This window comes from Lytechinus variegatus, chromosome 6 (assembly GCF_018143015.1).
Source record: "Lytechinus variegatus isolate NC3 chromosome 6, Lvar_3.0, whole genome shotgun sequence".
Lineage (NCBI taxonomy): Eukaryota > Metazoa > Echinodermata > Echinoidea > Temnopleuroida > Toxopneustidae > Lytechinus > Lytechinus variegatus.
In genome coordinates, this window is record NC_054745.1 from 9550329 (window position 1) to 9622417 (window position 72089).

The window sequence follows — 72089 nt, forward strand, 5'->3', positions numbered from 1 at the left end:
TGTAATGTTTTTGCATTTTGCTCTGTGAATTTTCCCTCTGTTCATAATAATTATTTTTCCAAGCTGGAGTATTTTTGTTCAATCATGTTTAGTTTTAGGAAGTGAACGAACGCAAGGAAAATCTTTCAAAAGGGTTATACCATGAGGCAAAGGTGATCAACTTCAATCTTGACTCAACATGTCATGATAAAAGGCTTTGGTGTATGTCTGAATTAGAGCAGCTCCACCATACAGTAAGCGTCTTTCTTTTATTTTGGCATTATGCTATACCTTTTCTACGTTAAATTCCGATACGTTATTTCTCTTTGTTTGATACATGTATATACATAATTCAATTAAATGTTAATCTAGGAAAACTGTATTGATGCATCACCAGGGGCGGATCCAGTATTGTCTAGGGGGGGGGGGGGGCACACTTGCGTTATAACGGTACATTTATATTACTATTTTTTTTATTGTGCCTCTCAAGGATGGGGGGGGGGGGCGGACGGGGAGGCTGTTCCCCCTGGATCCGCCACTGTGTATTGGTGATGGTTGCGATATGCTGCTATAATTTTTTTTATGTTATCATTGTAAATGAGAATTGTAAAACAAAATGTTTATGTCAAACAAAGAAATTTGTTTATAGATACATATTCATATTCGAACGATTGAACCAATTCTTGTGAGATTGATTTTCTGATGACTTTTTGATGTTATAGTATGTTTGTTCAATACAATGTAAGAATTTCCCTTTATTTATTTATTTTGACAATAAATGCTACCTCATGAAACTCATGAACTGATTTTTAATCGGAACTTGATTTGCAAATTGTATATCAGGAAGCAATGCTCCTTAAAAATACACTTTCTGTACAAGCGTTACAATAATATACTGATTTGTCGCAGGCATACCCCCCCCCCCTTCCCATTCCAAACTGTTGCAGTAATAACAGGTGAAAAACAAAAATGTGCTTAGCTTAATAAAAAAAAAGTGAGGCTCAGGTCAAAAGAAAATTAACATGGTAGTGAAATCAGGTGAAATCAAGTCTTACTTTCATTAGTACATTCCTATTTCAATTACTGTCATGCTGTAATGAAAGGGCAAGTCCGACCCAAGAAAAGGTTACCCCAAGTCAAAAGAGAAAAATCAAACAAGAATAATGCTAAAAAAATCATCAAAATCCGATGTAAAACAGAAAAGTTAAGACATTTTAAAGATTCGCTTATTTTTCACAAAACAGCTTTATGCATAACACAGTGATATGCAAACGAGAGAGTTGATCATGTTACTCACTATTTTTTTTTTTGTTTGAATTATACAATCTTTCATTTTTTACAGATTTGACGATAAGGACCATTTTGATCGAATCACAAAATATCAAAACATTGGTCATTCCACATGTTCAGGATAGAATAAAACTTTGTTCCACATGCCAATATGGAGAAAATGGAAATATTTCATACTCATATAATAAAATACAAAATAGATAGTGAATTGTTAACGTCATAGTCTCTTCATTTCCATACCAGCCAGGATATGCATGTAACTGATTTGTGAAGAAGAACATAGACGAAGGGTAATTTCCCTTTAACCAGTGACTTATGTCTAGTTTAGGATCTGAACGTCCACCTTCTATGCTGTCTTGAAGCTTTTTCCCAATACTAACAAAACAACCATTAGAAATATAGACAATATATTATTTTTCTTTAAGAAATTGACCATTCTGTTCAATACTCATATCATCATTTGTAGGCCTTTTTTGTTCATTACTTCGTTAATCATATTCCACAAAAATGTTATATTGTTTTTAGCACATTCATTTTTTTTCTGATACTATTCTCGTTTTGCAATTTGCATCATACTATTTATAAAATTACGGTTTTTTTTATAAGTATCATGTCGATATTATTAAAGATATCTACTAAAATATAGATGTAAACTGGTACACCTCTAACATGTGTTGAGAAAGTCAGGGAAATTCATATCATCATTGATTACCATCCTTTCCTTATGGAGGAAAATAATTGTTTTAGTATTATCATTATTTTTTTTTCTTTACAAGTCAGGAATACTATATTCAGTTTTGGAACTTGAGTTCAGTTTCGTTCAAGTCATCTTCGCTTCGTATAAGCTTTGTACATCGCTTTCCATCAGTTGCTGGAAGTTCTACAATAATACGTCCATCTGAAGACCATGCATTAATGACATGTATGTGACAAGAGGCCATGCGAATAAGATCAACATTTCGCTTGATTAGGTATCATGGATTGACACTCCCTTTCATTTTTTTATTGCTTGCAGTACCTCATGTCGCTTCCTGTATGATGTAAACTTCACTATCTGGATTTGGGTTCTTCCTTCCGATTCGATGACTGCGATCGTAGGTGTGATGGTGATGCCCAACTAAAGACTTGTCATAATGAGCAATGCATAATTTCGATAACAAGTTTACTATCAGTCAAAATCAGATTTGGGTATTTCAGTAGGGTTTAACTGCTATGGCAAATGTATTATTATAACAAATCTTATAAAATAGGACCCCTGATGGCAAATGGAAGAGTCAAATCCGACCCTACCAGTAAAATAAATAGCGTCATCTACAGCCAAACATTGTTCTAGTTGACATGGAAAATCCAATATTATAGCAACGAAGGCTCTTTTAGATATTCCATGCTTGTATCTCGGATTTTCGTTCTTGAAATCTGTAGGGTAACTCTAATGTTCAAAATTATTTAATTATGAAATATAAACATAACAGTGGATAATGTTATCGCTTGCATTTTATATTTAATTTCTTGTGTGCCCGGTTCTTCTTTGACCCTGAAAGGACCGGGGGGGGGCATGATCCTCCACCCCAAAACGCTTTCCGGAACGCAAAACGTTATGCCTTTCTTTAAGTCTTGCAAAAACTTTGAGACCAAGATTCGCGACAAACGGGTGCAGCATCCCGACGCTACTTGACTTATTACGAGACAATGTCATGCCGAGAATGGCTTAGTGTTCATACTTATTTTGATTTTTTTTTTGTTCTAATTGGTCTGCTAAATTAATTCAGGATTTAATTTAGCTGTTAAATAGTCTGTAATAATTTCCATTGAAAAAACATTGAAAAAACGGATGAAAAAGAAATCTCTAAACAGAGAAATATGTCCAGAAAAAATGGCTTTTGCATTTTTCCTTTGTGAAACCTTTGGATTATATTGCAAAGATGACATCTGAACAAAAAGTGTTATTAGGTGTTTAATATGCAAATGATATTTTCTCGCATAAATTTGCATGTTTTATTTATAAGTGAAAAAATATACATTTTTAGGTTTTTATTTCAGATTGGCATGTAGTTTATGTGGTAAAGTACTTGCATGTCAATTTCGATTGGCAGCCGAGATCAGAAGGGGGTCCATCATGCCCCCCCCCCCGGTCCGCAATACATCTCGAATAGCCCAGTCTTTAATAGGGTTAATAGCAGAACACCCAGGAGGACTGCAAAAGAAAGACCGGCCAATGTAGGACCTAAATACCATTACCCGAACCAAAAGCAACAAATTATTTTTGAAGTTTTTTTTGTACTTTTTGAGCTCAGGAATTACATACTAAAAATTTACCAAAATATGTCGCTTTTTCATGTGATTATGTGAAGTTATTTTTTTTTCTTTCTAAATGAGCACTATTAACTGGGAAGCCCACCTTGATATGATAATTAGAATATCATCAAGAAGAAACTTATCAACAAAAATAGCAGAGCGATTGATTTTACTTCTTTTATTCGTTCTTTCTTTTATTCTTTCTTTCTTACTTAATTTCTTTCTCTCTCTCTTTGAACTAGACAAATCAGTACTCCAAAGTCCAGTCACTATACACGTTCTTTAAGAGCTAAATTAGCACTTCATTTTTTAGAGTGTTTCTTTCTTTCATTATTTTTCTTCCTCCTTTTATTCCTTTCCTCCTTCTACACTGTCTTTCCTTCTTTCTTTTTTATCTTTCTTAGTTTCTGTTTCTTTTTATGTTTATGTATTTCGTATCTCTCTCACTTAATCTCTGTTTTTTTCTCTTTTTATCGAGGGAAACGATGATCACGATCACAGCAGCCAACTTATCTGAGCTATCCTTCCCACATGGTTCAATACAGAAACGCGTTTCATACAATGCTTAAACCAAAAAGAAACGAAACAATGGAAGCTAAAGGCTAGCGCTAGTCGACCCACCATAATATCAAAACTTCTTTTCATGTTTATTGTATATTGCAGATAAACAGACAGTGTATTATTATGTAGTACAGTCGTGAATATGTTGAATGATTGTATTTTTTGTATTGCACTTTGGACCTAGATTTCAGCGGCGGTGTTGAGAGGGGAAAGGGAGGCAACCTCATAGGTAGTGAATAAAGAGGAGAAAGGGAAGTAGGGAAGAATAAAGAAAGATTAAGGAATTGTATTAAAAAGAATCCATAAACATATCAAGGCGATCGACCGGATATGGACGGGGGGGGGGGGGGGGGGGGCAGATGCCCGTCAGATCATCTTGTACCTAACTATCGAAATAACCCTTTGCCGCCCCTCTACTCTATGCATTATGACGTAGCATGTGACGCTTCGCAACTCTGGAAGTGAACATATGAATAATGATCGGCTTTGAGGTAAAAATACACGTGAGGGTTCCTGCATTATGGGTTACGGATTCCCTGGTGGATCCAAACACTTTAATTATACTAAATATTTTTCAAGCCAAAATATTATTCAGCCCTCCAACTTGTGGTGGAAGGGGGGGGGGCTATTTTGAACATTTCCATGGTCGTCTTTTCCCCACCCCACTTTTTTCATGAAAACAACACATGATTTCTATTGCGTGCAACCAGACAATGAAACGGCGCGGTAGGCAAACATCGCATGTACTGTTGTAAATGTATAACAATAGAATATCATCGCCTTTGACATTCAAACGAGCATCTATTGTCCCTAACTCTTTATATAGCGACAAGCCAGCTTGAGTTAAATAGTTTCAATTGCCATCTAACGCGTTCCTCGGTCCTTAATGCGCAAAGTTCGCTACACAGTTTATACTGACTTTAGTAGACTTGTTAAGAGGTTGAACGCTGCATTTTTTAGTACAAATGTCCCACTTGGCACAAATGTTCTTTGAGTCGAAAGAAAAAGATTCATCCAAAGAGACACGCTGTATCTATGCAAATAAGCAAGTAATTTGCATAAATTTGCATATTATGTCGATATAGTATAAACAAGTAATTCAGAATATATATTTCACCAGAACTGCCCTAAAATTGGAAATAAAAACTTAGGGTAGGACAGGGAAGAAAATTGTCTTAAAATAATTGGGACATCCTTGTTTATTATTACCAAATTTACATAAATTATGCAAATTATAATTTAAACAGAGTATTTTTTCAAGAATCCTGAACTGTTTTATAAATAACAACAATTAATACAAAAAATTCAACATTCTACATGAAAGAGAATATATTAGCGAAAACATCGATATGCTTCATGACAGTATTAGTGTCTTAATTTGCTTAGAAAGAGGACAAATATGTCAAAATGTAAGACGTGATATTGCGCTAAAACGAGACCACAACAACCTCTGTGTCACAGGCACACTCACGAATCGGACAATAAAGCGATCAATTAAAGGTCATTCGAGATAACACAATCTCAACACAATAGCTTCCATCGGCTTCTCGTATCGCTTTTGTTGGTGTGTCTGCCACACCGTAATGTATATGATACATACGGACAAAATGCATTTCGGTATCGGTAAAAACACTATTAATTTTGTTTTATTTGTTTCTGATTTGTTTCTCTTGGAAAATTTACAGGAAACATTGCTTTGCAGGTTACTGCTTTAATGAAGCTCTGGCACATGAATCATGACGAATGTACCCCACCTCAATCCATATATTAACTTTGTTAAAATATATATCTTTTGGAGACCCCAAAGTGGCAAAACTGCATCTCCCCGGCATTCCCGCTACTTTACAAAACCAGTTTGACTTGTATTATCAACTTGGAAAACACAGATATATGGGACATCAGACAACATGATTCCTGAAAAAAAAGTTTTTTTTTATTTTTGTTTATTTAAGCCCATTGGAGCCCTCCGAATTTACCCCATCCCCTCTCCGTATTTCGACTTTAAATAAAAAAAAATATGTTTTAAAGCCATCGGCAAGGCAAATTGCGTTTTTTGGTATAATAAAGCAACTTTTATATCTATATTTTTATATTTACATTCATCATTATTGATATTATTATAATTATTGTTAATATTATTATTATAACTTTTATTATTATTCGGCCGTTTGTAATCGTGCTCTAGCACAGTAAAGGCTATAACCCAACAGGAGCATGCCTAGGATACCCTTTCCCTTTTTGGTTTTATGTATTAAAAAATAATTTATTGTCTTTAGAACTCTTAAAAGATTATTTTTGTTTGTATTGATACCTTGGAATAGATTGAGGAAAAAATACTCTTCAATTGACATGTAGAGGAGCTGTGGTAAATTGAAGAACAGCCACACGGCCCTTTATTGATTCCACTCTATGTTGAATTTAAATATTTTGAGAGCCCAATCGGAGGAAAGATACATTTCTACTACACACAGTAAAGCCTCTTTGCGTTCTCCTCTTGAAAAAAAAACATAGAAGGCATTGTTTTATATCTCATAAATAAGTTCGTGTACGTGACGGTGGCCTGTCGAAGTTGCCAAAACCGTTTATTTTGTTTTGAAAATATATATTTAGAATATCGTCTAAATGAAGCCCTCATCTGGAAAAGGGCACTTATTAAAGGCAGCATCTAAATTATATAAAAGAAACCTGGAGGCCTTGGCACTGGGAAGAGGGGGCTGAAGCTTGTTTAATTTCTTGGGACCAAAATTTTACATTGAACCTTTTTTGATTTTCAAATTTACATCAATAAATTTTACGGGCAAATAAACAAAAAGGATTGCACTACAAATGAATTTTTTTGGTTAATGTTTCTTTTTTTGTCACATCTGCCGGAATTCCAGGGGGCGCTATCTATCGAGAATAATACACGCATCAACCCCCCCCCCTCTTCCGGAAAATCTTGCGGGTGCTTCAGACCCCGCTTTCAAGTACCAGGGCCTCCTCTATATAATGTTGATGCCGCCTTTGATAAGTGCCCTTTTCCAGATGAGGGCTTCATTTAGACGATATTCTAAATATATATTTTCAAAACAAAATAAACGGTTTTGGCAACTTCGACAGGCCAGAAAATTGAAGCGCAGCTTTTGCTTGAATACGGACATGTAAGCTCAGTAGTTGAGTGTTTGCCTCATGAACGGGAGGTCGTAGGTTCGATCCCCGGCTGAGTCATACCAAAGACTTAAAAATGCTACCGTCTGCCTTCTTGTTAGACGTATAAGACGTATTTTCACATATTCTTTTTTTGTATCTGAATTATAGTTTATAATTTCTCTACAAAATGCACCATATTTTGTTTATATCTTTATATGTTAATTATCATTGATGTTTTTAATGTAATTGTAATAACGCTGATTTGTATCGTGAATATGTGTTATAATGAATGAAAATGATTTGTATCAATATTTATGTCATTTCAGTTCGATGTAAATCTAAAGTCTCAATTTGAATCTCAATCTGAATAAGAGTGGGGGAGAAATGATAACATATCATGTTATATACAGGGCAAGAACAGCTAACAGCTGAAAGTGGCTACCCGGGGTAAATGTGAGTTTTTTTCATCTATACAGTGCGTCCAACAAAAAAAAGAAAGAAAACGAAACCGAGGTTTGGCGATGATTTATCATAACTTAATCACAAATACAATAGACAAATGTGCTATCATTGTACATCTTAGAATGTCTTCTTTTAGCTTGTGAAACATACAAGATTTTCATCCACACATGAGTAACAGTCAGTCAGCAAACCCGAAAAAGTAGCTCTCTTTTATCCAAGTGATGTTCATGACTAGGGAGTTTTTGAATAGTTAATGAGCTTGGTGCGAACCAAAACACCTCTTTTTATTCGACCATTGCTGCTCTTAATATTGACCAAATTTCATGTTTTTGGTTTCTTTGTAAAGAAGAAGAATTTTTATCTCAGGTCATGTGTTTGGATTTTTAAACGGATGTTGTAATATAGGGACAACTTTTGATCTTAAACATGAAACAAAATATTTGTTTTCATGCAACAAATGTTGTAAGTTTTCACACTTAATTTCTGTTTGAGCACAAATGATTTTTAAATCATGATAAAGTTGAAGATCTAAGCTTTAATATCATATGATTGTTAAAAGAAGATGTATTTTATATGGGTCAGCAGCCAGCTTTTTATAGGTCAATTACATTTACCAGCTCAAAAAACAAGAATACTGCATTCTGATTGGTCATAGAAACCACACACCCACGCAAATTCCAATGTTCCCCACACTGGCTCTCTGCAAGGTCACACTCACCATGTTATAATCTCTTCGAATTAGCCGCGCTTGTTGTTCTGAAAACATTATTCAGCCAATCAGAACTCTGGATTTTATGTTACTCAGAAATTTCAGAAATCTAGTCTTACATCTTGATGGAAAAAGCTGGCTGCTGACCCACCTAAAAGATGCCACATATCAAGAGTGACATTGTAAGAAAGTATTGAGTTTGAGCTTTCTGATGATATAAATAATGTTGGTGCCTAAAGCACAAATTGTTGCACAATTTGCAAGTGAAACAGAGGAAGAAAATTCTGTTTGATGCATTTTTTTCAGGTTAAAAATTCACTTATTCATCAAAATATTTCATTCAAAGGATATGACCAATATAAAAGTAACATTTACTCTTGCCCATGGTACAAAAAAAAATCAATATTACTCAAGATAAAAGTGGTTAAATTCTTTGAGAAAGAAAGTCTCACAATTCACGATATTTTGCAGGGACATGAATTCAGCCATGAGAGGACTTGGATAAATCTTGCTCATTTGCTCATTAACACAGGGGCTTGCCGACTGACTGGTAAAAAACAATTTCAAGAAAGGATATCAAAAGTAATTTAGGGGGTATCAAAATTTGAAAAAAAAGAAAATTGCATGCCTAAGAAGTTCAATATCTGCTCTTTTATTTGAGAGCAAAATCGCAGAAAATGGTCAAAAACAATACTGCTATTTCCATAATTTCATGAAACTCATGTGTTTTCACCGGTTTCCCACCAAAGCTATCGCAGAGTTAGCAAAAAACTATCTGCATGGCTAATAGTCAACAAAACGGATTGTCGAGTAAGTCAAGAAGGCTATCCAGTAAAACTTCCTTATTTCATGAAATTATTGGAATTCAAGTCTTGATTCAAATAAACAGAACTTTGTTAATTCTTGACCATTTTCTGTAATTGAGGTATCAAAATAAAGAGTAGATATTGAAATTTTTAGAACTGTGATTTTCTTTTTGAAACTCAGATACCGCCCGTCATGTGACTATTTAGCATCCTTTCTTCAAATTAGTTTCGCTCACTCATGTTTGAATGAGGAATAATCTAGGTTATTTTAAAAGGAAGACGAGACCCAAGCTTTACAATGATAGGTCATTTGTTTATTGTACTTGCGATTTAGGCATGATAAATCATCTCTAAAACTTGCTTTTTTGTTTATGGGACACATTATCTGGTGTTTGAGTAACACATTAAAAACGCTTAATTGTGTCTGCATCAACGACGTAGAGGGCAGCAACAGATGGCAGTTAGGCTTTTAGGAAGGTTCACTCCGCTCAAATTTTGTGACCACTTAAGCTCAGCCCCTCACTAAGTGCACTTTTTGGGGTAAAATGTATAGATTTTTTTTTTCTTTTGTTCAATTTTCCTATTTTTTATGGAAAATGAGACATACAAAAAAAAGAATGCTGAGTTTTATGTTTAGAATGTTAATGTATTTTTTAAGTAAGTCAAAAGGTAATCATTATTCTTGCAGTTTGCACATCTATATAAATGCATGATCTGATGACAGTGAATTATCGTTTTTCTACTCAATGTCGCTGCCGCTACCAAAACTACACAAGCCAACTCCCGAGTCAATACCTTGATCTCGTGGTATGACCGCACCGAAACTACCCGGACACTTAGGTGCGCGTCCTGCGCGAAGGCAGTGCTGGCCGCACTAGCAGGACTGGCAGGATATCTCGACGCGACTCGACTTAGCGAGATATGGACTTGATTCACTTGAACGATATGTATTTGGTCTGTCATTGATGTAGCACTTATGCAGTTGAGCAACGATAGATATTCAAGGATATACTTTAATTTTTTTCTTTCAGTGTAGATTGGAGTCTACCACTATAAAATATTTATGTGATATCCAAAAATCCGACCTCACTTTTTTTTACAATCCATCAGGTAGAGAATGAATACTGCCCCTAATTAAGCCCGATCCCAGGGAATTCCTAGTCTAACTTTCGACCTAAATTATCTGGTCCAGTATCGAGCCATGTTTGTTTTGACAGACCTTGACTTGTGAACTATCAATGGGTGAAGGTGAATGTCACAGCTACTATTTTCATTCAATAACTTTTCACAAACTCTTGTCAGCATGAATGCAGAAACCAGCCAACCGTATCTTACCTCCGCACCGACCGGCCGGCCGGCCAGCCGGGGCGCCGGCGTTGTCAGCCATGGAGTTTATACTCTATTGGTGGCGCTGCCGCTGGGTTTTGTTCGCTGATCCCCGATTATTCAGGGGGCGGGGCAGACGTCCGTAATCGATCTTGCCCCTACCTAATGAAATAAGATACTATTAGATAAATTACATTAATATGGATTCTCACCAAATGTCATCATACGTTTTGATTCATACTTGAAAAGCCGCCAACAAAAGAAAAATCTACTCTAAGAAACATTACAACATGTACAATGGGTGTGTCACAGAGTTCGATCTTAGGCCCGATACTTTTCACTTTATTCATTAATGATCTCTCTAACGCTATACCAAATGACACATTTTAATGTATGCTGACGATACTACTATTTCTGTTTGGGAGATCGAAGCAAGAGGTTGACCTCAAACTCCCAAAAGCTCTTACGGAATTGGACTCTTGGCTCAATAAAAACAAGTTGATTTTGAATAGTGACAAGACCAAAACGATGCTACTAGGATCAAAACAAAAGTTAAGATCACTAGACAGAAATGTGCTATCGATAGTGTTAAATGGATGTCAAATGAAATGTGTAAGTAAATATAAATGTTTAGGAGTTATTATAGATAACAATCTCGACTTAAAAACAAAAAATTGTCGACAGTATAGTTTTAATTGTGAAACAAAAACTAGGAATTATTCGTCGCTGTGAACAATATTCGTCGCTGTAAACAATTGAATAAGCTGTGTTGGTCTTTTGTAATGCCTTATATAATGTATTGCTGTACCGTCTGGTCGGGAAGATCTGAAATTAATACAAGTAAGTTAGAGAGATTACATAAGAAGGCAGCATACATGGTGTCTAATTTATCCTGGGATACTCCATCTGAACCACATTTTTTTAAGTACTGTCTTGGCCAAAAATACGCAATGTGTTTTATAAAACATCTTGCTTAATGGTTCATAAATGTTTACATGTAGCTGCTCCTCATGTGCTTTGTGATAATTGTATTTATAGAAGAAGCATCCTCTCGAGCAACTAGGAGCACAAATAAGATGATTATCAGAGTGCAATATGCTCGTACAACCTTTACCAGGAATCTTTTTTTTGTCACAGGCCCATTGCATTGGAATGAATTACCCGAACACCTCGGATTCATAGAATACATTAAACAGTTTAAACGGGAAATGGCAAAATGGAGTAATGTAATAGGGACTGTAATGCTCTCTACGTTGTAGAGGAATTAAGCTGTGGAATGATTTAAATAATGATATTAAACAAAGTAAAACCCTAAATAAGTTTAAAAAACTCTTGAAAGTTGAATTTTTTGCTCAGTATAAAAACTCCTCCCAATAGCTCACTGTAGGTCACTATGATTTACAATTATCACTCCTAGTTTGCTTGTTTGTTTATTTCTCCTATGTTAGCCCTTTGTTTCTTTCTTTCTTTTTTTAATGTATTTCAATGTTATTTGTTTTTCACTCTTTATGTATGTATTATATTAATTGTATTTGATTGTACCATGGTGGTGCCCCACCCACAAGTTTTTTAATGAAAACTTCTAGGGGCTCCCAATCCCATGTTTTTACCTACTTTGTATATACCAGAATTTTTATGATTGATTGATTGATTGATTGAAATAAATTATGAATTGAATTATTATGAATGTTGGAATCTGTTCTATCCTTTCTCCTCATTTTCTACATATCTTATATTTTTCATGTGCATGTATAACTTTCGTTTACTTTTAGGTAGCACTTGTACAGTATCATATTTTACCTATTTTGTTATTTTTCATATTTAATTTTCATTGTTTCATTTTCTATTTTTTCAATATTAGCATTTATGCTCTATTCTTTGCTTATATTCGAATGTGTCACCATGTTTTATATTTTTGGTTGTTTACGAAAGGCCCCAACGAAAACCAGCTTGTTGTTAATCGGGCTACCCTTCTTTTAAATATTTGAAATAAATAAATAAATGACGATTGGTCGCCCCTACACGCATATGGCCTAATAAGGTGAGGCTTTGTAACTCTGAATGTGAAAATATGAATTCATAGCCAGCCTTAAGTTAAAATACACGAAATGATTCCTGGTTCAGTTTGTCGGGTAGAGTGGCACAGTTCCTAATGGATTCCAACTAAACCATTTGCTGGGGGAAATCATTCAACATTTCTTATTCTGGTTGGAAAGATTTTTTTTTGTTATGCCCCTCTCCTATTCTTCATAAAAATAACGCAATATTTCCATTGCGTGCCACCATCAATGGAGCGGCACTGAAGGCAAACATCGCACGTATCAATGGATTAAGAATATATCATTGCCTTTGGCATTCGAATGAGCATTAGCCAATTGTTGTTAAGTCCTTTTTTTTTAATATAGCGAAAGCCAGTTCTACTGAAAAAGTTTACTTCAATTGCCATGTCATGGTGCCTCGTTTTTCATTCTGGTAAATATGAGAAAAGTCCGCTAGTTTTTATTGTGTTTACCAAAGTGTGCAATTTAGTATTTAATCATTTATTTCAAGACACATTTAGGTAGCTTTGGGTAAATCTACCAAAATGTGTAGGACATTGAACGCACATTTTGGTAACTTTTGACATCATTCGCAAAGCGTTTGTAATCATTTACTGCACTAAAACTACAAACAAAGAACACCCCAAGGAGGTTGTACCCTTTGGTCTCTATTTCCTACAACAACATCGGCTAAACCGATTTTGTAAACCATTTAATTTTGTACAGCACCTGTCCCTACACCCATGCATACACTCGTCTCTTTTTGAGTACACTTCTGACTCTCCCAATATCATGATGATCAGGGTAGCGTTTTATGAAAAGACAATTACCATAATTACAGTGCTTTTCAGCCAGTCAGAATCAAGGAAACGAAGATTAAAATTCCATGTAGTAAACAAACATAAACACTAATAATTCCATGTCCAAATTAAAAACGCATTGCACCATTGGCACATTTTGGTAATACATTTCTTATACCAAACTATCGAGTTGCCAAAAGTGTCGCATCTATATGTTACGCAAGTAATTGGTAAATTGTGCAATTTGTTGGCAAAGACAAGACTTAAATGTACAGTATCAAGCGTGACCCCCCCCCCCAAACGTAGCTACGCCCCTTTTCACGATCTAGTAATATTGAAACGTTACACTATTATCATTGTATCATTGTGTCTATGTACCGTGAACGTGGTCGTACCGTATTGCACTCCCGTCTCGGGTACAAACCTGCAACAGTAACGCCTAGGCAAACCAAGTCATCGAGTCCTTCAGTTTACCTGAACGTGAATGATCATGATGATTGTATACCTGAATTATTGCTGGTAAGTAGATTAAAAAATTGCAAGAGATAATGATTAGAAAAAAACAATTATATTGACTAAGAACAATGTATACCTATTTCATTTCGCCTGCATGCTACCTATATGCACATGATACATCTGATATATTCATCTGTAGGCATTGCACCCTTTCCCAGAGACCTTTTTTATTGAAAAAAATGAAAAGCGAGGAAGTTATTATTTTAACTTTCTTCATTATATCCCTTTATATCTCTTTATTTTACTCAGCGATTTTACTTTGGAACAACTTGCCATTTAATTTGGAACAGTCAAAATCTTTATCAATTTTTTAAAAAGAAACTTAAAGAGAAAGTAGTTGCAGTAGACACTGATTTCATGAGAAAGTCTGTAAAACAAGGCTTAATTGTCAGTATATCATCGAGGATCTAGATCTGGTACAGTTACATTAACTGAACTTTATGAAATCTTGAAATCTACGCTGAAAAATGTTCACGCCGAAGATCCCTAACACAGATAAGCGAACGTGGGACAATGTATAATTATTGCTTACAGCGTAAGGCACAACGCTCTACCCGAATGGCCCGAATCCTGTGCTTATTTGCTGATTTCTCAGCAATTACACAATTTCTTCCAGAATCCTTTGGCACATGCGTTTTATTTATATAAACAGACACTTTGGTGGTCATTTCATTGGATTCTGTTTGAGCTCATTTTTTAAATCGTTACCAAAACTAGCATTTACCTTTAAAGTGCATCTTTTTAAATTCTAAGTTTTATTATTGCCTCTTGAATTTGAAATCAACTTTGTTATGTCTATCTACTTTATTTATATGTACTGCTTTGTGTGTAATTTTGTTAATTAGTATCATGTTTTTAACGATGCCGTATGCTTGCTACCCCATGTATTTAAATGTTTTTAAACTTGCTTTCAACATGTATTCCAGGGCCGTACGCCGGGAGACCAGTTTAATGCTGAGTGGGCTACCCTGGTTAAATATATTGACATAAATAAATAAATTCATGATCACTCATGCATTAAATTTCAATTTCATTCATGTTACCAATGAAATTTTATCAAACAAAACAACAATCACAATTGATCATTAATTCATCACAAGTCCCTCAACTTTGCAAGTTAAAAAGAAAAAAAATTAAGAAATAGGAAGGCTTACACCGGCCCTGCCTAATTTTTACATCCTTTGTTTCAGTTGGGCAGAGCTCGTTCAAGCATGAATAGTTAACAACATTTTGGTGTCATTTGAAAGTTGACTCTATATAAAACAAGATTCAAAGTCAAAATAAAATCAACTAATTTGGATCTGATACAATAGACAAGAGAGACGGCTCCTTTTCATTTTAATAAATGCAACATCAAAAGCTTCGCTCGTGATGGGGAAACTACCCCTCCTTGCACCCACCCCCTGTGGAGCGCGCTTTGTAAGTGTTGGCACGCTTCGCGTGCAGTAACCGCCCCTCCAAAATGAAATCCTGGCGACGCGGCTGCTTAAGTCTTACATATTTACGTATCTTACCCTAGATATGCAGCAAAAGATAATTTGATCACCCCAAAATCTCATACCGTTAGGAGACGTTATATGACAGTGTGCAGTTTCTGAAGTAAACACCAAGGTTTACTGCAGAACCTACCGAACCTTGCTGGCAGAATGCTCTTGAGATCTAACATTTATTCCCCTGTTTTTATTTCACATATTTTAAGAAATTTTGAAATGGGAAAAAATAGATATTCGTCATCGTGAGCATATGTAGAATAGTAATGTTCAAAGTTGTACGTAATCGTGCCCCGGATTACATGATAATACTCTTTTCGTACTTCTACAATAACCTGTCTTCCAAAAAAAAAAAACGAATAGTTCTAAAAGAACAATTCTATGTGGGGGGGGGGGGGCTTCATTGTTCAACAAACTACCGTTTGATGTTACCAATCTTGAACGATACGGTCCTTTTTATCAGACGTTCGAAGTAATCACTTTGCCTCTTGATTATTTGCTGCAATACACATAGTTTTGTTTATATTTTGTTATGTTTTCTGAGTTTAGTCAATTAGTTTTATGCTTTGTTTTGGAATTCAATCTTAAAATTTGTGAGCCCGTTTTTTTTTTCATTAGCACCCCATGGAAGGACAGTGACATTTTGTAAATATCACAACAAAAATTGTATTTTATTTATGATTTTTATATGGAAATAAAAACACCAAGATAACGGGAAACATTGCTACATCCGACTGATGTTCCATCTCGAATGTGTAGTACGGGGAGATCCCGAGCACCTGGAGAAGACATGTAGAACCTCAGTTTTAGAGTCATTGAATTGAAGATTGTTCCGTAGTGACCATTCCTTAACATACACTGCTGGAATTTGTGGAGGCCAACATGTAAATATTTTGGCCTGCCATTCGTTTGTCACGAAACGACGGATCTGGTGTTTTTAATGTATACTTTCGATATAAAACATAAACACACTTCTTGACAACCTTAAACACAAGCAGACAATTAAAGGAAATATGTATTTTTGTTTCCTTCTAAATTTATAGCTTCTGAAGAGTTTGTTGCAATATATTCTACCACAGACATCAGTCCAGAGAGAGGGACCTCGAAATATTCGTGAATGCCTACAACATGTTCAGCAGACTCGGGGAAATATTCGTTGGAAGGTGCCTTGTTTGTACGCCGTATGTCCCCATACCACCACATTTGAGCGAGATGCTAGATCTGTTTGTCGCTATAAGACATGAAAACAAGGAAGAAGGGGAGGTTTGTTTTTTAGTTTAAAATCACTTTACAGTATGACACTTGCACCATTTTGGCCCCAACTAGTTTCCGACTGGTTTTGAAATTGAATCGTGCTATGTCGATACTAGAATCACATTTTGCGCTTACTTTTCTTTTAAGTGATGTATACAATACAATGTCATGCAGTATACTCGCATCGATGTTTTCGTTATGCTCTTTGATTCTTAATATGCTAATTATATATATTTTGTTTTGATTGCTTGTATTATTAATGTTCGTTACTCGTTTCTGCTCATGTTTGTTTAGAATCTGCAATCTTAACTTAGTTTTATTGTGTCCGCCTTAAACTTTCAATGTTAAATATTTTGTTTGAGCTCCACGGAAGACCAGCATGACTGTGCAAGACAAGCTAGATGAGGAAAATCCAGCGTATGTTATTGTAAACATGTTTAATCAAATAAATATATATTGCTAGTTCAGGAAAAACAAGGTTTGACCTCAAACAAGTTGCAACAAAATCTTATTTCTTATCAAACTGCCATTAATGATGAGAAAAAATGCTAGACTATGGCTACAGCTTAGGCTAGCGCATTAACTTGTTCTTATGAATACATTTACATTCGCACAATTTTCAGACTAAGGCTATAGTAATGACACATTCAAAATAACAGTCATAAGCTACTGTAGCCCTTCAGTCGGATTGGCTCATAATACATTTGTTACACAGAAATTTTGTGCTTGTTATTGCGTCAGGTCTTTGAAAAAAAAATGGACTTAGGATTACTTAATAAAATGAATTAATGGGGAATTTGCATTAATAAGGAACTCCTGTCTTTATTTATAAAATTCATGTATAACCCTTTTTATATATATAGTCCGAAATGAACATAGATTATATTCCTTTTTGCAATCTTCGAGAATGAAAAAGAAATATAGGCCTTTATATTATTTCCAATCTTTGGCCCTCTCATAGGATCGAGTCCATAGGTAGTAGTGATCTTATTTTGGGGCTTTTCTTTTTTTTACGGATTCGTCTAATAAACTGATCCGGAAAAGGAGGTGGATCGGCTGCTCGCTGCTCGCGTCACCCGGCTCCATGCGTCGTATGGCGTCCATCTGTCTCTGTGTTTTGTCATGTGTAAATGTGTTTGTCATGTTTTTTGTCGTATTGTGTTTGTATCGTTGTTGTTTGTGTACAAAAAATAGATCTTCCACAGGTGTTTCCTCTTCACTATTATTATCTTACTATGCATATGACGCAGGGTAATGTCACTTTTATTTCCATGAACTGTCGCGGTCTAAGAGATAACCGCAAAAGGCAAGATGTTTTATTTTACTTGAAATCCAAGAAATATGATATTTGTTGTATTCAAGATACACATTTTGTTCCTGAAATAGAGAATGAAATCCGTAAGGAATGGGAAGGTAAATGCTTCTTTTCTTTCAATACTTCCAACTCCAGAGGGGTAGCTATTCTTTTTAAGAACCCCCCCTGTTGATATAAATAGATTTAAAGTAGATAACATAGGTAACTATGTGGTTTTAGATATGTTACTGTATGAACATAACATTACTCTTGCATCGTTGTATGGCCCTAATTTAAATAACCCAGTATTTTTTTCAGAGATCCAACATAATAGACTTCGATAATCCACATACGGTAATTTGTGGAGACTGGAATTTAGTTCAAGATTTTACATTTGATACCTATAACTACTTGCATGTAAATAACCCACGAGCAAAAGAGCAAGTAGACTACATGAAAACTGATTTGGATTTATGCGACCCTTAGAGAGTTAGATTTCCAGATAAAAGGTATTATACATGGCGACAATCTACCCCCTTTAAAAAGAGTAGATTATGCTTCTTTTTAATTTCCTCTGAACTCCTTTCACTTGTTCAGAAAGTTGGCATTTTCTCCGGTTATCGCACAGATCATTCTTTAGTTTGTCTAAGTCTCAACTTGAATAAGATTAAAGAGGTCCTGGTTTTTGGAAATTCAACAATTCATTATGAAAAATGATGACTTTGTTTCTAATATTAAAAAAGTAATAAAAGATACGAATGTGTTTTATGCGAAAGACGAAGTAAATTTTGATGCAAATAATCGAATAGTAGGTGAGTGTGAATTCACTATAAACGATCAGTTATTTTTCGAAACTTTAATGATGATAATATACGGGGAGAAGCAATATCAAATGCCTCCTTTGTAAAAAATATATATATATATAAACAGAGAAAAAGACTTAGAAAAGAAAATTGAAGAGCTGGAAAGAAAACTGGTGATTCACGATGATAAGATATATATTTTGGATCAAATTGAAAAAGCTAAATCAGAACTAGAAACATTCCCATTAAAAACTAATGAAGGGGGTGATAATGTTAATGATATGATAATTTACATTTATATAGCGCTTATTACAATAGTTTCTAAGCGCTTAACATTTATATCTTAAAGCAATACAAGTATAAGGATTATTAAGAGCATAATGAATTATATCACATTACGTTGCATAATATTACATTAAATTACATTACGTTAAATTACATTGCAAGACATTATAATAAACAAAGAAAACAGATGGGGTGACATGGAATTAGTGAATCGAACTACAGTCCATTGAATAGATATGTTTTGAGTCTGATCTTGAAGGTGTCTACAGAAGGAGAATCACGGATTATCACTGGGAGATCGTTCCAAAGCTTGGGGGCACACACACAGAAAGCACGGTCACCGTAGCGTGTCTTAGTGCGTGGACCTGGTGCTAGCTGTAGGTGAATTGATGATGATGAACGGAGCCGGATGGAAGTGGTCTGAGTCTTGGGCTGGATGAGTTCTTTGATGTATGATGGTGCGAGTCCATTGAAAGCCTTGTAGGTTAGAAGAAGAACCTTGAACTGAATACGTTGTGGAATAGGAAACCAGTGAAGTGAAAGAAGAATAGGAGTAATGTGCTCGTGCTTTCTTGTGCGTGTGATTAGACGTGCGGCTGTGTTCTGGATGTGCTGGAGTTTAGATAAGTGAGATGCAGGCAAGTTGATCAAGAAACTATTACAATAGTCAATCTGCGAAGTAACAAATGCATTGACCAGTCTCTCAGTGGAATTCTTGTCAAGGTACTTTCGGAGTTTCCCTATTCTATGGATGCCAAATGAAGCAGCTCTGCAGATCTTCTGGATATGTTGTTTCATGCAGAGTTTACCGTCCACTATAACCCCAAGGTCCTTAGAGCATTCAGATGGCTTGACTACAGCCCCATCAACTTCAAACTTTGGGAGCTCTGATTGATTGATTGATAACGAATTTATTCATTCCAAAATTTTAACAAAGTTACAAAGTAAAGCAAAATACAATATAACATTTTGAAATGAAATAGGAACCTTCTGGAAAGCAAAGCTTGTAATCGAAGGTTTCCTTCAATAAATAAGATATGTTAATGCAGAAAACAATATATATCTATATATAATATACAAATCATATCGTACTTGTTGAAGTTCAAAATATATATAATATACAAGTCATCATATCTTTCTTGTAAAAATTATATGTAAATCCTTGTTAAATATGTATATTTTTTACATATTCTTTCAAGTAGAAGATAAACAAGGCTGGATTATATTACAAGATATGAAGAAAAGTGAAAAGGACACACAAGACAAAAACGTTGCGAAAACAGGACGTGACAGAACGGTACAAGAACAAGACATGACAAAAATTATACCAAAACAAGACAGACGAAATATCACAAGAACAAAAAAGACAACAACAACAAAGGACAAAAACGAGTAAAAGAAAAACCAAAAAAAAACAAATCTGCACAGGTAGAGCGAATGAAAGGAGACAGGAAAAGAAACGAAATAAAGGCAGGAGGTGGGGGGGGGGGGGGGAACAGAAGATCCATAAGATATCCTAAGTATGATGAATGATGTGAGTGTTATAGTTATTGGTTAGATTTTTTTAAGTGCTCTATTGAAGCTATGAATAGTTGGCTTATTCCGTAAAGTTTGCGGAAGTGAATTTCAAAGTTTGATACCAGAAGATATGAACAGTTTGTTTGTGAATAATGTCCTTGTTCTAGGTAAATGAAAAAGTCCAGCAGATCTTGTAGGGTAGTGATGTACATTTATATTTCGTGTGAACATAAATATCAGTAAAATGGCGGTTGTTTCATCTTTTTCAATATATTGTGCAAAGGATGAATCCATCTGGGGCGATTACAATCTGTTGGAGCAATAACTCATACTGTTCACTATTTCCGTTTTCTCCTCTCCTCTCTCTCTCTCTCTTCTTTTCTTTATATACCCCCTCTTTTCTCTCCTCATTCAATCTCTTCCTATTTCTATTTCCTTCTTTCTTTTTCTATTGCTTCCCAATAATGTACGTGTTTTAGATATTATACTGACATCGATGACATTCACTACCCATAATCTATATTTCAATGTTAGGCCTATTAGTATTATCATAATATGTTTTTATTATTTAGGATATTTGCTTACGCTTTGAAGATTGGCCCCAACCTAATATTTGTAAACTTAGTGTATGAATGAATAACTCCTTTTCTTTCTTTTTTTTCTCTCTAATATTTACCCCAACGTAGTCTGTTATTATTTCACATTTCATTTTTATTTAATATGCTGTATGTCTATGTTATGTACCTGTTTTATTGAAATTGTACATTGTTTTACACTATATTGCCCTGCATCGACAGTTATGTGTCATGACCTGGGCCTATCTTAATTTTATTATGTTTTGTATTGACTTTGTAAATTTCTTTCCTTTATTGTGATTTCAATAAAGTGATATCAAATCAAAATCAAATCAATACGTCTGGTAGTTCATCTTTACTAAGGTTGAACATAAAAGATCCAAGATTATAATGGTAAAGATCATGTATCTTAAGAACTCCATGAGTTTCAAAAAGCACATTCGTATGTGCCCGATAATGAGAATGGCAAATAACGCGCAAAGCTTTTTTCTGAAGTAGTAAAAGTCTATTCAAATGAAAATCAGCACAACTCCCCCATGCAATAATACAAAAGTTCAAATGCGGGAGTATCAGCGTAGAGTATAAGTTTAATAATATACGAGTCGGGAAATAGAATTTAACTTTATTTATAATTCCAATATTTCTTGAAATTATTTTGCATGCGTTATCTATATGTTCTTTCCATGGCAGTCTGTCGTCGATAGTTACTCCTAGAAATTTCGTACTTAATACTCTTTGAATATTAATATTATCAAAAGTAATGTTACCTGGGAGTTCATCAATGATATTGCTGAAGAGCATGTAATTTGTTTTAGTGAGATTAAGCGATAATTTGTTGGCTTTGATCCACTCTGAGACTAGTTTTAATTCTTTATTGAGTGTGTCAAGTAAATGTTTGGGGTCCTTATGGGAAAAAAATATATTTGAGTCGTCGGCAAAAAGAATGAATGATAAAGTACTTGATGATTTATAAAAATCATTGATGTAGACCAAAAAAGAAGCGGACCCAAGATTGAGCCTTGAGGGACTCCACATGAGATAGATTTTGGAGGAGAATTTACATTTGCTATGGAAACATATTGCTGCCTACTGCTGAGGTAGTTCCTGAACCACTCCAAGGCTATCCCTCTGATTCCATAATAATTAAGCTTGTATAAAAGGATATCATGGTTGATTGCGTCGAAAGCCTTGGAGAAGTCCAGGAACACCCCAACAGTATGCTCATACTTGTCAATTCCATTGGCAATCTTATTAATAATTGCCAACAGGGCATGAGAAATACTATGTTTTTCGCGAAAACCAAACTGCAGGGGATAAAACAATTTATGAATATTAAGAAACTTTGTCGTGCGGATAAAAATTACTTTTTTCCAAAACCTTAGAAAGGCATGTCAATAATGATATGGGGCGATAATTTAGACATTTTGAAGCTACCTTGTATATCGTTTTTTATAACTTTCCATGTATTTTTGACGTCGTTTCTATAGAGGTCAAATTGATTATGAAAATAATTCTTTTTACATCTTCTCAGTATACCTGTCAAAATATTTTTGTAGTCAGTGTACTTTTTTCTATTACTGTCGCAAGGCTTTGAAATAGTTTTTAAGTAAAGGTTGTTCTTTCTGTTTATTGAGCGCAAAATGCTAGGTGTGATCCATGGGGACCTTGGAACCTTTTTGTAATTAGAGCGTTTGAATCGCACCACGGAAAAGAGCTATTCATTAATTGATTCATTTTATTCATAAAAGCGTCAAATGCATCCTCGGCATTTTGAATACTGTAAATTCCTGACCAGTCAACATTTCCTATCTCTTCATTGAACAGATTCATATTATTTTCAGAAAAATCACGTCGAGTATTATGATCAACTTTGTGTTCAGTGGCGTTGGTATCTAGTTTAAAATGCGAAAATATGGGTAAATGGTCCGACAAATCAGAAAGAATTATTCCCGTAGAGAGGGTACTTCTGGTATTTGTAAATATATTGTCGATGAGAGCGGCCGATGTACCTGTAATTCGAGTTGGCTTGGTTATCAAAGGAAGGCAACCTGCTGTCATTATTACATCCGAAAAAGTTTGAACAAAAGTATCAGTATCGTATTTTAGTAAGTCAATATTGAAATCGCCGAGTAAAAAACATGTTTTATTGACCATCTCATGGGGTGCCAATAAGCCATGGAATGTATTTAAAAAGTCATCATGGGAGGAGTTAGGCGGTCTGTAAATCGTTCCAACAAGAATATTTTTGTCCTTGGGCATAACAACTTCAACAAAAAGTGTTTCAATAGAATCATTCATTAAAGTAAGATCAGGCCTTAACCTGTAATCGAATTGTTGGGATACGAGAAGAGCAACGCCTCCACCTGATTTCCCTATTCTATTATTTGTGACCAAATTATAACCTGGCAGCGTATAAAAGGATAGTTGAGTACAGTGGGAAAACCACGTTTCTGATAAATCTATCACAGAACAAAAGAGCTTAGAATTCAATAAAAGGGAACGAAGTGATTCCAAATTTTTGTTGGCACTGCGAATGTTGCAATGTAGCATTAGAAAGTTACTGTTGTCAAGTTGTTTCGACGCTATCTGTTTATCAGTAAAATAGAGCGAGGGGGTATGCTGATACGTATTATCATTAGGATCAGAAAGAGAATCAAGATTAGCTTGTGCATTCAGAGTTTGAGCTACGGAGTCATGAAAAACAGAATGTATACATTCATCAAACTTCGAATTAAAGGCAGCCTGGAAAGTATCCTGTAATTCATCATTATCTATATCAGAAAATGGGAAATTTGTGTTTACAGCCATCACAAAGGATGTCTAGGGGATCTCCTGAGATAGGGAGGAGTATGCAGATCAGCTAGACGAAATAACACAAGACATGATATTACGAGAACATATGACAGATACGAATACAGACAAATAACGACAAACAAAAAAACAAACAACAAGAAAATAAATATACAGTAGCACTTAAATCCTAGGAACCTCCAAATTATAAAGAGGGAGAATATTAAGAGCTGACTATATAACAGGAACGAAATAAGCAAAGTATATTAGGCAATTACAGACATTAACCCTTCGAGGGAAGACATAAAATGTGTCTATATTTTCCATGTATATACCATTTCATGAGGTGACAGACGAACCAACAAGCAACAGCAATAACGAGAAAATTGAAAGGTTATTGGAGGAACATGCAAGTCCTTTGAATCGCAAAGCATAGCAAATGAACTAATAATAGGCATTACGATAAGATACTTCGATATAAAAAGATTGGGACAGCAATCAAAATTAATAAAGCAAAAGAATGAGAAACATCTGATACAGTACTGTGCTTGGATATGTGTCAAAAAGTCCAATATGTAAATAATGTCGGTGGTGCATGCTCCCCCACAACCCCCCCCCCCCCAAGATCACACCAGATTAAAACGGCAGATATAATTAAAAGGAATATTGTAGAAACAACAGCAAGGATGAGACAGAATGACCAAGTGTCGTATATAAAAAACATATAGACAAATACCCATAATGATAAGGAAACATGTAACGATCGTACAAACTGTGAAGAGGGTAATAATCATGTATTTGTCACAAGGGTTGCAAGTGAAAGAGCGAGACCAACAAAAATTAGAAACATGACTAGCGCCCCGTAACCACAGAGACTGACGAACGATCGATCGCAGGTAAATTTATACGATTGAATTTGAACAGCATATGCAAGTGAATCGAGGGAAGCGTTATGCGCTCGGTCGAAATCACTGTAAAAACGGGACAGAAATCGGCATACTTCCATTGATTAGCGAAAGGGTAATTTTGAGGAACATTTGGACTCGCATGTTGTTAAAGACTTACGACTTATGAAGATGACCTACATCTTCAATTGTGCACAAAAAACATCTAAAAACTAGGGAAGAAAATTACGAACATAATATTGTGCGACCAAACTTCTGAAAATGAACCAGTCCCTCAAAAGACTGGATGGAGGGGCTTCTGTTGCATACTGGCATTTCAAGACCCCAGAGTGAAAGGAATAATTCAATAGTTATCCAACATGTCTAACGTTGATTTAATCTTTACTTTATGTATTTTGTTAGGAGTATAATTTTCAATGTTGTACCAGAGTAGACAATGGAGCGGATTATGGGTGATATGTCAAAAAGAAACATACAACATACAATAACAACGATCTAGAAGGTTCATCACAAAAGGGTCACCAAACACCAGTCTTCACGGAATAATGGTATAGATCATCTTATTTGATGGAGGATATAAAGTAATTACACTTGTTGTGCATGACAATTGTTAATAGTATAAAACCTAAGAATACCAACATGTGGCGGTGTAATTAAAAGCCAGATTACGTGAAGTGTAATCGATGATAGTATTAATTCGAAAAACTCTTCACATCAATTTTAGATAAAAACAAACACATATACACACGTATATATCTACAAATAGAGAGTAGATCTCACCCTTAGAACACAAACCCGTGTATAGATACTCTCTCTATCATGCCTAGCTGGTAAACCAAGTCAATGCAAAGGAATACAAAACCATTAAGCACATGAAATTTCAGCTTTAAATAGCAAGCAAAAAAAGTTTTTTTTTTTAAACACCACTCAGCGACCTATTAAATATTTTTTAACACATGACCGTTCGAGCATGCGGGTAGTAAGAGAGCCTAAATCTGTAAGATATCTATTGGAGGTCAAAAGTAAAAGCAATAAGATATCAATACCACATAGCTAAGAGACAGTCCTACCGGCTTAAAATGTATTCATGTATGTGAATATCTGTAGTAAATTTCCTTCAAGATAACTTTTGCCGTATAGCCCTTCTCGTCCGAAATTCATGCTAACTCAACATTGTGATCTAGCGGCCAACCACTGTAGGGCTCCTTGATAATGAATCTATTTTCAATCAGGTAGGAAAATATATCTCAATTAGAAGAAAAAAAACACACATATGTATCAATGCCAAGCGTAAACGGTATCCTTCGAATATCTCAATTACAAACAAAAGGAGGGGAAATGGTCGGCAGTTTCATCGAATCTACAGAACGTTTGCCTACATGTAATAAGCATATTTAGACTGCCACACAGCAATGGTGATAAGATCAAGGTAAATGGCAAAAGTTCGGTGAGAACAATGTTTATCAAGAATTTCAGCACTGTGTACGTCTTTGTCATAGAGTATATAGGGTAAATAATCTATGTTATGAAGACTCATCTTGTAAAGTTGTAAAATATTCATATCTTACATAATTTGTGGTATCTAATATTTGAATTGAGGGGAAATGAGTAGGGCTGTCATATCAAACACCTATTTGTAAAGATCGAATTATACTATTATATACCTATATACAAAAGCACGAGAGGCAAGGAAACCAAAAGCCTATTCTTGATTTGAAAAAAAGTTCGAAACACTATTATGCCCAAAAGAACCAGTGGCAGAAAAGGTACAATAAAGGCACAAAGATCGATAAAAAATGATGTAGAATAATCAATGAACTACGTGACTTTATAATAATGGAATATATAGAGCCTGTTGTGCCAGGAAGGCGCGAGACCGTTGAAAAGTGACTGATTTTCTTGCCTCTTTACAAAACAAAGTATAATTTTATACATATAGGTTGGCATTTCAAAGTACTTAAGTTAGACTTAAGTTAGACATGCTCGGCAAGTTCCAGAATAAAAAACAAATCCAAATATACATAACAATCGATAGCCGTCACTGAATTTAGTCACTCTCCGAGCTTTTAGAACATTTCAGAAATTTTTTTTTTGCGCATCATATGCTATAGTATAATGTACAAGATCAGGAGGGTACATATTTTAAACCCTTTAATGATAAACAAATAAAGACTGCATCCCAACACATCAAATTGTTAAATTTTTACATTTTTATTGTAGAGATCGAAACTTATGATGTTGCGTTAGTATCCTGGGTTATAAAATGAGTGAAGAACTGTATGTAGCTTTGATTGGATGTAGGGTAATGCAAATGGGCAAAACAAGTTTCAGAACAAAATTTCTGAATGATACAGAAAGTGTGGCCAGTGAATTAAGATGACCTGCGGAATGAATATGTGACATGGATAAGTTCAGTCTTGGTACCATTGAACTTCAGATGATTTCTAGTAGCCCAGGATTTCACAGAAGATATACACTCTTCTAGTTTTAACATCCCACTTGCAACCTCACTAGACTCTAAGATGACATATAACTGTGTATCATCAGCGTACATGATGTGCTGAATGTCTTCGTGAGCATTGATGACATCAGTCAGAGGTCCGGTGTACAATATGAAGTCGAGTGGTCAAATGACGGACCCTTGCGGTACTCCACATGGAAGGGGAAATGGGTTCGACTGCGCATTGTTGATAGCTACAAGTTACGATTCGATCTCGGATTAAGTGGATGGAGTATGGTCAAAAAGCCTTCTAAATTCTTTTTAAATTTAGAAAAAAACAAAATTACATTAATAAAGAAATACGTCACTTATCCACTGAAAATGGTGATAATTTAGAACTGCAAAGTGACATAATCAATGAAATATTTAACTTTGACTCTAATCTTTATGCGGAAAAAGAAACCAACGCTAGCCACTTGGAATTATTGTTAAATTTTCCTGGCATTCCAAAGTTGTCCCCTCAAATGTCGTCCTTATTGGAGTGTCCTTTAAATGTTGATGAGGTCTTTTCTGTTTTAAAGCTCATGAAAAATAGTAAATCGCCCGGTCTGGATGGTTTTACAGTAGAATTTTATCGTTATTTTTGGGAAGACATTAAACTTTTTTTGGTAAGATCATTGAATTATGCGTATTTTTCAGGACATATGTCTAATTCACAAAAGATGGGAATAATTACTTTAATCCCGAAAGGAAATAAACCCAGACACTTGTTACGAAATTGGCGACCTATCTCACTATTAAATGTTGTCTATAAAATAGCATCCAGTTGTATAGCAAACAGACTCAAAGGTGTTCTGTCTTTTTTAATACATCAAAACCAAACAGGGTTTTGAATGGTCGCTACATAGGAGAAAACATTCGTTTTATTGTATGACACATTACTTTACAGTGAATTACATGATATAGCTGGCATGCTTCTCGTCGTTGATTTAGAAAAAGCTTTCGATTCTGTATCAAATAATTTTTCTTTTCAATGTTCTGGATTTTTTCCGCTTTGGTCCTTCGATTAAAAGGTGGATAAAACTATTCTATACAGACGCAACCTCTTGTGTGTCAGTTAACGGGCATTGTACAAATAGATTTAATATAGGAAGAGGGTGTCGTCAAGGGGATCCTTTATCTCTTTTTTGTTAGTTAGTGAGGTTCTTGGTATTTTAATTCGACACTCAGACAAACTGGAGGGAATGCATATTAATGGGAAAACACTTAAAGTGTTACAATATGCAGATGATACCCTTTTGACACTCAATGGTTCAGAACGGGATTTAGATTGTACCCTTGATACACTTGATGAATTTGAAAAAAATATCCAACCTTCAAATTAACATAACTAAAACCCAGGTGATATGGATAGGGAAGTATAGAACTTAAAAAAAGAGATTTTACACGAGTACAAACTGAACTGGATTTCGGAAGGGTATTTTAGGTACCTAGGTAAAGACTTTTCTGTTGAACTATCCAAAATGATTGATTACAATTATCAGGAAAAGTTTAAAGAAATAAAACGTCAGATGGCGGTATGGCGAAAAAGATCTCTGACTCCCTTGGGGCGGGTAACCATTGTTAAATCTATATCAATACCGAAATTAAATTACTTGTTTTATCTTTTCCAGAACCAAAAATATAAATTATTTATGATTTTCACCGATGTTTTTACGAATTTATATGGGAAGGCAAACCCGATAAAATAAGTAGGAAACAAATGTGTCAATCGTATAAGGGACGAGAGCAAAAATATCACAGCATTCCCCCTGCAGGCTTCCCCTAAAGCACGCTCCAATTAAGAAGCCCATGCCCCCTGCAGGCGGTCATCACTTGCTCTTAAAAATAATCCGCCATGCCCCCTGCGTGCTGCCGCGTCTAATATCTATAAATTAATCCACCATTCCCCCTGCAACCTAACACCGGATGTTCTAAATAATAATCCGCCATGCCCCCTGCGTGCTGCCGTGCAAAATCTTTCCAATTTAATCCACCATTCCACCTGCAGCCTACCACCAGTTGCTCTTGAAAATAATCCACCATGCCCCCTGCGTGCTGCCGTGATAAATGTTAATCATTTGGGTGCGACGGGCTACGACGGGCTTCTACAGAAGCCGAGATTTGTTTGGTTTGATTCGATGGAGTTTTTTAACTTTTTTGAAATCTTTATGTACTAAAAGCTGTGCCACGTACTATTTCCTTTATAAACTTATTTCAATAACAAAAATCCCGAAAATAGGAAATCATTTCGACTTTACCCGATTTTTACGTTGGAGTCAAACGGGGGAAATAAGTTTTATGACGAGTACGTACGGGCGCGCACGAGGCCAGGGGCCCGTTTCAGAAACGTTTAAACGCAAGCCAAAAAATCAATCACAAGTCCCAAATGCGTGCTATTGATTGGTTGAAAATCGAGTTGCGCATGCTTTTTACAGTTGCGATGGATTGCAACTCTTTCTGCAATAGGCACCCGATTACGTAATTTGATCCATATCGTTGTTCTGAGAGTATATAGGCTAACATCTTTTCTGCAAGATCGCCACGTAATAAGCTATCCGTGTATTCACCACTTACGTCTTATTATTTGTTTCATCAAGGAGATATATCTCTAGAATGATATCTATTTGTAATTGTATTTTCATAAAAACAAAAATCTTGTAGTGACGAGAGTAATGTCTTAGTACTTTGAGCTGATCTCGGTGCACTTTTGACCCCATCATCCCTCTTCTTCTCATTATTTTGAAGAAAAAAAAAGAGAAAAGAAAGCAGTTTAGCACACCATTCATATGCTCTTTTCAAAAGGGAAACGTCCATGTAGTGCATGATATATCGGCATTACCCGAACAAAAGAATGTCTGGGCGGCCACTCAAACAAATTCCTTCCGAAAAGAGCAGGATACAGATGGTCAACGCCCCGAACAAAAGGAAGATTAGTGTTTATCGGCAGGACGACCTGTTGAATGCTTTTTGAATACTCTTTTTTATTTCGACCAACAACCAGTATCTCAAAAAAAAACCTTGTTTCATTTACCGACAACACAGGTGCTTATGACAGTGAGTCATATTGCGTAAAAGCGCTTCCCCTGGGTGATAACAAGTATAAGGATGAAAGAAGAATCATTTAGGGCAATTCTAGAATTAAAAAAATGCTCAGATGTCACGGAGAACGAGAGAGAATGAGAGACAGAGATATAAAGGGGGAATAGACCAGTGCGCTTTTGCTAAAATTCCATGAATATCTACTTAAACGAATAAAAACATGACTTTATTTGTTTGGTTATATCACTTTAAAAAAACAAACACGTTTTGTTTGTCACAACTCTGTCCTCAGACCCTTGTCGGACTGATGACTTTTTATTATTACTCTTGTTTAACTCAGCCCCCCCCCCCCCCGATGGAAATGTTCTGACCTACACTCTACTGTTGCTTGTTTGTCTCCTCTCTCCGATGTTCTGTTTGTAAAGCGGTATAAAAAATAAGAATAACAATCATCCTGGCCAGTTTTTTCCCCGTTACGACCCTTAAAAAAAAAATCGCATTTGGGCGCTTACCATGGTTAGTGTCCAAACGAAAATATTTTGGAAAAGAATTGTGTTATACAGGGACAGCCATGTTTTGTTTTTTTGTGCAGGGGTTGAGCTGTGGGACGGGGTGAATCGAAAAAATCACAATATTTCTAATTCATGTCATTTTACAGAATAAATTCATAACATGTTAGGTTTTAGAAGCTTGTCATCTCATTCTCCTTTTCTTTCCCAGATGAAAACTTGTGCATTGAAAAGTTGACAAAAACATAATCACTTCAAATAAAACCAATAATGAACTAAACGTTTCCTCTCCCGAAATGGAGGAAATAAAATAACATAGGAGAAATTACGTTAAGGCATCCCCTGAAGAAAACACGTTTGTCTAGCGTGTTCCGACAGAACCCTCTCAATCCTACAATACTTTACTCATTTGTGACCTACCACCCCCCCCCCAAAAAAATATGTTGATACCGATCTAAATTTTATTGATGTTCCTACCTTTTAGCCGATTTCTTTCCTTTTTTAACCGACGAATAGCGTGGTAGAAAAGAATCATATGAAGAGCTCACTCGCAAAAGGGGTTAGGTCCATTTTTCATCAAATTTGATTTTTGGGCCTCAATGTATAGATTTTTAGTAGTTCTATATTAAGATGATACCAAAGAAAAGTTGAAATTCCTATTCAAAAGTGATCCAAAATGGCAAAGAAAAATCACTTTTTCAAAAGGAGCTAGGTCCATTGTTCATAAATTTTATTGTTCTGTCTCAAAACCTCTAAATTTTTAGTCGCTCTGATGAAAACAAAGAAAATTTGAAACTGACATGCAAACATGAATAAAAGTGGCAAGGAAAAATCACTTCTTTAAAACAAAAATCGATTGAATTCATATCAGTTTAGTTGCAAATGGGGTTAGGTCCACGATAATGATTTAAAAAAATATATATAGAAAAAATGAAGACTGGTAGATTTCTTTTATACCAAATTTTATGTTCGCATGATAGTGTAGTACATCATGACAATTTAGTTTCTCATAAGAATATTGCAGTAAGTGAGAATAAAAAACATGTTTTTTTCTCGGAATGGTCAAAAGTGGACCTAACCCCTTTTGCAACTAAACTCGTTATATAGAAAAAAAAACACCCACGCATTTTGTTTCCATTACTGCAAACAAACATTTGGGGCGCTTACCCTGGTTAGCATCAAAACCAAAATATCTGATTTTTTAAATAAACAAAAAACAGGGACCGCTGAGCCTTTTTTATAATCAGTGTAGTAAAACAACGCGAAATCGTCATTACGGTGTAGCGTTAATTTCGGTCAAAGTTACGTAATCTTCGCACACCGAATTCGCATAGCGGCAGCATGGTCGAGTGATTTTTGTAGCCTGTTATTAGTCGTTTCGCGCGTATTTGACACACAAGCTTGCACCGTGCAATGATGAACACAGCACTCGCGCTCTTGACCGAAGCCCGAAGAGACGACCCAACATGCCAAACTTACACACAAACTAATGCCTATACCTCGGCTATCTTTCCTTGTATGCACACGGTCATGCACACACCAAACCCCATCTCCCTGGTATACACATGATACATGTAATGATAAGCATGATAAGAGAGAATTGAGATGAAGGGAAATTGTTCTCTGTCCATCGACGTGATCATTGTGAATGTAGGCCTACAAACATGCATGCTAACTGACCACGGGACCATACAGCCAGTACCAAATTATTCACCGTTTCCCCCTTTTCTGCACTTAACAGTCATAAGCCAAAGGAAAAATAAGGGATATTAATGATTCATGCGACATTGGACAAGTCATGTAAGTTTTATAATTTCATCATGTTCATCTGTTTTGTAATTGATGATCCTGATCCTTCACTGTGTCGGTGAACTGCATCAAGGACTCATCATTTTTAAATAGTTTTTACTGGTTTTTATTGTACATGTCAATCTTATGTTCCCCGTTGCTATCACCTCTGAATAGTAATACATGTACTATAACCATAGAGCTGTTAGCTCCATGCTATAACGAACCTTCAAGTACGACGTCGTGTGCATATTGATCAGTACATTCCGTGTAGAATGAAAGTTCACATATCGGATACAAAAATTTACGTGAATGACGGCTGTCATAAACGCCTATCAGTCGTTTTATTCAGCTCGGCAAAACTGATGTACAGGTTCTTTTGGTAATTTATAACAAAATGCCACGGTAAAAAAAAATTCGGCGCGGATAGATCGAATGCTAATAAAGTTGAAAAACAAAGTATCGTACTTTGCAGAAATCCTTTTGTTTTGGGACAAATCGCCGGGAAGGGAAAGAAGGGGAAGAGCTCGTGGAATCGTTCGCTCTCGCTTGTTTCTCATAGGTTTGCGTGCAAATCTCCGTGAACCGCTGGCAATGTGCAGCGCTCTCGCTGTTATCGATTCACTGTGGTGACCTCATTTTATTACATGTTTGCGTAATGACGATTTCGCGTGATTTTACTACACTGATAATAGAGGGGTTGGGTTGAATGTGAGATCGAGGGAGTAGACCGGCCAACAAAAATCACAAATTTATACAGACTTCGACTTTTTCTTGTACGTGTTTGCTGAAGGGGGTGAGGACTGAAACTTCCTACCAACTCCGCCGTCTCTGTACTTTTAGATTGAACGATTAAAACGATAGAGACAAAAATGCATTCTAACTATTTTGATTGTTGTTTTAATGATTTATTTATTATTTTAATTTGTCGAATGAAGATGCCGCTCACAAGAGTTCATATGGTGCCAAGCATACGGGAATGGTATAGCCTGAGTGGTAATTTATTCCAGAACCAATTAGAGCTTGGAGTGGACGAGAATATTATTACGTGTCTGTAGTATGTTCATTTATTGATTATTATACAGTGTACAAATAGAGAAATGTATACTCTTTTTATTAATTCAGTGTTTTCTGACACTCTCGATCTTGAAAAAGACATCCCTTTTGCGCATGGTATCCAGTCGTCAATTAAAGTCCCCCACTCCCCCCCCGAACAATGAGCTGACTTGTACACAACATTAACATATAACAAAACAAAATAAAGCGAAAATACCTTAGCACTTATGAACAATTATATACAACATCACATGATTGCCAGATGCGAGAATATAATGGGGGAAAAATTGAGTCACTTCATCTCCCCCCCCCCCTCTCTCTGTCTCTTTTAAGGAGGCCCGAAATACCATGCGTCTTTTTGTGGAAGAAATGCGTCCGGGATTGGGGATTAGCTTTGAATGCATTTTACTTTGACACCATGCCGACTGCGCACTGAACGGGGTAATTACCTATTAGTGGGCGTCCAAGCTGGCTGCGTCCGGCATAGGGGATTATCTTGAAAATGCGCCATGATCTGACCCCATGCCGCCTGCATGCTGAATGGGGTTGTAGAGAGGCCCATGCTGGCTGCATCCGGCATGGGGGATTAAATTGAATATCGCATGGCTTTGACCCCATGCTGCCTGCGTGCTGAACGGGGCAATTAATTAGTAACAACCGTTCATGCTGGCTGCATCCGGCATGGGGGATTAATTCTGATTACCCCATGCCTCTAGCGTTCACCCCATGCCCCCTGCAGGCTTCACGCTATAATATTTTTGCTCTGTTCCCTAATGAGGGTTGTGTAAGGATGACTGATATTTTTATCCATCATGTCCATTCCAAGTCATTAAAAAATTCATGGATAAGAAGGTTTATTTCTTGTTCTGAAAATTTTACTTTTTATATGTTTCAGTAATTTTTTCCTACAGCACATACATCTTTTGAATTATTTATGGGGGCTGAGCATTATAAATCACTTGCCATATCAATGAATAACCCATTTTGGGAACAGGTATTGTTGGCTTTTTCAGATCTTACCCGCCTTCTTGTTGAAGACGTTGCATGTCAAGCCCTTTGGAATAATCCAAAAATTAAAATGAATAATAATGTAATATTTTTCAGGTCTTGGTGTATTAATGGGGTGTGTTTTGTTAATGATATTTAAGGAACAGATGGAAAATTTCTCTCATATTTTGATTTTCAACGCAAACACAATAAACAAGTAAATTTTCTTCAATATTATGGCCTATGCAACGCCATTAAATACAGTTTCAACAAACATGTAATACCAAAAGCTATGGAACCTATTATTCCAGAAGCACTGCTTTTGATAATAAAAGTTAAAAAAAGGTTGTGCTAACATTTACAATATTTTTTTTGAAGTATAAGTTGAAAGATTGCAAAAGTCTCATAAAATGGAAACAGACGTTTGACTTTGACAACACTATTTGGAGGTTTTACTATCAATTACCCTTTTATTCTACTGCAGATGTCAACATGAGGTGGTTTCAGTTCAAAATAGTGAATAGAATTATTTATATCAAAGATGCTTTGTTACGATTTAAATTAGTTACAGATAACTTATGCACTCTTTGTAATAATAATGAAGAAACTATTATGCATATTTTTTTGTTTTTGTGCCCACATAAACCTTATGGTCTCAATTTGAAATCTGGTTTTCTCGTAACAATTTGCACATCAAAATTTTAAATCAGAATAAATTATTCGGTTTTCACGGAAACAATAATGGAGCTCTTAATTGTATTTTTATAATCGCTAGAAAAGAATTTTTGCAGCAAAATGCAAACACTGTCTTCCAGTTTTCGACCATATTTTGTCTGAAATATGTTTATTCGATTATCGAATAAATTCTATTGGGAGAGAATACAAGTTTTAGTATGTAAACAAATATTGACTAAGAACCAGTTACTGCCCTACAGAAGGAGGTCAAGTTCACGTGTACTTCTGTTGGGGGAGTCGGTCAAAACGCGCACCCGGAAGGATTGTTTTACATTAAAGCGTGCGCGGTAGTTTTTCCAGGCCCCCGAAGCTACCGCCATTTTGTTTAATCCATTAGAAGCTAAAATAAGCCCTCATTAATATTAATTTCGTACGATGCTCCCTCGTCAACTGTGGTTTTGAACGTGTATTAGACAATACGCACATCAGCGCAATGACAAAGGTCAACTTGGAAAATTGGTGGTGTTAGTTTTACACCTATAGGTGTTATTACAACAAGTGTTGTTGTTACATTTACACTCTTTGGTGCTATGTTTAATCTCTAGGGTGTGATTTTAACACCTCAGGGTGTGGTCCTCTATTAACACCAATTGGTGTCATTTTTAACACCGCAGTTTTTACAGTGTACTTCACTTTGTTTTTTTTTTCTTTTTAACCCTTCCACAGGGTTCCTTTATTGAAATCACTATAATTCATATTTTCAAACAACACATAATTGAATGATTATCACAGTATATGACACACAGGTATTATGTACAATACAATATTCCATGAAATTGTCGTAATATTTGTATAAAAAAAGAAGAAAAATCAAAATGCAAATGAAAGAAAAAATTCATACAAGATATATACCCCCCACACGCACATATATATGTGCTTGCGTGTGTTTTAGAATGTCATCTGAGAGATTTAATGTAATAAAATGAAAGATGACCACCTTTTTATGAATTTCTTCTCTTTCAGATTTGTTTTACATATATACTTTTCCATACTATTAATCATAAGATTTTATTGTGAGAAGAAATACTACACGATATACCAGATATTGCCATATTCTCAACTTTTAATTTCCGTTCGGGAATTGTTACCCAAATATTTCACATACTTGTGTATCACAGTAATATCAAACATTAATTAATACACCAATACTTCACAAACATGTGTATCGCAGTAATATCAATAAATGTCAATGCCTGCAGAGGAAGGAGAGAGTAAGGCTAAGAATTAACCACATAGGGGGAACCGGGTCACGAGTCACGTGACCAGCTGGGAGGATGGTGGCTCCACCCAGTGTCCCAGTTGCCTGGGACGGGGATCCCCCTACGAAATATCCGATAATCTTGGCCTTTCCCCGCCATTGGCTCACAGAGCTCTTGGTCATTCCATCCCCTGCATGCTTCGATAAATGATAATTAAATTGCCAAGTACTAAAAAAACACCCCCAAAATAAACGCCCCCAAAACAACACCCATATTTTTTTTTGGCCAATTCTTTGATTTATTCAGTTGCACCAAACTAGTTACCATTAAGCACTGACCAGAGCAACTTTCGTACCAAGAAAAGAAACATTGGATAGGCACTGTTTCTGTGTTTCTGTATATCTTGCCATTTGGCAGAAAGAGGTTCTCTGTTCATTAATTAACTCCCAAGTTTATTTTCACTATTACCCATGTCTAATCAGGTGCGAGTGTCCACCCACGCCAATATGACAGATGTGATTGCATTGTAAGGTATAACCAAACTAAATTGAAAACTATCAGCTTGGATTAATGCCAGTTGCTAACCTTTGAGCACTTCGTGCTATTGATCTATTGAATATATCATGTTTATTTGTCGGTGTTACTCATTCGTTCATTAAATCTTAATGTTTCTCTTGTATTTTCTCTTCGGTATGAGCCGAAGGTACCGTTTGGTTAAAAGGATAATGAACCAATATAAGCATGAGAAACCATTATAATAGTATGATGAGTGCCATATCATGGGTTGTGTAATTAAACAACACTTCCCTGCACGTCCAGTGTCTTTCCTTCGCTATTCCCAGATCAATTAAAGGAGTCGCACTCGCCAATCCTGGGACTCTTAGAGCTCTCTTATTCATTCAAGTCTTGTCCAGTGAGGGCGAATTGACCTGCCCTCTTGAAATCACTAATCAGGATGTCACTTCCTTCGTCTGACCGGTGGATGCCACCTCTGTTGTACCGGTGTTCATGATAGTGTAAGATGTGGTTGATAAATGACGCATTGTGCATGCACCGAATCCTTCTCTTGGCATATATACTTGTTCACAGATTTCCTGACATTGTCACTAGCTGCCTGTGAGGTGATAGTTCTTTCTTGTGCATAATAGTAAGGCGTGGCAAGGTGCTTGAGAAACATATGTGGCACCAAGGCCGTAGAGCTCTGGTTGAATTCAGTGCGTTGTCTCCAGCTTGTTTACTTTCTTTGGCACTATATAGCTGCCCAATCATTGAATCCATTGGGTCCCACGTGAATGATTAGTGAGGTTAGTATGGGGCTGTATCTCAGTCTCCCTTGGAGGTCACTCGGGCAGTTGGGAAGCGTAGTACCCACACGGCTCCACCAACTAGTACACCTCGTAGCCTTTAATCAGCCCCAAGGTTGTGGTTCCCCGTGGTGACGGCCCTCTCCCGAGCCCTCCTTGTAAGCTGTCGCCAAACAGCCAGATTCTTCGAGACCTGCAAGGAGAAACCAGAATTCTTTCCGAGTATATATTCTTTATGGTAGCCTGTGCCGTACATGCATGTCAGTATGAGATAATTTATTGGTATCCAGATGTATGGATATAATATGGTAACTGTAATTATATATAATTATATCTAAGCTGGAGTTGCATTGGGACACGGCATGTAAATACCCTTAATGATATTCAAAGATAACTATCAATTGTGGTAGTGATTTTACTGAATCTGAAAAATTTCCCCAACATCTGTTCATGTGAGCATTATATATGACAGTGGATTCTGCAAGAAATTGTGTAGTTCTGATGAATTATCAAAGTACATGTAAGCATACATTCCACGGATCTGTCTAGTCTTTTCCCTTATTTGCCTGTATTGGCGTTGCCCATGGTAATTGATCCCCGGCTTAGGTTTCATGTTTCCACAAGATTCGATTCATTTAAATGTACCAGATCTCTGGCGATATAAACTCATGTTGACTGCAACTACTCTGATTTATCTTTAAGTTGAAGTTAAATTGGCACCTGTAATTACCCATACTTCTATTTACTTTGGACTTGCGTTGGGACATGTAAAAAACCCATAGCTCCTTTTCAGGTTGATTTGTCATGGATCATGTTAAAAACACCTAATTCTCTTTAAGCCGGAGTTGTGCGTGTAAATACCCTAATTCTGTTTAATGTGGTGCTGCATTGTACATGTAAACTATACACATTCCATTCACATACAGAACTTTCGGCAGAAGCATGCCTATTTAAGCTTAAGGCCAATTCATATTTACTTGCTCTTCTCATGCACGTAGCTCCCGAATTTTTATCTCTGTTTTCCAGTTATCAAATTTATGAATATTTTTTTTTCGCCTTTATTATTATTTTTTTTTCATTTATTTTCACTTGTTAATCAATTTATTTTAACTAATAGTTGTAGCAGAAGAGTATTATAATCAACAATATTCATACACTGTTTATAACCTGTAAAAACTACAGAAATAAGCCAATTTGCAGACGCCTTTCTTTTATTTATTTATGTTCTTTTTTTTTTTTATATATATATATATATATATATATATATATATATATATTATTATATATATATTTCTTTTTTTTTCTTTGCATCCCGCCAATATTAAAGGTATTGTTTAACTTTGCGGGCTGCCAATTCAAAAAATTCTCAAACCAAGATGAAATATGCGTACAAGTGCATGTATTACAACTAATAAACCCTGAAAACGACCATTATTTCGAATGAAAAGCAAAACTACAAGGCAAACCCCGATTTTGTAAATACAGTGCCGGCCGTGGAAACGTCGCGCCCGAGCACGCAAACAGCCTATGGGGCTTTCGCGTCTAACCGAGGGTATTCAAGGGGAGCAGTCTAGGGCGTTTAGACGGGCCCGCGGTTTCCCGCGTGCTATATAATATTGGCCGTGCCCGCACTTACCCTCGGAAATCCTAGGGTACGTACGTTGCACTATGTTTACATTAACCTATCTTGTGATAGACCATTCTGTTTTTAAACTAGCGTGATCGGGATCTATTGTAGGTTGATTTTTTGATTTAAGATGTTATTTGTTTTCTTTTCTTTCATTCTTTAATTTCTGTTTCCCTTTTAATTCTTTTCCCTTATTATTTCTTTCCCTTCTTTCCTTCCCTGTTTCCTTTCCGTTTTTCTTCTGTCTTTGTTTCTTTCAAACAATGAATGAATTATTTTTCTTTCGTTCTTCCCTTCTTTCTTTCTCTTTTTTCTTACTTTTCTCTTTTCTCTCAATGTATTTTTTTTCTTTCACACATTCATTCATATTCCCTTCCTTTATTTTAATTATTTCTTTCTTTATTCATTTCAAGTAATGACAGAAACCGTTATCTGTCCTTTATTCTTTCTTTCAACGTTTTAATCATACTTTTTCCTTTGAATTTTCCTTAATTTTTTCTTTCTTTCCTCTCAATTCATTTCTTGCTTCCTTCTTTCTTCCACTAACCCTCCCTTCCCTTTCTTGATATATTTTGTTAACAAGTCTAACATTGTGTGGCCTTTTTTTTTGTTGATTTTTTTGGCCTGGCTCGGTCGATCCTATGTAGTGCTTTGCCGATTGTCCCGTATTTAATTTTGTGAAATCTGGTCACCCCGGCTGAAACGTCGAAGCTATTATCGCAATGAATCTAAACTTTTCGACATATAGATACATGCATATACTCTCGGACGAAGGCCTTCCCCGAGTCTTGACATTTTTTCAGTGCTCATTTATCATTTCCTTTCGCTGGAATAGTCACAATGATCGTTGATTACGATACAACGTTACGACGTGTTTATGACATCGGTCATGCGCGAGGTCGACTCATGATATTTCACGGCCTCCTTTTTGTGCCACGATCTTTCTTTGATTTCTTTAAAGGGGGTTGTCGATTACGATCCGACGTTGGTGTGTTCTTTCGACATCACATCATGCACGGAAAGCAAGAGCCCCACTTATTGTAATTTTATCTCATTTCGGTATTGATATTTTATAAACCTTTATCATAATAAGCGGGGTATATAGGGGGCCGGGGGGGGGGGGAGAGCAAAAAAAACCCTCTCATATCGGGGAAAATTGTTCTTTCTCACATCATAAGAAGTAGACGCGCAAAAAGCGAACCCCAGCAAAACTGGTTGTGCTCATCGATTTTTTTTTATTTGGTTCTTTTGTTATTGTGCAGTCTGGGAGAGTCTTGCTCCCCGTCCACGCCGACCCCTCTCCTTTGATCACATCCGCTTCCCAATTTATGACAGGATGTTCTTAGAAATGGGGGGGGGGGGTATTAATTATCTGATGCGTCAACAACAATGAATAAGGATATTCTTTTCAATTCGGTTCAAATCGGGTCTTTAAAACCCCCACCCTGTAAAAAGTATAAATTTACCCCAATGTTGCAGATTTAACAAGTTTGTCTTTTTGCTAAAACATCTGATTACATTATCTGCTCTCGATTGCGGTGTTAGTTACATCGGTAGATATTCGGATTGGGAAGATAATAATAATTAACATAATCAAAGTAAAGATTACTTGTCCAACGCATTTATTACGCGCAATTTTATAAAAAGTTATAGATGGGTTGAAAACGAATATTAATATCCTTGATACACTTATATGATGATCGTCGAAGTAAAGATTAACCTATCATTTTTACGAACTGCGGTTTTATATTGATAGATTAGTTGGATATCATTTAGGGTCTAGACATTGTTTCAATTATTTCATTTCAGTAAAACAATATTTTCCTTCGAATATATTTTGTTATATGAATTGGAAATGATAAAACGAAATCACAAAACCAAACCACAGCTTGGTACGATACATAATTCAGTGTTATATGGAAGATAAAAATAATAATACATGAGATTTGTAAATCGCACTTTCCATCTTGATTAGATGCTCAATGTGCTCCAGAGCAGAACAACAAAACTATTTGCATATATGTAACTATTAAAAACTTTCCTAACGCATTTAGCTTAAATGCTTAAACCCAAGCAAAAGTATGTTTTTGAAAGCTACTATGACGTGTTGTATGGAATGGGTACTTAACGAGTTAATTATCACTTGCCAACAAAGCAAGAATGGAGCTATACAAACCCTTCTTTCCTTTTATTAAGAATTTTAGCGGGTGCTCACGCAAATGCTAACTATCAAACCTAACTTCTTTTTGGGGAACAAAGGAGTTAGTCGAGCCAAGTTGAAGAAAAAAAGCCCGTCCGGGTTCACCTCTATACAATATAGTCGAAAATCCCTTTAATCATCACGCTCGATATCCCCCGATATATTTTCTCTTTCTCTCCCTTTCCCCTCCTTTTTACCTCCCCCCCCCCCTTATTCACTCTTTTCCTTTTTGCTCCCCTTCATATTTTTCTCTTTTTCCCTCCTTCTGCTGTCCCTCTATATTTTTTCCCTTTCCTTCTTTTTTCCCTTTCCTTTATCCCTTCTGTTCCCTCCCCCCTTCCTTTTCTGTGCCCCCTTTCACTCCTTGATTTGTTTCTCCCCTTTATTTTCTATTGCTTTCCCTTCCCCTTCTTTTGTAATACCCCTTCCGTTATATTGCGAAACAACAGTTTCTTGTATTCTATAGAAATGTATAAGTAGCTTAATTTAACATAGCATTATATGTTGGGAAGAGAGAAAGAGTAGTTTTAGAGAGGGATTGAGAAAGAACTAAACGATAAATGAAAATAAATTTGATGATGAGAGGTGCATATGAAAATGATGTCCACAGCTAGTGGTTGAGATAGATAAAGGTAATTCAGGAAGGGGATAAAAAATGATGAAAATTAGAGAGGGGTTCCAGTATTTTGATAAGAATAGTCGTATCCTTTTCTTTCCTTTTCCTTGTTACTTTTCTTAGTCCCTTTCCCTCTCTCTTTCTCGCCTTCAGTAACTTTTATCCCCGCTATTTCATCTTTCTCAATTTTCCCTTCCTTTTTAATTTCTCACCCCTTATTCCTTCTCTTTATCCTTCTTTCTTTTATTTGCCTTCCACCTTCCCTCTTTTCTTTCTATCTCACCTTCGCTTTTTTCATCACCTCTGTTTTCTTTCTCTCTAGGTTCTTCTCTTCTGTTCCCTTCCCCCCTTCCTTTTCTGTGCCCCCATTTCACTCCTTGATTTGTTTCTCCCCTTTATTTTCTATTGCTTTCCCTTCCCCTTCTTTTGTAATACCCCTTCCGTTATATTGCGAAACAACAGTTTCTTGTATTCTATAGAAATGTATAAGTAGCTTAATTTAACATAGCATTATATGTTGGGAAGAGAGAAAGAGTAGTTTTAGAGAGGGATTGAGAAAGAACTAAACGATAAATTAAAATAAATTTGATGATGAGAAGTGCATATGAAAATGATGTCAACAGATAAACATCGGAAAAGATGAGAGCTAGTGGTTGAGATAGATAAAGGTAAATCAGGAAGGGGATAAAAAATGATGAAAATTAGAGAGGGGTTCCAGTATTTTGATAAGAATAGTCGTATCCTTTTCTTTCCTTTTCCTTGTTTCTTTTCTTAGTCCCTTTCCCTCTCTCTTTCTCGCCTTCAGTAACTTTTATCCCCGCTATTTCATCTTTCTCAATTTTCCCTTCCTTTTTAATTTCTCACCCCTTATTCCTTCTCTTTATCCTTCTTTCTTTTATTTGCCTTCCACCTTCCCTCTTTTCTTTCTATCTCACCTTCGCTTTTTTTCATCACCTCTGTTTTCTTTCTCTCTAGGTTCTTCTTCTTGTTTTAATTTCCCCCTTCCTTATCCCTTCTCCATTTTACCTTTTCCCTCTTTCTCTTCTTCACCCCCCCCCCCCCCCCTCTGTTCTCTTTCTCCCCTTTCCCCTTCTCTCAGTCCGGGCTCCCAGTTTTCTATTTCTTTTATCAGCCTCTTATTACCTTTTGCTTCCGATTTGAAAGATAGTTTTCGAAAAGTTTTAGTGTTACAGTGCCGGCCGCGGGAAACGTCACAGTGCCGGCCGCGGGAAACGTCACAGTGCCCCGGGGATAGACGCGGGCGGTTCCCTAGGGCACTAATTTTCTAGGGGAGCGGACGCGGGCGTCTTCCCGCGTCCGCTCCCCTCAAATGCCCGCTACGGGCTACCGCGTCCGCCCTAGGGGGCACTGTGACGTTTCCCGCGGCCGGCACTGTAGGTGTCTTATAGATGCTTAAATAGTACACATAAGTGTATGGGATGAAATTAAGATGGTATTTCCGGTCACTCTATATTTCAATTTTTGAAGAACTAAATAATTATTTTCGAACATAATTTTTCCTGGGCTTCATTTTTGTAACATATCACAGACACCGGTGACAAGTGTGACCTTCTAGCTCAGATTTTTTACAAGTCGAACCAATGTTAACCAATCACTTTAAGCTCTTGCAGAATCAGCAGCAGACCAACGATCACCCATATTCCCCTCACTGATAAATTCCAAAAAGCAGCCACATGTACATTTATGAAACGTGCTGAGTGAGTAATCAGTGGCTTTCTTTTGATATAAAACCATGGATGGGTATCTGCGTAACATCATCTGGATTACAAGAATGCACTGTAATTTACATATATTGCCCTGCATGTAATTTATTAGTCCATGACCTTGGCTTATTTCCTTTGTACTATGTATTCACCTATGTTCCTTTGTTTGATTTTCAATATTGAATAAAGTGATGATTTAAAAAATATATCTACATGACGTGTGTTTGTGTGTTTATGTGTATTAAAGAATAATAAAAATCCTATTCCCCCCGAGAGATTTCAGCACCCCCACTGAACAAAAAAAATCGTTCCCTTGACCCTTTCCCATGCTGATACAACGTAGATCAGAGTGAGTCTATCAAGGTCTAGAGACTAGACTAGATCTAAAATAACTTTAGTTACATCTATGACTAGTTATGTATACGGAATAGACATATTAAAGGCTACTATAAGCTAATAATCCTAACCTCATTAAGCGTTAAGTTCGGAATTAACCGTGGCATTAGTTGGCATATTAGGCATTAGACACACTGGCATACCTACGGGGGGGGGGGGAATTGCCCTGACGAATCACAACCCATGCAAGGAACGTATCCTTGCCCCCCCCCCTCCCGAGTCACAAATGATAACTACATGTAATCTCTGATTTTTTTTTTTGCGTGTCAATTTTTTTTTGAGATGCGAAATGTCTTTTATATCCTGTTGAGGATTTTTCTTTCCTTCTTCATCGTTTTTTTTTTTTTGCTTGTCAAATTCTTTAGAGGACGAATTTGCCCCCCCCCCCGTGAAAAAATTCTAGGTATGCTACTGATTAGACACGTCCGGGTTTGCTGAGAGCATTTTTTTTTCTTTTAAACCCTTCCACAGGGTTCCTTTATTGAAATCACTATAATACATATATTTAAACAATACATAATTGAATGATTAACACAGCATAATTATGACACACAGGGTAAATATGTACAATACAATATTCCATGAAATTGTCGTAATATTTGTATAAAAAACGAAAAATCAAAATGCAAATGAAAGAAAAAAAATCATACAAGATATATACCCACACACACACACACACACACATATATATATATACACACACACATATATATATATATATATATATATATATGTGTGTGTGTGCGTGCGTGGGTGTGTGTGTTTTAGAATGTTATCTGAGAGATTCAATGTTACATTGTCTTTGTTTATTTTTTGTTATTTTTAGTTTAAAGATATTATTTGGACTATACTACTACTCTTTCTAAAATGCCAAACTGAGATTATAGTTAAGAATTGTACATATTATGTGAAATATAAAACCATATTAAGTGTGTAGTCGTTGAGTCTTCATATATTGTCACATTTCCAAACTTTGCAATGTACTTGCAAACGCAATGTAACTGAAACTTTTTTCCCACCCGACCAGGTACCGCCTGGATATACAGCTCCATATGCAGGAGATCTTTTTTTGTTTAAGTGGGGATCAGGCCCATTAGAGATTACTTGTCCAAAAAGCACCAAAGGGGATTCTCCGAAGGTAATATTCACATGGGAATTGGGCATCAAGTTCGCATAAATGCATAACTCTGACGCTTCGTTATTCCGAAGGTTTGAATATTCCGAAGGTTTGCTATTCCAAAGGTTCGTAATTCAAAGGTTCGTAATTTCGAAGCTTCGTTAGTCCGGAAACGAAATAAGGTTCTGATTAACGAACCTTATTTCGTTTTCGGATTATCGAACCTTCAGAACAACGAACCTTAATTCGTTTCGGAATAACGTCACAAATGCTCAGATTAGTGAACATTTTTTTCGTTTTCGGATCAAAGAACATCGAGTTATAGGCAATTTACTTTTTTTTCGGAATAACGAATCTTCGGAATAACAAATCTTCGGGACTACAAAGTGTAACCATAAAGTTTGAACTGTTAAATTTCTCTGGGTTCAGATTTTTCCCCACTTTTCGGATTTCCGGATTTCCGGATTTATGTCTGGATTTCATTGTTTTTTTTTCTTTCAATATCATCGGTGAGAAAGAAACAATTATTTATAAACGACATATTTACCGAATTCCGTTTAGCTATTTTTATCGTGATTAAAAAAAATCGTTACAAATAAGAGTTTCCCAATATGTTTTATAATTTGAATAACAAATTGATTCCCTGATGTGTTATCAGCTGTTAAATTTTGTTGACTTCCTCCATTTTTCTTCTCGATTCATCCTTTTAAACAAAATCAACTTGCAAGTGTAATATGTAAATTTTCTTACACTATGAGATTTAAAACAGTAACATTGTAGCTGAATAATAATACCACAATTTTCAAAAGGCGAATACATTTGAGAATTACATTATACGAATATGACAAGTTTTATATACCTTATGCTAATCTCATTTGGCATGGACTCGAAATTATTTTTCCCACCGCAGTTCCAGAAGCGAATATGAATATTAATGACTTGTGTCTTCGAAATAAGGGTGCACATTACCAAGAACGTATCAGCCGCATGCATTAGGCAGGTCCAGATTTGAGATAAAGTTAATGGGCTAGCTTCCCGGTGGGGTAGAGGGGGACACGTATGACCGTTACCACAAATGCAAGTGACCCCCTATTGCAGTCAATTTCAAGGACATTTTGTGAAATTTACCCCCCTATTTTCACGCAAAACAAGGACAAAATTGCGGTAAAATGGCACCTTGAAACACCCCTAATTATAAGATTGTAAGGACACTTTTGCCCATTTCGCAAATTTACCCCTATTTAACGTATTTCAAGGACAGGGCATTTAACACCCTTTCCTCATTAGAGGAAATTGCAACACAGGCGTCAGAGTGCTCAGTCCTTAAAGATGACCAAGAGCCAAGTCATAATAATCCAAAAGAACTTTATTTTTCTTGAAAAATAAGAAAAGTAGAATTCTTTGTAAAAATAAATGTAGATTTGTCCATACAAAGATACAGAGCATGATGCGCGCACCCTCTGCGGCTGGTGACTCGGCGACGGATTTTACTTCCCGTAATCGTTCTCCCCTTTTTCCTGACCCCTATTTCCATCAGATCGAGGACAGTGAGCACCCCTATTTTCACTACTTCGAGGAGAGTTCTGTCCGCGGACGTTCAGTGAAATTGACCCCTTTTCCCGCGATTTTGGTAACGGTCATGCGGTCCCCAAGTCATATTGAGTGACCCCACGGGGCTAGCTTAGGCTAGCCATAGCCTAGCCTAGCATTATTTCCTGTCATTAATGGTAATCTCATAAGTGTTTAAGGATTGGAACTAGACATAGATCTAAGCCTAAAGCCAGTATAAAGGTAATAATAATAATAATAATAATCCGTGTCTAAGCGCTGTACAGATATATTATTACCCCGGTCATCGGATTCAATTAGTCAATCCCGCACACTCCCCATGGAGTAGAGGTACCGGCCATTGAAGGTGCTGATTCATTCATGGCAACACGAACGACTACAATTTTGTAAAAAATAAAGTCCATGCGCATGCGTTCTCTTATTCCGAAGACGCAAGTCATGAATATTCATATTGGCTTCCGAAATTGCGGTGGGAAAAATAATTTCGGGGCCTGGACCTTGGAAGTACTCTTTTGTTCTGCTTGATATAACATAAGAATGACAATTCCCTTTTTGTAACATATTTTATTTAAGTTAAACAATGTGTCTCGTCCTTTGCAAACAATCGTCATTAGGATCATGCTCTCATACTAATGCCAATGCCCCCCCCACCCCCCCCCCACAATTTAACCTATTTGTTGAGCTTACAATCAACTTATCATTCATATATTACAGATTCTCGAGGAAAGGGAGATACGCAACAAGACATACCATCATCTCATGTTTGAAGTGGACACAACAAATATCCGAAAGACTCGGATAATTGTCAGTTTTGTGTTGAAACAAGGCAACATAAAACGGGAATTAGTGATTCCATTGCAGATTAATGGTAACTCTTCATATTTCATAATTAATTGAAATAAAAATAAGCACTCGTCTGATTATACCACATTTAGACATTGTGATTAAAGCATTAAATTTCTACTAGTGGTTTGTTTAGTGATAAGCTTTATTTTGAAATTATGATTTTAGTCAGAAACGACCTCTGCTGGCCTTTAGAGGTAACTGACCTCTACAATTTTTTGCATCATTATTTCATGATAAACATGGTTTTGTCGCAAAATATTGAATTATAAAATATCAACTTTAAGGCATCTTTATATTCTAGAGATAATTAGTGTGTTCTGAAATTTATTTCAGCACAATGTATTCCCATGAAGCTCCCCAAAATGACATACTAAAAATCCAGAAATATGCAAATGCTGGGAAAACTTCTACTTTGCAGTAATAAAAAAAAGACTGACATCAAGATAATTCATCGTGATTAATCGAAGTAGTACAAACACTGGTCTGATCATAACATTCAGATTCTGAGTAATCTGACCATTAAACTTTCACCAGTGTTGTCATAAGATCCAATTCAAAATTTCGATGTAAGTCAGATTTGACCTCACTTGAACTTTTAAGCAATGACCCACACCTAAAAGATCATTGACCTCGAAATAATGGAAAATTGATATTTTGCATTAGTTTGTTATAAGTACGATTAGTTCGTTTTAAAGGTCAATCTATTTAAAATATGAAACTTAAAAATAATAACAATTATATGAAGAATTTTATAGCGCAGTTACTTTGCGCATATACCAATGGATTTTACCTAACTGCTAAGAAAACACGAAAACCAGTGAGCAACCAACCAGGGAGCCAACGGCTTAAGGTCCTCTCCGAGGAACCTGGTCATGTCTTACCAAAGGGACTAACGCACAACTTGAGAATCGAACCCAGGTCACCGAAATCCGAAACCCCCACTCTACCGACTGAGCTATCGCGCATCTACATACATATATATATATACATATATATATATATATATATATATATATATATATATATATATATATATATATATATATATATATATATATATATATATATGTATATATATATATATATATTTATATATATATATATATATATATATACATATATATATATATATATAATATGTATACATATATATATATATATATATATATATATATATATATATACATATATATACATATACAAAATATGAAATTTTAGAGATGAGATCATAGCAGGAAGATCAAATTTGATCTTCGTTCTATCATCTCATCTCTTAACCCTATCTAGGCCGGGTATTTTGGGAGTTCCTATGGCCGGGGGGGGGCCTCCCAGGCCCCCCCCCCTAAAATCTCGGCCGTCGACCGTGCGATCGCGCCGAAATTTGGCACGCGGGTTGCCTTGGGCATAATCTACAAGATTGTATAGTAATTTATTTCATGCGAATCGCTATTAAGTGATTATGCTAATTTATGCGTAATTAGTATGCGAAATCATACTTTTCCCTCTAACTCCCTAAATAAAGCTCCAAATGTACTAATTTTTGGTACAGAAACTCTTTGTGGTGTCCTTAACAAGTGTACATTAAAAAAATTGTGATATCAAATCATTTTCTTATGTATTATATTGTTTTTAGAAATTTCTTATGTATTTCTTTGTTTTTTTGACCTTTTGTTTTTCATTGTTTTTTCAATGAAATTTGTTTGGGACTCTTCTGTGATCATAAAAAGCATAAAATGAATACATTTAGACTAAAAAAACTAAAAATAATTATACATTTATGAATTTTGGTTGAAAACACAATCTGCATTGACTTTGTACACGAAATCACGTTTTTGAGCAATTTTCGGTCTGACATGCACTTACATAATGTTGCGTAATTTCGGAATCACGTACCCGGGTGATGCAAAATTGGTCTCAAAAGTTGCGCAAGACTTGAAAGTAAAAAGTCAGCGAGCGGGGCGGTCAAAAAATTTCGCACGGCGAAAATATCGCGCGATTCGTTGAGGGGGGGGCCTCCGAGGCCCCCCCCGGCCTAGATAGGGTTAAATTTCTTTTTGTTGCGTAACAAGAAATATTATTGCGCAATATTTACTGTTACGTAACAATTTGATAATTACATAAAAGCGTTACTTTATTTGTATCTGTGAAGGGCGCACATCCTCAGCCAGTCATCATAACAACAACTGTCTGAGGATGTGCTCTCTGATTCATACCACACATTGTATATACTCCTGAAAAAGACCGAGGACCGTCGAAAATTCAGGTAAACAATACAAACTTTATTGGCGATGAAAGCATTATAATTAAGCATTAAGTAAATCCTACCGAGCACCCATTCACGTCACCTTGGTCGAGTGCAGCACAATGTGGATGAAATATTTTGGTCGCATTGCTAAAACAGGCTTGTCAACCTGTTTTACAATACGCTATGCAAATTATCACTTCTTGAACGTGCTGTTTTCGCTCAAGCATGAAGATAACTTATTTTTTAAAGGTACTTGAAAGGTAAGACTTCAGAGCATCTCAAAATATAAACATCACAATTTGAATCAAATTTTTGATTGACATTTCAAAACTGACCCGTTTTTATACGCACTTTAGAGATACTAAAACTATTGGTTTTGGCAATAAAATGAAATTTGATAAGAAATGGGTGGAAGCCTTTTTTTAAATTAATCTCTTTATATAGGATTTTGTGTAATGGCCCGCAGGTACCGATGGCCATAATGTTTCATCAACAAGAGCCCATCAGGAAAGAGCTCTAGGAGGCAGAGAGGAATCGGGTATTCCTGAAATAATTCGACTCGAGAAATATGGCATCGAAGTTAAAATACCACCAAACAAAGTTTGCAGTGCAAAGGATATTACGGTCGAAGTGATTGACAATGTTCCACCAGAGTTGAAGATCAAAGAAACAGAAGCAATTATTACATATGGCTTAAAGATGAAGGCGCCTCCTAATTCTATTTTTGAAAATCCAGTTCAAGTTACGATGCCACACTCTGCCATATTCACGAATCCAAAGAATGCGGAAATAATTACATACTATCGGAAAAACGGTAAATGCTTTTACCTTTTCGATTCCCCTATTCCGTCAAAATAACCTTGAATTATCAACACTCGCACGATGATCCTATCAAACATATTAAAAAATAGATCACCTGTGATTTAATCCCATATTCATGTTTTGTATAAGACAGCATGTGAAAAATATATCCATTAAGGGGAATAATCGTATCGTTTAAATATTTATAAATTCGAAAGTGACCAAAAAATCGACATGACTTAACGAGTTGTAGGCTAAAAGCACACAAAACCACTCTTCGTATCAAAAGTTCCTGAGAAAATAAACCTTCGAAAAGTGGTCCAGTGGTGACTTTTGTTGTTTATTTCAATATAATTTCGATATAAGAGGAGGCATTGTTTGGGGGAAAATTCAATATGTTTATTTTTTCCTTTTTATTTATAGCTTCCGATGAGTTTGTGGCAATACCATTTACAGGAGATATTGGTCAACGGTGTGTGGTAAGAAAGAGGGATCTCGATATATTCTTGGATCACTTCTGTGAATACTGGTTCGTGTCTGTCTTCATGGCAATATTCATTGGAAAACGTCTCGTCTGTACGCCGTATGTTCCGTTGCCACCAATTCCAATGGAGATCCAAATACTGTGTGTCCATGTAAGAGATGAACAAAAGAAAGAGGGAAAGGTTCGTTGGCTTATAATCAAGATAAACCCTGCAAAAAATGCTACGGTGACTTTTCCACGGGCCTCGAATATGTTTGGCCTACGACTAGTTTACGAATCGAATCGCGCTTTTAGTGTCGTGACCCCCCCCCCTTCCAAAAAAGAGAGACTTTTTGGCCGTAGTAACGACTGTCCTGCAATGCAAACTTGTCTACTTTTCGCCTCCGCAATGGAAACATTCAATCTGCGGTTCGTGTGAAAAGTACTATGGTAACAGCGACATATCCGATTTAAGACTAGTTTCCAGAGCCATATTTGGTTCCTCTCAGAGCTCAAGGAAACCGCCATTTGTGCCACTTCTATTGATGAGCGGATAAGAGTGTGCCTGTTACAGACTTAACGTAGTTGGGAGCTTTTTGAAACCTAAAGTGGTATCCGCTCGTCAATGGAACCAGCCCCCTACCCCCGGGGAATTTAAAATCTAATCCCAATGCACCGGCATAATGTCCTTCAGATTGTGTACGAGATGGCTTGCTGTTTGTGTAGGACGATTCAGCAAAAGAAAAAAAAACACATCTGGATCGTTTTGGACAGATTTGATGCGCATGCAGATAACGCCAGCGAAATTGTTTACCAGGAGAAGTGAATGTGACCAACGGATTTAACTGCCAGCGACAATGGTAATTCACGTTAGATGCAATATTCGATGGACTTTAATGATATATACCTAAGCGTTAATTCTGTAGGTTTTTCATCACGTAATAATTATGTACTCGATTTGTTTGAAAAAGAAAATACTGTCTTATCCATGTCATAATGCACCATGCACGTCTGTGGCTTCTAACGAAATTTCCGGCCTACCAGCGCGGCCAGCGAGTCCGGGGAACGCTTAGTAAGCTCTCATAATTTGCAAATGGCATGCATGGTGTCGCATGATAGAATTCCGCACACAAATTGCAGATCTAGAGCCCGTAACACAAACCTTAGCAATGACTGTAGAAGAGTTTTAATGTATAATCAATTGTAAAAATCGAGTGAACGATTGATCTTTAACGTTTGTGTTATGGGACCGTAATGCCGCGTTCCCGAGGTTTGCAAAACGTCGCAATTAAAAAAAAAATTGAGCGAGGGAGCAAGAAAACCATAAAAAAAACAAAACAATGCAGATATTGTCAGTGTATCGACCAAATTTGCACATATAACGAATTGCTCACTTGCAAGGAATGCATATGTTATAAGTCAGGAACCTTGATGAGTTATGACGATCACCTTAATGATGCTATGGTCAATGTTTTAGATCCCTTGAACGTTTTTGTTTTCTTTCCTTTCCCCTTTCCTGTCACCTGTTTAATACATGTTAATAATATATTATCAGCCTGTGCCTGCATTTATGTTATTATCTTTTCTTTCTTTCAAACAAATTGAGTTTGTTATTATCTTTTCTTTATTATGTTTGACACGTTAATATGTAAGTAGCACGAATGAATAAACGTGTATTTCTAATTTATAATGAGATAATATTTCATAATTATAACCCCATACTTGAGGTGCAGTCTTTGAGTGGAAATTAAATGTCACGTTTTAAAGCCTTAATATTGTTCTTGTATATGCATAATGTGAATAAACCATGTTAACTTTCCTCACCCCACCAGGCTCCGACTGGATATACAGCTCCGTTCGAAGGAGATCAATTTCTGTTTATGTGGGGATCAGGCCAATGGAGATTACTTGTCAAGAAACAACCAGAGGAGATTCTACAAAGGTAGCATGCACATTGGCTTAAAGTTGGTAGGGTTAAGTTTCGGTGCCGGGTAAAAATGACAAAGCGAGAAATTACAGAGGTAAAATGAAAGAGGTAATAATGGCTGAGGTAAAAGTGGCAGAGGTAAAAGTGAGAGAAGTAAAAATGGCAGAGGTAATCATGGCAGAGGTATACATGGCACAGGTAAAAGTGGCAAAGTTAAAAATGGCAGAGGGTAAAAATGGCAGAGGTAAAAGTGGCAGAGGTAAAAATGGCAGAGATAATAATGGCTGAGGTAAAAATGGCACACGTAAAAGTGTCAGAGGTAAAAGTGGCAGAGGTAAAAGTGAGAGAAGTAAAAATGGCAGAGGTAATCATGGCAGAGGTATACACGGCACAGGTAAAAGTGGCAAAGTTAAAAATGGCAGAGGGTAAAAATAGCAGAGGTAAAAGTGGCATAGGTAATAATGGCAGAAGTAAAAGTGGCAGGGGTGAGAATGACAGAGGTAATAATGGCTGAGGTAAAAATGGCAGAAGAAAAAGTTACAGAGGTAATATTGGCACAGGTAAAAATGGCACAGGTAAAAGTGTTAGAGGTAAAGATGGCAGAGGTAATAAAGGCCAAGGTTAAAGTGTCAGAGATAAAAATGGCTGAGGAAAAAATGGCAGAGATAATAATGGCAGAGGTAAAAGGGACAGAAGTAGAAATGGCAGAGGTAAAAATGGCAGAGGTATACATGGCACAGGTAAAAGTGGCAAAGTTAAAAATGGCAGAGGGTAAAAATGGCAGAGGTAAAAGTGGCAGAGGTAAAAATGGCAGAGATAATAATGGCTGAGGTAAAAATGGCACACGTAAAAGTGTCAGAGGTAAAAGTGGCAGAGGTAAAAGTGAGAGAAGTAAAAATGGCAGAGGTGATCATGGCAGAGGTATACATGGCACAGGTAAAAGTGGCAAAGTTAAAAATGGCAGAGGGTAAAAATAGCAGAGGTAAAAGTGGCATAGGTAATAATGGCAGAAGTAAAAGTGGCAGGGGTGAGAATGACAGAGGTAATAATGGCTGAGGTAAAAATGGCAGAAGAAAAAGTTACAGAGGTAATATTGGCACAGGTAAAAATGGCACAGGTAAAAGTGTTAGAGGTAAAGATGGCAGAGGTAATAAAGGCCAAGGTTAAAGTGTCAGAGATAAAAATGGCTGAGGAAAAAATGGCAGAGATAATAATGGCAGAGGTAAAAGGGACAGAAGTAGAAATGGCAGAGGTAAAAATGGCAGAGATAAAAAAATGGCTGAGGTAATAATGGCAATGGTAAAAATGGCAGAATTAAAAGTGGCAGAGGCCAAAAAATGGCAGAAGTAATAATGGCAGAGGCAAAAATGGCAGAGGTAAAAGGGGCAGAGATAAAAATGGCAGAGATAATAATGGCAGAGGAAAAAAATGGCAGAGGAAAAAATGGCAGAGGTAAAAATGGCAGAGGTAAAAGGGACAGAAGTAGAAATGGCAAAGGTAAAATGGCAGAGATAAAAATGGCTGAGGTAAAAGGGTCAGAAGTAGAAATGGCAGAGGTAAAAATGGCAGAGATAAAAATGGCTGAGGTAATAATGTCAAAGGTGAAAATGGCAGAGATAAAAAAGGCAGAGGTAAAAATGACAATGATGATTATCGCTGAGATAAAATTGCACAGATAAAAGTGGTAGAAGTAAAAATATCATAGGTAATAATGACAGAGGTAAAAATAGCAGAGGTAATAATACCACGCATACATTCGTAATTCCGAAGCTTCGTAATTCCGAAGGTTCGGTTATTCCGAAGGTTCGTATTTCCGAAGGTTCGTAATTCCGAAGGTTCGTAATTCCGAAGGTTCGTCAATCCGAAAACGAAATAAGGTTCGTAATTCCGAAGGTTCGTTAATCCGAAAACGAAATAAGGTTCGTAATTCCGAAGGTTCGTTAATTCGAAAACAAAATAAGGTTCGTAATTCCGAAGGTTCGTTAATCCGAAAACGAAATAAGGTTCGTAATTCCGAAGGTTCGTTAATCCGAAAACGAAATAAGGTTCGTTAATCCGGAAATTAAATAAGGTTCGTATTTCCGAAAATGAAAATAATTCATTTTGGTAACAAAAACGATGTTGTCATTACAAGATTACACGATATTATGCAATGATAGTATTAACGATCGATGATACATGCGTGTGTTGGGGCCAAAGCATGTATTTCATTAAGAGTGGCGCCCTGATCAAGCATAGGCTAATTTCGATTTTATCTGAGCAATTGCTGCCTATAAGCAAATGGTTTAATTAAAGATGCAGGGGATCAAGTGTGTTGGAAGCGTGCGAGCAACCTCTAGATAATAGGATTTGTATTGGAGGGGATGTCATTTTTAATAACAGCTTCTGCTGGTAATAAAAATAATACTAATAATGATCCTTGTGAGATGTTGAAAGCGCGAATCGCAAGCTGAAACTAGTAGACATTTCATGTAACAAGACGTGAGGTGAGCATTCGGAGCATTTTTTGTAATCGTGAGAAAGATGTGTATCTTTCTAAAGAATTAATGCGAGGGCGAGCTGTAATTTGTTTATATACTGACCTGGGGCCCGTTGCATGAAATTTTTTACCAGAAAAAACTCAGGTTGTTTTCACAGGAGTTTTTGCCCTGTGGTAAAGTAAATGGCGGAAATCAGACTAACCTTAGTTTTCAGTTTTTACCAGAGTTTTCTCAGGTAAAAAGTGTTATGCAACAGGCTTCAGAAAGTAATCTTTTAAGGACTGCATTTAGTGACTCAAAATGTATATCTCACGAACTAAATAATGAGAGCGCGAACCGCAAGCTTAAAATTTGTGATATTCCAACCTGAAAACTGGACATTTCATACTTCCTTTTTGTAACCAGGAATAGAATGAGTTGCTCAATAAAAAATAATTGATGCGGGCGAGAAACGTGAGCCAAATTTTTCCGATTTCCAACCTCAAAACTGGATATTCTACGTGTTCTAAGCATTCTTGTAAAAAAAATAATAATAGCTGGGAGAATAGTTTTCAGAACTGAAGTGGCTTCCCTGGGTAAATGATATCTATATCAATATTATCATTCCAGGCCCACATGAAATTTCCAAAAGTTTGAGCACGTGATTCGCTCGCAACATCTCACAAGGATGCCCTTTTAACAGTAATTGACCAAAAAGGTGAATTGACATCTTCAGATTTGACTTTTTCCCCAAAACCGCTTGCTCTCTACGCTCGCAGAAATGAAACGTAAATATATAACTTTAGTGATCACTTACAAAATTGTGCTCAATTTAGTTACTACAAAACACACAACCTCTTTACACAGATGATAATCTAATGGTGAAAATATCCGTTTGCACCAAATTGCCCCTACTGGCCCCTTTTTTTTGCTTTGCCCCCCCCCCCAAAAAAAAAAATCGTTCCGCCGCCATTGGTTAAAACACGCATCGTCTTCATGGCTAACTGCAAAAAGTTCTTAAAATGTCCCCTTTAGATCAGGTCAGAGCTTATATATTTAAAAATTCTGTTCGCGCTTCTTGCTAGCAGTTATTATCTAAATTTACTTACATAGGCATCTCGCTTTGAAGATCACAAACATATTGCCATCATATCAACAAAAATATATAGCTCGCGCTCGCATTATTTAAAAAGGGTTTATCATGTTATTACATATTTACTTTATTTTATAAGGATAAAGCTAATTATTGACTGTTAGGACTACCCTTTCAAAGAAACAAAAAAAAATCAACTTTAAACTGCCGATCAAGAAAAATATGGCGAAAACAAATCCCCCCCTATTTGACGAAAGTTGGATCCGCCGGGAGGGAGGCAGGGGGCATCAAAAATGAAATAAAAATCAGGGGAATTAATATTTTCCAAAATGGGAAAGTTCCTTTTTCAAAAATAAATATGCCGTTTTTCATGTTTTTTCGAAATAAAATACTCTTTTTAAAGTATACAAGTTAAGTTAAGTTTTCAGGCTGGAATATTGAAAAATTTCAGCTTGCGCTTCGCACTCTCATTCGATTGGTGAAATATGCATCCTAAAGAGGTCACTTAATGCTTTTTTTAACAGGTTCCTTTTCTGGTCAGTATGTTTAAGCTTGCGTTTTGCGCTCGTGTAATTTCTTTATTTAGATGCACATCTTTTTAATGACAGCAGAAATCTGCTCGGATTTTTAAAAACTAATTTTCTATTTTTATTTAAATAACCTAAAGTTTTAGCTTGTGATTCACGCTCGCAACACCTCGCAATAATGCCATTTTAAGAATAATTGACCACAAAAAACGTTATACAACTTCACCTTTGAATTTGTTTTACCAAGCCGCTCGCTCATTATATTCTCTCCCGAAAAATAAAGCCTAAATATACATTTTGCCATAATAAGAAGTCACTTCAATAAAGTTTTTCTCTACTTAATCACTATCAAACACACAATGACTTCAAGCAGATGATAATCTTAAGGTGAAAATATCACCAAAGTGCCCATTTTGACGTATGAGTTTCATTTTTTGGCTTTACCCCCAACGAAAATTCGTTCGGCCACCCTTGCCTTCCCATCCTCATATGATAATTGAACGGCAACAGTGCCCCCCCCCCCCCCCCCCCTTGCCTCTGCCTCTGCTTTCCCGGTTTTCATTTTTCGGATTAACGAACCTTATTTTGTTTTCGGATTAACGAACCTTATTTTGTTTTCGGATTAACGAACCTTATTTTGTTTTCGGATTAACGAACCTTATTTCGTTTTCGGATTAACGAACCTTCGGAATTACGAACCTTATTTCGTTTTCGGATTAACGAACCTTCGGAAAAACGAACCTTATTTCTTTTTCGGATCAACGAACCTTCGGAATAACGAACCTTTTTCCGTTTTCGGATTAACGAACCTTCGGAACAACGAACCTTATTTCGTTTTCGGATTAACGAACCTTATTTCGTTTTCGGATTATCGAACCTTCGGAATAACGAATCGTCGGAATTACGCCACAAATGTTCGGATTAACGAACCCTTTTTCGTTTTCGGATTAACGAACATCGAGGTATAGGCAATTTACGTGTTTCGGAATTACGAACCTTCTGAATAAAGAACCTTCGGAATTACGAAGCTTCGGAATTACGAAGTGTAACCCCTAACCCCTTTTGTAAATAAACTGAAATGGACCTTATCCCTGTTGAAAAAAAAAAATCTTTGCCATTTTCTTTACTTTTTAATAGGAATTTCAAATTTTCTTTGGTGTCATTATAAAGAGCTACTCAAAATCTATACATTGAGACATAAAAATCAAATTTGATGAAAAATGGACCTAACTTTTTTTGCAAGTGAGCTCTTCATATATTTTTTTCCAAAGAAAACAAGTTGAATAATGCAATATTCATGATGGCGATAATAGTCAAATTGTCTGGTTGCCAAATATAAAGAAGACCCCCCCCCCGTTATTCAACATCAATAAGATTGTAGGTATCTGTTTTATAATATTTTGTTCGGTATTTTACGACTTTCTTATTCAAAATATCTGGGTCTGGAGGAAACACTAAGTATATTTCCATGTTATCAGTGTAGTAAAATAACGAGAAATCGTCATTACGGTGTAGCGTTAATTTCGGTTAAAGTTACGTAATCTTCGCACACCGAATTCGCATAGCGGCAGCATGGTCGAGTGATTTTTGTAGCCTGTTATTAGTCGTTTCGCGCGTATTTGACACACAAGCTTGCACCGTGCAATGATGCACACAGCACCTAGTCTGCTATGCAGACTCTGAATGGCTCGTGAGGTGGGATCTGCTACTGGTTTGCGAAGCCTGAAAGGGTGAGCGAAGCGAGCCATTTCAGAGTCTGCTTCTTCTTTGGAAATCTGGTTCCCACGGTCAAAATAAGTCCCACCCACCCAAAATTTCAGAGAGCTCTCATTGGATAACTTCATCTGTCTATCAACCAAATTTTAGGACCCCTGAGGAGTATAGATAATCCCCTACTTTAACCACAGAGCCACGAGCAGAGTTATTATATAATACCCTGGCTCAGGCCATCAGAAAGTGTTTACATATGACATTCCACTGAGCAGCTGCATGTATGGCTCCATTGCCCAAACCAATACATATTGTGTATGCATGGTAGTGGATAGCTCTATTATGGTATTATCATTATCAAACACTTTTCATCATATCTAACTCATTCAATTCAATTCAATTCAATCTTTATTTCACAAATAGTATAAAAATACAAGGAAACATCAAATAATGCGATTAGATAATAAAAATAAATTCCGTGGCTTGCAATGAAGGTAATAAGAAACCTGTGAGGCTGGATCACCAAAACATAGTAAAAAACACAACATTAATACAAAACAAAATGTCATATCATTATAATAATTAGTGCAGGAAAAGGGAGGAAAAAACAACAACACATTACAAAGAACACGAGTTGAGGGGTCTATACAGTACAAGTATGCATCGATATCAACTGCGAGAATTAATAATCATTTCCTAGAAAATTTGTATACTGTTTTCTAAAGGGAGATGAAAATTGTGAATTAGTTATTATTTGGGGAATCTCATTCCATTGTTTGGGACCTACATAACCCAGCTTCGTGACTAGACCTGATAGACCATAAATGAAATTTATTGGAAGAACGGGCATTATGGTTATGAACTTGATTACTGTATTGAAAAAAGATCTGAAAACTCTACATGGGTAGCAACCTCTGCTTGTACGTATACATAAATATTGTGAGTTCTTGCTTATTAATATCATAAGGACAGTTTCTTAAAGTTCAAGACCATCCCAGGAAAATGGGAAAATGCTGACTTGAATAAATACTGAAAAATCAAACTAGCATATAGTGCAAAAAATTTCATCAAAATCGAATGTAAAATAAGAAAGTTATGACATTTCAAAGTTTCGCTTATTTTTAACAAAATAGTTATATGAACGAGCCAGTTTCATCCAAATGAGAGAGTCAATGATGTCACTCATTCGCTAAAATAAATAGTGAGTGGATGACGTCATAGTCTCCTCATTTGCATACCAGCTGGGATGTGCACATAATTTAAATTAAGCGAAACTTTGAAATGTCAAGACTCTTTTATTTTACATCCGATTTTGAGGAAATTTTCAGTGTTATGCTTGTTGGATTTTTCTCTTTTTATTCAAATCAACCTTTTTGTTCGGGTGGACTTGTCCTTTAAAGGTCAAGTCCACCTCAGAAAAATGTTGATTTGGATCAATGGAGAAAAATCAGACAAGCACAAATGCTGAAAATTTCATCAAAATCGGATGTAAAATAAGAAAGTTATGACATTTCAAAGTTTCGCTTATTTTTAACAAAATAGTTATATGAACGAGCCAGTTACATCCAAATGAGAGAGTCAATGATGTCACTCATTCGCTATTTCTTTTGTTTTTTATTGTTTGAATTATAGAATATTTCAATTTTTACGAATTTGACGATTATGACATCCTTGCCTGAAGCACAAAATGTTAAAATAATGGAATTCCACGTGTTCAGGGAGGAATGAAACTTCATTTCACATGACAATGACAAGAAAATATTTCGTATTTCATATAATAAAATACAAAAGAAATAGTGAGTGATGTCATCAGTTCCTCATTTTCATACCGACCGAGATGTGCATATAACTGTTTTGTGAAATGAAGCGAAACTTTAAAATGCCATAACTTTCTTATTTTACATCCAAGTTTGATGAAATTTTCAGTGTTATGCTTGCTGAAATTTTCTCATTTTGTTCAAATCAAGTTTTTCTTGAGGTGGACTTGTCCTTTAAATAAATGCGCGGATGGTGCTAGGTAATGGAAATTGGTGATTATTCTTAAGTTTCTTTTGAATTTTGAATATTGAGTCCAAATTCATATGAGGTTACATTGGTATTGCAATATTTTAAATAAGAGCGAATCATGGAATGGTATAAAGTTATCAGATTTTTATGAAGCAAACTACGCTTAAGTTAGTAAATTAAACCAGTATTCCTTAAAACATGTATCATAATGGTACTTAAACTCGAAATATTATCCAACTCAAAAACACCATAGAGTTCAGAACTTGAATAATAGATAGTTTACAAAATGAAAATCTTAAATTTCAAGATTGTAAGTTTGTAAACTATCATACTTTAAATCAAACAGGATAGCTTTTATTATTTTGTTATTATTTATTTATTATTATTTTGTTCCTGTTTGGAATTAACTTCTAACCACAGTTTGTTGATTGGACCTGGGACCTTGTATGTATATTCACTTCTCCATGCATGCTACTGTATTCAACCTGTTTTACTGTTATGTTTACAGCTCGGTTTGATATTAATTAGCTTTAATCAGCATCATTTAAGTTGTCATGCCCAGCAATATTCGTTCACCTTTGTATTGAAAGTGCTTTTATGCCAGCCATAATACCAGTGGTAAAGACGTACAGTTATGTATGTGACAAATCTGGTTCATAAGTATGCTGAATGACAATGTTGGCATTTTTTTATATAAACTTAAATCGGATTTATTTGATTTAAATAAGATTTTTTATATATAATATGATTTTTTTCCACCAGATTTTTTTTTTAAAACAAAGCGCAAACACCCAAAATTTAACCCTTTACACTGACATCAATTTTAAGATCATACATTTCACCACTAAGAATATTCTTAACTATATTTCATAATCAAATCCAGTCAAAATATAATTTACAGAAAATATTAAAGCCATGAATATAGGCTGACATTTTCTGCTGTGTCTAAAGTGAATGTCGAGAGCTTCTACTGATTGGTTCAAAGGAACTGTCTTGGTACAGCTAATGCTGCAAAGATGGTGTTCATTTTAAAACTCTGAACATTTAATGAGAATCAGTTTATTTGGAAGAATTCCATGACTCAGAGATTCAAATTTTCCAAAGAGAAACATTTTTAAAATCTTATTTTCAAGCCCATGATTGAAGATCATAATGTTAAAGAAAACTGCACTTATCTTTTGTTTGTTTCAACCCCAAGTTGTTCTTTGAGCCAAATTGGAACAACTGTTTCAAAGCATTGGCTTGCAAAACTTTGACCGACTGCATTCAAACTTAAAGAAATGGACCAGGCTGAAAATGTTCACGTCTAGATAAATAGAGTAAAATGATGAAAATTTCACAAAAATTTGATGACAAATAACGAGGTTATTGTATTTTGTGAAAAACAGTTATATTTACATCGTCATGAATATTCATTTGGTGGGTTAATGATTTCACATCCCATCTTTCCTTTTTATTATAACACGAAATCATAATTATTTCATTTTTTCATACATGTGTAAATAATGTGTCTCCATTATGATGAAATAAGTTGCGGCAATAAATAACTAATGTACTTAATTAGTTCTAAAATCAATTTTTTTAGTTCTTGGTAAATTCTTTTTTTAATAAACCTAATATCATATAATTATGATAAAAAGAACAAGTGGAGATATGCCACCATCAGCCCAACTAATGGATATTCATGAAGACATGCCTAGTTTCACCGGAAAGATGGAAAATAAATCTTTAAAATTCAATAACTTTGTTATTTGTTATGCGATTTTGATCACATTTTCAGCATTTTGAATTTTACTCTATTAATCAGCGAGATATAAATTTCTCCAGCCTGGACAATTCCTTTAAGTTCTTCTTTGAGCCATAGTTGGAACTATTGGACTATTTCAAAGCATTTGCTTGCAAATTTTTGACAAACTTGCAAGTTGATTTAAATGATTTCTTTCACAATAAACTTGAATACCTGCAGTATTTGGCAGTTGTTAGAAGTTTTGCAAAAAATAAGAAAACGGGTTCCCTTATACTACTGTGTCGGCTTATTTATTTGAATAAGACATATAAAAGAATTAAATGATAAACTATTGGTCTAATGGGTCACCAGGGACATTGCAGAATTTTACTTTTATTGTACTCCATTCAAAACATTCACTAAAAAATGTACAAACATAAATCCTTTTGGCGAAGGGCACTAAAATGTATAGTTGCTGTGATTTAGTCATGTTAGTGCCCTTTGCCAAGAACATTCATCCATTTTTAAAATAAAAATGTACATTTTACTGAATCTTTTTCAGTGAAGTGGCTGAATGAAGCACAATCTCACTCAGAATGTCTGAACAGGCTTTTTCTAGTAGGATCCAAGGTTATAACCCATCCTGGCAAAATTTATGTTGAGATTCAGCCTAATAAGTTCAGAGTTCCTGTACTTTTCTTTCTTGAAAACTGTCCTCTAAAACACTTCTGAAGTTTGACATAAAGAAATAAGAACTGTTTTACTATCAACAAAGTCCACTCATACATACAAGTCGAGTAGGGGTCCCAGGGCCGTCGCCAGGGGGGTGCGGAGGGAGGGAACGCACCCCCCTTCAGAACCAAAAAAATAAAATAAAATAAAAAAAAATTAAAAAAATCAAGAAAAATTAAAAAAATAAAATAAAATAAAATAAAAATAAAAAACCGGAGGGGGGGGGTAGGGATACTTGAGGGCTCTTTTGAAAAAGATCTGGCCGGCGGGCTATATAACTGCATGAAATTGAGTTAATACGTTGTTTTTTGTGTTTTTGTGTTTTTTTTTCATAAAGAGCACCCCCCCCCTAGAAAAAAGCTGGTGACGGCCCTGGGTCCCATATAGGCTACATGTACATCTTTGGTTTTGCAAGATTGACTTGATTAAGTTGATTTTATTGATTTGATTTCAATTGTTATGAGTAGATATAAAGGGTTTATTCCTTTTCTCATGATATAAAGTTGGTAAAATCTTACTCTTTTGAATTTAAAAAGTAAAACTGCCACAAACAATAAATAAAAAAAAATCCCAAATTTGTAGATGTTCCAATGGAAGTGATTTAAAGGACAAGTCATGCACCCCAACAAAAAGCTGCTTTGAACATGTTGAATAGTAAGAGAAAATCAGACAAGCATAACACTGAAAATTTCATCAAAATCCAATCTAAAAGAAAGTAATGACATTTTAAAATTTTGCTTAATTTAAAAAGAACAGTTGTATTTATATGCAAATCCTTGTCGGTATGCAAATGAGGGGACCGATGACATCACTCTCTATTCATTTTGTATTTTATTATGTGAAATGTGAAATATTTTTATGAACAAAAAAAATCCCCCCCCCCTGAACATGTGGGATTACATTGTTTTAACATTTTGTAGTTTAAACAAGAGGGTCCTATTTTTTTACATTCTTGAAAATTGAAATGTTGTATTATTCAAACAGTACAAATACAAAAGAAATAGTGAGTGAGTGACATCGTCGACTCTATGATTTCCATATCACTGAATTGTCCATATAACTAAGGGCCTTTTCATAAAGCTGTTAATAAGTTAAGGGCGATTTTAAAGGACATATCCACCCCAACAAAAACTTGATTTGAATACAAAGAGAAAAATTCAACAATCATAACACTAAAAATTTCATCAAAATAATAAAATAAGAAAGTTATGACATTTCAAAGTTTCGCTTATTTTTAACAAAACAGTTATATGAAAGAGCCAGTAACATCCAAATGAGAGAGTCGATGATGTCACTCACTCACTATTTCTTTTTTTATTGTTTGAAATATGAAATATTTTGATTTTCTCGTCATTGTCATGTGAAATGAAGTTTCATTCCTCCCTGAACACATGGAATTCCATTATTCTAACATTTTGTGCTTCAGGCAAGGAGGTCCTAATCATCAAATTCGTAAAAATCGAAATATTGTATAATTCAAACAATAAAAAACAAAAGAAATAGTGAGTGAGTGACATCATCGACTCTCTCATTTGGATGTAACACTGGCTCGTTCATGTAACTATTTTGTTAAAAATAAGCGAAACTTTGAAATGTAATAACTTTCTTATTTTACATCCGATTTTGATGAAATCTTTAGCATTGTGCTTGTCTGATTTTTCTCTGTTGATTCAAATCAACATTTTTCTGAGGTGGACTTGACCTTTAAGAACGACTAATGATCCTCTCTTACGCGATAAATCATCGCCAATATATATACTATTTACCACAAGAAAGGATCACCAATCGTTCTTAAAGTCGCTCTTATACGAACAGCTTTATTAAACACCCACCGGTTTGTGAAAAATAAGCGAAACTTTAAGATGTTTTATTACTATCCTATTTTACAGTCAATTTTGATGTAGTTTCCAGCGTTATTCTTTGATTTTTCTCTATTTTTATTCAATTAAACTTTTTTTCTGGGGTGGATATGACCTTTAAAGCAATGATTTGAAAAAATAATCATCATAGTGATTTAAATCAGCCAATCCTGCTGAATGAACTGAATATGAAAACAATTAGCTTTGTCAACACATGCAATGTCGATGCCAAAGATGTGAAAGTTGCATATAGTTATGCCCGGGAGCTACATGTATATGCCTTGATGTTTTTTAATTACCTGTTTACTAGTGCAAACTGCTTACATGTATGTGCCCCATTGGTTTGAAGGATAATTATTTCGTTTCCAAATATTAATTTGTTGGATTTGAATTGTGGAAAATAGGTAAGATCTTTGTTGTCTGTTAAATATGTGCTTATCGGTTATATTGGCTGTAGTGTACGCTATTTATATCATTTCATAGGCGGATCCAGGGTGGGCCCGAAGTGGCCGCCCCCCCCCTTATATTGGCAGAACTAAAAGAAGGAAAAAGGCGGAAATAAAAAAAGAAAAAGAAGGGAGAGGAAGAAGATAAAAAAGAGAAGAAAGACAAGAGAATAAGATAAGGTCAGGGGAACTCCGGGAAAATAACAAAAATATGTAAAATTTTCGCTCCCGCTTCGCGCTGACATTGCCTGTTCGATGAGATACATATCTTATTTCAGTTCGGACATCGAGCTTTCATTATTTTGTTTTACAAATGATTTTTTTCATAAGTGCTTTGTAAAATGTCCGTTTTATGGTGTGAATATCAACATTTTCAGCTTTCGCTGTGCGTTCGCATTATGTAATTTGTCAAGTACTGTACATATTGTCTTTGTGTATTACATTAAAGTTTCAAAATATCCCTTCTGAGGTGTCTGATTGTGAAAAAGTAGGCATATGAGCTAGCGCTCTGCATTTTTGATTGGTAGGTCCAGTATAGAAAACGGTTCTGTACATTAATCAATCGGTTCCATTATAATGTAGAAATGATAAAGATACATCATTTAAAAACAGGATATTTAAGGAAGGGAAGAAGAATGAGAGAGCAAGTGAAAGATAAAACGAAAATAAAAATAAGAAAGAAGGAAAGGAAAGAATAAAAGAGTAAAAGAGAGAGAAAGAGAAAAAAATGGAAAAAAGAAGGAAAGGGTGAATGAATGAAAGAAAGAAAGAAAGAAAGAAAGAAAAAGAAAGAAAGTAAGGGGGTCACAGGAAAAAAAGAGAAAAAAGAAAGAAAACAGAAGAGAAGAAAGAAAGAGGAAAAGAAAAATCAAGAAGAATCAAAGGAAAAAAAGGAAAACGAAAAAGAAGAAAGAAAGGAAAAGAAAGAAAGGGCAATGTTTATTTTTATGTCACTTATTAGGCCCAATTACATGACGGGGGGTGATCTTCTACATATTCATATTCTGTATACACGTTCCTCTCTGCATGGACCGTTATAGAAGATATTTCCAGGGACATATCCCTGATATTTCCAAGGAGATATCATCTCACTCCTTGATATTTCAAAGTATAACACATATGTATCTACCCATGTATGTTATGTATAGCCATGGACCTATATACATGTAGCAAGCCCAGAATGTGAAAGAGAATGGCCCTACTTGTATACATTCCACAAGATAAGAAATGGTCATAACAGCTGGATCCTAATCCCTCTCTTGCCCCTACTTCCACAAATCTGCTGTCAATCATGGTATCTACTGGCAACGGAGGGTTTCAGCAAGCTCCGCCTCACATCCACGTTTCGTGGATGTGGCTCAAACAAGTTGTAGACCCACTTCTGCTGCCTCAGTAGACCTAGTCTGCTATGCAGACTCGTTGAATCAGCTGAGGTACACACACTGCAGATGTGGGTCTACATTTGTAGACTACACAGCACCCACGCTCTTGACCGAAGAGACGACCCAACATGCCCAATGAACTTACACACAAACTAAGGCCTATACCTCGGCTATCTTTCATTGTATGCACACGTTAATGCACACACCAAACCCCATCTCCCTGGTATACACATGATACATGTAATGATAAGCATGATAAGAGAGGATTGAGATGAATGTGGGAAATTGTTTTTGGACCATCGACGTGATCATTCTGAATGTAGGCCTACAAACATGCACGCTAACTGACCACGGGACCATACAGCCAGTACCAAATTATTCACCGTTTCCCCCTTTTCTGCACTTAACAGTCATAAGTCAAAGGAAAAATAAGGGATATTAATGATTCATGCGATATTGGACAAGTCATGTAAGTTTTATAATTTCATCATGTTCATCTGTTTTGTAATTGACGATCCTGATCCTTCACTGTGTCGGTGAACTGCATCAAGGACTCATCATTTTTAAATAGTTTTTACTGGTTTTTATTGTACATGTCAATCTTATGTTCCCCGTTGCTATCACTTATGAATATTAATGCTATAACGAACCCTCAAGTACGACGTTGTGTGCATATTGATCAGTATACTACGTGTAGAATGAAAGTTTACATATCGGATACAAAAGTTTACGTGAATGACGGCTGTCATAAACGCCTATCAGTTGTTTTATTCAGCTCGGCAAAACTGATGTACAGGTTCTTTTGGTAATTTATAACAAAATGCCACGGTAAAAAAAAATCGGCGCGGATAGATCGAATGCTAATAAAGTTGAAAAACAAAGTATCGTACTTTGCAGAAATCCTTTTGTTTTGGGACAAATCGCCGGGAAGGGAAAGAAGGGGGAAGAGCTCGTGGAATCGTTCGCTCTCGCTCGTTTCTCATAGGTTTTGCGTGCAAATCTCCGTGAACCGCTGGCAATGTGCAGCGCTCTCGCTGTTATCGATTCACTGTGGTGACCTCATTTTATTACATGTTTGCGTAATGACGATTTCGCGTGATTTTACTACACTGGTTATACAACATAAATAGGATTGTGAAATGTTTGTTTTGGTATTATCTATCCTTTTTTACGATTTGTTGTTTTGAGGAAAGACTACGTTATATTTTCAAGTTATTCAACATCAATGATATTGGAGGGTTTTGTTAGTATTTTTTGTTTGTTTCTATTGTTTTTTTTTATAATTTGCTATTTTGAAATAACTGGGTCTAGAGCAAGGAATCCACCATATTTCCATGCTATTCAATTTTCATAAGATTGAAGGGTCTTTGTTTTGTCGTTAATTTTTAATTATCCATTATAACTGGGTCGGGAGGAAAGACTACGCAATTTTTCCATGTTTTTCAATATAAATAAGATCGTGGGTCTTTGTTTGTTTATCATTATTATTTATTTATTATTATCATTTATTATTTGTTATTTGAAAGATCTGGATCTGGATAGAAAGACTAGGCTATTTCCATCGTATCTAACATTACTAAGATAATTGGGGGTCTTTTTTTTTTACTTTTTTTATTTGTGTTTTTAATAAGTGGGTCTGGAGGGAAGACATCAGATTGTTGGGCCTTTGAGTTATTATTTTATATCTATATTTTGTTATTTGTTAATTTGAAATAACTCGGTCTTGAAGAAAGACTACGCTATATTTTCAAGTTATTCAACATCATTGAGATTGTTGGGGGTCTTTGTTAATATTGTTTTTGTATTGTTCTTTGTGATTTGCTTTTTGGAAATAACCGGGGCTGGAACAAAGACTACACCATATTCGATGCTATTCAAAGTTAAAAAGATTGCGGGGTATGTTTTATGGGTTCCACTTCGTAATTCCAAAGGTTCGTAGTTCCGAAGGCTCTTCATTCCGAAGGTTCATAATCCGAAACACGTAAATTGCCTATACCTCGATGTTCGTTAATCCGAAAACGTAAAAGGGTTATTTAATCCAGACATTTGAGGCGTTATTCCGAAGGTTCGATTATCCGAAAACGATATAAGGTTCGATGTTCCGAAGGCTCGTTAGTCCGAAAACGAAATAAGGTTCGTTGTTCTGAAGGTTCCTTTATCCAAAAACGAAATAAGGTTCGTTGTTCCGAAAGTTCTTTAGTCAGAAAACAAAATAAGGTTCGGTAATCATTACGTTTTCGGACTACCGAACATTCGGAATTGCGAACCTCATTTCTTTTTCGGATTAACGAACCTTCGGAATTCCGAACATTCGGAAATACGAACCCTCGGAATAACGAAGCTTTGAAATTGCGGATGTATGCGGTTTTTGGGTTGTTGTTGTTTCGTTTTGAATGATTTTTTATAACTGGGTCGGGAGAAAAGACTTCACTTTATTTCCATTTTATTTTACATAAATAAGATCTTGGGGCCTTTTTTATAATTTTTAATTTTTTATTCGTTTTTAAAATATTTTTGTCTGGAAGAAAGGCTACGTTGTAATTCCATGTTATTCAACATTAAGAAGAATTAACTTTTGGATCTTTGTTTGGAAGATTGTTGAAATGTTCAAGTAACTGGGTCTGGACAAAAAAAAGACTGAGTCTTTGCGCTAGATGAACGCATTACTATCGGGTGTCAAATACGCGCGAAACGACTAATAACAGGCTACAAAAATCACTCGACCATGCTGCCGCTATGCGAATTCGGTGTGCGAAGATTACGTAACTTTAACCGAAATTAACGCTACACCGTAATGACGATTTCTCGTTATTTTACTACACTGATAACATGGAAATATACTTAGTGTTTCCTCCAGGTTCGCAATAACGAACCTTCGGAATTCCGAACATTCGGAAATACGAACCTTCGGAATAACAAAGCTTTGAAATTGCGGATGTATGCGGTTTTTGGGTTGTTGTTGTTTCGTTTTGAATGATTTTTTATAACTGGGTCGGGAGAAAAGACTTCACTTTATTTCCATTTTATTTTACATAAATAAGATCTTGGGGCCTTTTTTTATAATTTTTAATTTTTTATTCGTTTTTAAAATATTTTTGTCTGGAAGAAAGGCTACGTTGTAATTCCATGTTATTCAACATTAAGAAGAATTAACTTTTGGATCTTTGTTTGGAAGATTGTTGAAATGTTCAAGTAACTGGGTCTGGACAAAAAAAAGACTGAGTCTTTGCGCTAGATGAACGCATTACTATCGGGTGTTAGTATAGAACAGATTCGCCAAAAATCCGATTTTATAACATTTGTGGGTAGTCATTATTACATTTATGGGTAAATTTTTATTACATTTGTGGGTGTAACACCCCCCATAAAAAAATAACACCTTGATTATAAAATAATTATTTTTTTTTTTTTAATTTGGTTGGCGGAGAGAAAAGGGACGTCTTATCCTTTGCCAATTGTGCAACTTTTCTCCGCTAACAAGGCTACTTTCAACTTTTATTTGTGTTCATCCTGTTTTGTAGAAGTCTTGTCATCATATTAGTGCATATATTTTCTTCAAAAAGTACATCATCTTGTGAAACTTTTGTAGCTTAAATTTTACTGAAGTATGCAGCCCATCGCCATCTTGCTCCACGGCCTTCTACTTTGCTCGCCATCCAGTGGTCCAGCGGTCATGATACCGGTACTGTCCGCTGCCTGTTCAATCGCGGCCTTTATACGGTTTGCTCTACCAGAATTGCCATTAACGCACTGGAATGACCTTGACAGCGACCTTGCCAAACGACTTGCACCCCTCCATCATGACCTATCTTCGGGAGCTATCCCCCCCTCGGAAGCAGGAGACTGCTTTTCGATTCTGCTGCAAGAATTTTTCGGCGAGATCAAAGATTTTGAACCGAAAAGTAACACATCGCCCTATTTTGAAAGACCCCCCAAAACCCTCAATCAAGTGAAAAGAATGAAGAATAGACTAAGGAAGAAAGCCTTCGCTAAGGACGCCACGGAAGATGATCGCCGGAATTTCTATGATGCGCTTCATACATACGACCATCTTCGGGGTTTAGACAGACGCCAGGAAAGAAAGCGAACTACTGCCCGAGAAGAAAAGCACTTCAATTCAAATTTTTGGGACTATTGTAAAAGGCTCGTCAACGGTTCGCTATATAGTGATACTCCAAGGCCTTCTTTTTCCCAGGAATTCGCCGACGAATACTTCACTTCCCGCTACCAATCGCCTTCAGAAATTATAACTTCAGATCTTAATTGGATTCCAGATACAGCTGGTCCCAGTACACAGGCAACCCCACCCCAATTTGACACTACTCCAATTCGTCCATCAATTGTGAAGAACGTTCTACGGAAGAAGAGTTCGCATTCCACACCAGGACCCGATGGACTGTACTATGGTATGTTAAAGAAGTTACCTTGCACGCACCACTTTTTAGCTACCCTCTACACCAAGGTGATGCAAACTGGTATTCCTCCTTCGAATTGGTCTAAAAGTAAAGTTACACTAATATACAAATCTGGTGATACTTCTCAACCAGGCAACTTTCGGATGATTTCACTGTCGAATGTTGTAGGAAAAATCTATCACCAGGTACTAGCCGAAAGATTTGAAAATTTTATGATAGATAATAATATAATTGATTGTAACTTACAAAAGGCTTTTCTGAAAGGTATAAATGGATG

The 72089-nt window shown here is 35.9% G+C and overlaps 2 protein-coding genes and 1 long non-coding RNA gene across 3 annotated transcripts; 1 reads left to right on the forward strand and 2 right to left on the reverse strand.

Annotated features, from left to right (window-relative positions):
• Positions 1-19254: 19254 nt before the first annotated feature.
• Positions 19255-21932, reverse strand: LOC121416805. The gene is made up of 2 exons (XM_041610314.1): positions 21899-21932; positions 19255-19925 (listed from the first exon to the last, which is right to left on the reverse strand). The coding sequence occupies exons 1-2, from the start codon at positions 21930-21932 to the stop codon at positions 19255-19257; spliced, it is 705 nt and encodes a 234-aa protein (XP_041466248.1).
• Positions 21933-22297: 365 nt separating this feature from the next.
• On the forward strand, positions 22298-53475 carry LOC121416806. The gene is made up of 4 exons (XM_041610315.1): positions 22298-22346; positions 50732-51079; positions 51490-51731; positions 53362-53475. Exons 1-4 carry the CDS (start codon positions 22298-22300, stop codon positions 53473-53475), a joined length of 753 nt encoding a protein of 250 aa, XP_041466249.1.
• A 5660-nt stretch (positions 53476-59135) lies between these two features.
• On the reverse strand, positions 59136-67662 carry LOC121416980. The gene is made up of 2 exons (XR_005970282.1): positions 67496-67662; positions 59136-59195 (listed from the first exon to the last, which is right to left on the reverse strand). It is a non-coding gene; the product is annotated as an uncharacterized LOC121416980 (long non-coding RNA).
• Positions 67663-72089: the final 4427 nt, after the last annotated feature.

Excerpts from the sequence above, each read along its gene's own strand:
- LOC121416805 (XM_041610314.1), bottom strand. The coding sequence starts at position 21,932 with ATGCTCTTCAGCAATATCATTGATGAACTCCCAG. Across the intron at positions 19,926-21,898 it reads TATCATTGATGAACTCCCAG|AGCTCCCAAAGTTTGAAGTT; the intron begins GTAACATTACTT and ends TCAATCAATCAG.
- LOC121416806 (XM_041610315.1), top strand. The coding sequence starts at position 22,298 with ATGGTTGATTGCGTCGAAAGCCTTGGAGAAGTCCAGGAACACCCCAAC. Across the intron at positions 22,347-50,731 it reads AGTCCAGGAACACCCCAACA|GTACCGATGGCCATAATGTT; the intron begins GTATGCTCATAC and ends AATGGCCCGCAG. Across the intron at positions 51,080-51,489 it reads TACATACTATCGGAAAAACG|CTTCCGATGAGTTTGTGGCA; the intron begins GTAAATGCTTTT and ends TTTTATTTATAG.